General features: G+C 34.0%; 4 protein-coding genes and 1 pseudogene across 10 annotated transcripts; 2 read left to right on the top strand and 3 right to left on the bottom strand.

Annotated features, from left to right (window-relative positions):
* Positions 1 to 1799: 1799 nt before the first annotated feature.
* Positions 1800 to 8479, bottom strand: LOC148206982 (uncharacterized). 3 transcript variants are annotated; one of them, XR_015783851.1, is made up of 7 exons: positions 7978 to 8479; positions 6547 to 6633; positions 5503 to 5694; positions 5305 to 5391; positions 5135 to 5206; positions 2093 to 4098; positions 1800 to 1983 (listed from the first exon to the last, which is right to left on the bottom strand). XR_015783851.1 is itself a non-coding variant. In XM_088105202.1 (6 exons), the coding sequence occupies exons 1-6, from the start codon at positions 8179 to 8181 to the stop codon at positions 2152 to 2154; spliced, it is 2589 nt and encodes an 862-aa protein (XP_087961328.1). In that variant the 5' UTR covers positions 8182 to 8479; the 3' UTR covers positions 1800 to 2151. The 3 variants fall into 3 exon arrangements, 2 of the variants coding, with proteins under 2 accessions (XP_087961328.1, XP_087961329.1); XM_088105202.1 differs by having other exon boundaries at positions 1800 to 4098; XM_088105203.1 differs by having other exon boundaries at positions 1800 to 4098; positions 5503 to 5685.
* Positions 8480 to 16111: 7632 nt separating this feature from the next.
* On the top strand, positions 16112 to 26768 carry LOC124837589 (uncharacterized). Its single transcript, XM_088109301.1, has 7 exons — positions 16112 to 16448; positions 16557 to 16624; positions 16700 to 16761; positions 16869 to 17018; positions 17689 to 17865; positions 24634 to 24846; positions 25251 to 26768. The coding sequence occupies exons 1-7, from the start codon at positions 16249 to 16251 to the stop codon at positions 26766 to 26768; spliced, it is 2388 nt and encodes a 795-aa protein (XP_087965427.1). The 5' UTR covers positions 16112 to 16248.
* A 7557-nt stretch (positions 26769 to 34325) lies between these two features.
* Positions 34326 to 41011, bottom strand: LOC148206981 (uncharacterized). Of its 3 annotated transcripts, XR_015783850.1 has the most exons (7): positions 40516 to 41011; positions 39085 to 39171; positions 38029 to 38220; positions 37831 to 37917; positions 37661 to 37732; positions 34619 to 36624; positions 34326 to 34509 (listed from the first exon to the last, which is right to left on the bottom strand). XR_015783850.1 is itself a non-coding variant. In XM_088105199.1 (6 exons), exons 1-6 carry the CDS (start codon positions 40717 to 40719, stop codon positions 34678 to 34680), a joined length of 2589 nt encoding a protein of 862 aa, XP_087961325.1. In that variant the 5' UTR covers positions 40720 to 41011; the 3' UTR covers positions 34326 to 34677. The 3 variants fall into 3 exon arrangements, 2 of the variants coding, with proteins under 2 accessions (XP_087961325.1, XP_087961326.1); XM_088105199.1 differs by having other exon boundaries at positions 34326 to 36624; XM_088105200.1 differs by having other exon boundaries at positions 34326 to 36624; positions 38029 to 38211.
* A 7714-nt stretch (positions 41012 to 48725) lies between these two features.
* On the top strand, positions 48726 to 64113 carry LOC148206980 (uncharacterized). 3 transcript variants are annotated; one of them, XM_088105198.1, is made up of 10 exons: positions 48726 to 48972; positions 49081 to 49148; positions 49224 to 49285; positions 49393 to 49542; positions 50213 to 50389; positions 57138 to 57350; positions 57755 to 59445; positions 59962 to 60036; positions 60121 to 60190; positions 63209 to 64113. In XM_088105198.1, exons 1-10 carry the CDS (start codon positions 48773 to 48775, stop codon positions 63893 to 63895), a joined length of 3393 nt encoding a protein of 1130 aa, XP_087961324.1. In that variant the 5' UTR covers positions 48726 to 48772; the 3' UTR covers positions 63896 to 64113. The 3 variants fall into 3 exon arrangements, with proteins under 3 accessions (XP_087961324.1, XP_087961323.1, XP_087961322.1); XM_088105197.1 differs by lacking the exons at positions 48726 to 48972; positions 49081 to 49148; positions 49224 to 49285; positions 49393 to 49542; positions 50213 to 50389 and adding an exon at positions 50636 to 51654; XM_088105196.1 differs by lacking the exons at positions 48726 to 48972; positions 49081 to 49148; positions 49224 to 49285; positions 49393 to 49542; positions 50213 to 50389 and adding an exon at positions 55274 to 55403.
* Positions 64114 to 69573: 5460 nt separating this feature from the next.
* On the bottom strand, positions 69574 to 70865 carry LOC148206979 (uncharacterized; annotated as a pseudogene).
* Positions 70866 to 72089: the final 1224 nt, after the last annotated feature.

Below are 72089 nucleotides of genomic sequence, written 5' to 3'. Positions count from 1 at the left end.
ATTTTTAAATAATAAACAACATTTAATTTACAATTTCATATTAAATGAAATTAATTTATCAATAATTAAATTCCAAATTTCTTATTAGAATTATCAATTCTTTAAATATTTGATTACAGTTCTTAAAAGTAACGTAAATTAATTCTGAAGTGAAATTCTAAATAAGATTATTCAATTTTTTATAAAACAAAAAAAAAACACACACAATTAGTGACTTTAAAATTTAAAGCTGAAAGCAAAAACATAAAATGATTAACAAAGGTAAAGAAGATTGAATACTTACACATTAACAAAAGATTACAGATGTAATAGTTGGAAGAAATGCCTCTTTGAAATATAGATAGTTTGGCAATATTTTGTTCTACATACTATATTAATCAAATTCAATGTGCATATAAAATATGTTTATTCATACTCGCTCTTAAAATAAATTAATATGCTATTAACTAAAGTTATAGGTCATTTCCACCCACCGATATGGGTAATAATATACTACTAAATTATTACAGTAACATTTTATTTATTAATACTCAATTATGTATGATGATTAATCATTGTTCATTAATAAAGTCCAAATTCAGTTATTAAGTTCTTGGTCTGAGTTATGGAAAAGTGTTTTCCTTTATGATAACGTAATAATAACCATGCCACCTCAAAAGCAGCACCTTAGCCCCACTCTTATTGCAATTTTCTCGTAATTGACCGATATTCTCGCGCTGTGAGACCATCTCATCCAATAAATACGGACACACCACATTTTTATTTATTTATGGATTAAATATATATTTAATTTTCAAATTTGATATAAAATTAATTTTTTTTAATTTTGGTATATTTTGATATCTAAATTTTTAAAATAAATGAATATAATCTTTTAATTCATTGATGTTAATTTTTTTTACATATTTTAAATTGAGATATATAATAGTAATGTCAAGTGAATTAAAACACAAATTTTAAACTTCATTTAATGTATTAAAAAAATTACACAATTAGATTAAAAAATTATATCTATTTTTTAAGTTTGAGAATTAAATTATTTTGACTATATTAAAATTAAAATTTGTCCCTAAATTTCGATACAAATTATGTCAAACTATTTCAATTTTGTATCCCAATTTTGTATTTATATTTATTTATTTAATTATAAATAACATATAAATAGCAATGCCAGAAACCACGGAAGAGGAGAAGAAAACAACTTTAAAAAATAAAAATAAAAATTATATGGTTATTTCTTATATAACGTGTATGAACTTGTCTCGTTAGTAAGAATCAATAACAATCGATATAAAAGTGTTAATAAAATAATTTGATTGCAAATCCAATCATTTTGTAATCTTTAAAATTTCAATATCAAATTGTAAAAGAAAAAGACTATTAAAAAGCAAATAAATTATACTCATACTTTAACTAAACATAAGGAAAAAATCAATTAGCTCGACATAAGATTAAGAATTTTGCTCAAGGTATATTTTAACACAAACAAATGAATAAAACTACTATAAAAAATAAAATATTAATTTAAAAACATCATTTATCATCTTCATATAAATAATTTAAAAAAATTAATGGGTAGCAAGGGCCACCCAGCATTGCTCATAGATCCCGTCCCTGGTCCTACTAATCCAGTAATAAAAAAAACACATTCTATACAAATAATCGTTACCATGTTAAAATACGAGTAACCTGCCAGTCCATAGCATATATACATTAGCAAAAAGCACAAGACACGATCAAATTCATCTGGATAATACCCGCCGAGTGAATGAGAACGAGAAAGAACGAACTCCATAGGATTGAAAATGGAATTCTGAAATAACTATCAACCTTTCAGTTTTTTCAATATAAGCACAAGGACATGACCTCTATTCTTGAATATAAACCAAATTAGCCTCTAAAAAGTAAAAACACAATCCGAATCTGATCTACACCTCAAATTTCAAAGGTGGGCACCAGCACTAACCAAAACACAGCCACCACCTGTAAGTGAACCCTAAATTTGAGAATTATAAGGAAAATGAATCATAAAAAAATTATTCTCTGAATTGAACTTATATATGTTACAAATGCTATGGAAGGATTAAACTACCTGCTAACTAACGCTGAGACGTTGGCCAGGCACAATGACAAAACCCAAGCATACAACACTCAAGAAGATTTATTCAATGTTATTCCACTAGGAAGGAACCTAATACGGCTACAACGTTTTAATTTGGTCAGAGCTTCCTGTGGCTTACCGAGCAAAAGATCCAAATAAACTGCAGTAAGTGTGGCTTCTGGACTGTTGGGTAATATGGACAATGCCTGTGTGATCAAAATACTTGATTTCTCAAACTCACCCTGCATTGCGGACATTACAGCAAAATTTGCATAAATTGTTGCTCGCGCCTCCTCTGGCTTGAGGAAAACAATACTCTGAGCGCCTTCAAGAGAAGAATTCTTGGCAGCAACGGATCCTACATTCACCTCTTCAAATTCGGCAGTCCTCTCTGGTTGCCATTTCTCACAGTCCTCAAGGCTGAAAGGCAAGTCAACATTGTTTCCCCCAGACAAATAAAATGACAAATGCTCAGCCGCTTCCTTTGGTCTGTTCAGCAAGCAGAGAGCCTCTGCTGCATAAACATGGCCTAGAAAGATGTAAATTCTGGAACATTCTGGAAGTTCTAAGAGAGATCTTGCAACCGATAGTGCCTTCAAAGGATTGTCCAATTCCAGCTCCACATAAGCTAAATTAGCAAGAACAGCTTGTTTAACCAGTTGATTTTCTCTTTTACGGACATTTTCATAATAGGATAAGGAGTTCTGAACAAGTTCCTGACTATTCCCACCCTTTTGTTCCTTAGCGTCCCCGTTTGCATTGACCTGACCTAAACCTACTCCTACTGAAAATGCCTTTGAATCAATGCCATGTAAGTTTTTAAGATTTGAATTCTTTGAAGGTGACACTTCACTTCCATCATTTTCCTCCACGGAAGAGTTAGAGGGCAAACCAGATTTCAAACAATTTGCATTGTTGGAATCCAGCAAGTTTAGAGCATTCAAGAGGCATTGCTGGGCAAGGGACATCGATAACTTCAGTCGCCCATCTTCACTTGGACAAGAATCATCCCCTTCAGATGAGTCCATATGTCCCTTTCCTGGAATCTGATTTTCCACCACAAGTTGCCTCCATTTTCCAATTCCAACAACACACACTCCTACCCCCAACTTATCTGATGGGAACCGACTTGATTTGATGAGGCCCTTTTCTAAAGCCATCAAACAGCATTCTGAGAGTCTGAGCCACAAGAGAGGTTGTTTATAAAAGACCAGACTTGCCTTCTGGAAACATCGAGCAGCAAGTATTGGCTTCCCACAAGCTAAGTACTGCACACCACAATTATAAATTATAAGGAGAGAATTGTCCTGTGAGAAAGTGGGTAGCTTTAAAGATTGATCCTTCCGCAGTGATGAGCAATTGGTTAATGCCTTTGAGAAAAATAAAGATGACGTCTGATATTTCCCAAGCTGATAATAAATGCAACCAAGATTGTTGTTGAAAATGCTTGAAAATGCTGTGTCTGTTCTATTATTTGATGCCATCAATAGCTTTACAGCTTTGCGGTGGTTACCACGGGCATATTCAAGCTGGGATTTCAAAAGAAGAGCCATTGATGAATCTCTTCCACGTGCAATGTTCATGGCCAGCTTGACTTCTCGTTTTGCCAGTTTCAAGTTCCTAGTAAGAAGCAGAAACCTAACCTTGTAAAGTTGCAATTTTAGCTTTAAATCAACAGTAGAAAACCTGTCAACCAAAGCCCTTGAAATGTCATTTGAAGATGGGCCCATTGGCCTTACTAAATTTTGTCCACCCATATCCAAAATCATGGCTTCATAATCAAGTGTATCCTCAGACAAAGCTCTGGATAGATGATTTTCAGATGCATTTGCACTTGACCCTAACTCAGAACTGGATGCATCAGTAGCTGACGCACTAATGGCAACAGGTGCAGACTTGGTAACTAAATTTGCAGCTTGTTGCTGTGCTGTGTTCCCACTGTCACCTTGACTCACACTACTAACACCAAATGCTTTTTCCAGATAAGTCAACACATCCTAAACAAAAGCATATTCCAGCTCAGAGTAGTGAACTTGTACAATTAGAGAAACTAAAAAACTGCTTACGTCAAATCTTTAGGCCGCTTACAAAACAAATCATTCAGGATAAACATATACTACAACTAGCAGGGTAAGAGTTCAATAAATTATGCCAAGAAAGTTTAACATTGTATTTTATAAAAGAAAACCATCACAAGCGAGTAAACTAAATCTTAAATTTTTCAGTTTAACCCAAGTTAAATAGTGATAATGGCGTATGGCTCTCGAATTGAAATTAGATCATCTCAGTTTAGCTCAAAAATAACATGCATAGAAGAAATTGGTATAACATTAACTCAAAAGTTCAATTGATTGAAGACTTGTCAAAGATGACAATAGGATCCGGACAAATGTTACAACCACAACTATTGTAGCCACAATAGTACCCAGAGCTGCAATTGTGGATTCAAGAAATTCCACTACACACTAGCGGCTACACAATAGTGCCACCATAGTGGCTTTCTTACACTGGTTGAGATAGGTAGCAAAATATACCATGAATTCACATTTTCTACATAAGGACCAAATGTCATGTCAGACATGCCTAGAGTGATAGGGATGTTATGTTATGGTTAATTTTGTAATCTGTAAATTAATTTCCTACCTCAGATGACCAAGCGTTAGATATTTAAGCACATATTTATGCATAATAAAGAAAAAGTCGAAATAGCTACAAATAAAGGATTGAGACACAACAGATGGACATATGACCATTGAAAACATTCAGTGGGCATACCCAACACTGACTTGAGAAGAAAGATTTAGTTATCATCAGTGAAACGAGAGGTTCATGGTTGAACTGACCAAGTATAAAATATGTAAAAACACTCACAATATTCAGTTAACAAGTAAACTAGCTGGACTAATATGTAAGTGAAAAAGAATAATACATTCATGCGACATGAATATCATGATAGAGAACAATGCATTAAGCAACAAGACTTGCAATAGTTAAAAAGTAAACCAACTAATCACAGTATCAAATAGAACTTACAGCTGATTTTGATGCATCATGGCAAGCAAGGCTAGCATCAAGCAGCAGAAGACAAATATGAAGAGCCGTTGTCTGCTTTGGAAAAGAAAACACAGTAGAGGAAAAACAAAGCAATCAACATATCAGGGTAAAATTAAAAACAAAATCAAATCAAATCATCTATGACATACCTCATCTATAGGTTCAATATTTTGAAAGAGCGGTTCCAACACAGACAATGTCTTCGCATAGTCATGGAGATGGAACCAAATGATGGCCTAAAGAGATTGAAATAAAAAAATATGTTTAAATAGGTAATTAAAAGCATACATTAAAAGAGACAAAATGAGAAATAAATGAAATTAATATAAGGAGCAAAATGAACATACAATATTTAGCATTGCCACAGAAGAGTCAAATTCATCTGAATACATGGTGCCAGTGCTGTTTGAACCTGAAAACTGATGCGCCGAAGCATTACTTCCTTTGGATCCCAAAACAACTTTATTCCCACCATTGTTAACTGACTCTCCTTGTTCTCCCAAAGCTAGAGCAAGCTCATCATTTTTCCTCTGAATCAACTCCAGCAATAAAAAATAATGAGTACAAAATTACAAATAAATTGAGCTAAGGCTTCAAGCTACAATTAATTGATCCAAAACAAAATAAATCAATTTTGAGAGTAAAAATAAAACCTTCTGTTTCAACGTGATCCCCACCTGACCACTTCACCAGGGGGCAAACCCGAGAGAAATGAGAACTTAAAGCCAACATAAAAGAAATCTGAAGCTTAAACAAGACTTCCTGATTTCTACACTGAACTTCATCTGATAAAGCTATTCAACAAGGAAAACCTATTCAATATCCGAACCCTTTTCACCACTGTTTCCTAACTTGTAATATTATTGTTGAGGTGGTGATATGTATGTCCAGTTTCCTCCTTTAAGAATATCATAAATAAGATACCCAAAAGGAGGAATTTGGGAATTAAACTATCATCAACTATACATACCAGGTTCAACAGGAAGTTAAATCTTGCCTAGATCCTTCTTCCAATGGAGACTTATTTCTTTCAGAAAATCATGAGAAATTATCAGTATCCAATATGGCCTCCACGATCTTAAACACTCATTTCACTGATTCAAGCCAAATGCCAAGACCATTCACTGACCCAGAAATACTTAAACGAGTCAGCATAAAGGCTAGGAAATTAAATATAAAAGAGCCCAAGCTATTTAGACTCAACTTCATTTTAATATTGTTAACTTAATATTGGGATTAGTGTCATGCAATTCCAGTTTTTAAATCCATAAAGGCAAAAAGAAGTGAAAATGGTTTCCTTCAAATATCATCCATGAAAAATAAAAGCTACTGACCATAAAAAATGTCAGTTAGCAGAAATCAAAAACAATGTTGAATTTAAAGTAGAATACCTTGACGCCATTTATTACTTCAAGCAACCTTTTGGGATCTGAACAACCGTCTCGGAAGAATTCCGCAATTGCAATATTATGAAGTACCTGAAATATTAGGATTTAAAACCTTAAACACTAAGATTTAGAAAAACAGATTGCCTTACACAATATCTAAAAAAACAACATAAAGATAACACAGCATTTGGCAGGTTACATTAAGTTGTTAACCGACCAAAGCAAGTCTTCCCTTGCTCATAACACGCCCCAATAGGGTTAGCAGAGAATTTTATTGCTCAACAAACATAATTGCATTCTCAAATGCAATCCACAAAATAACAAATTGAACAGAATTTTGTTATTGTCTGTGTGCATAATATGTAGAGAACACAAAAAACACACTCATCCTCTATGAAACACGCATACAAAATGATGATAAAGTCTCGGTATTTCTTCAATATGCATTGCTTTCGCAGGTATGCTTGCACAAATGGCTCTCAAACTATTTAAATTTATTTATAGCATGGCATATATCATCAATTGTGAGAATACATAAGAAGTGTAAATTCAGGAACAAAACATTTCTAAATCCATCAAAGGAAAACAACAAAGATAAACACGCAATATGTTGTACATGGCATGGACAATGTACACCATTAAGTAAAACGTTACAGCACAAAAAAGGTATTATCCAACAGCTTGCATGAAGTATACAAGTGTAAGCTCGTGAAACAATATGCGTTGACTTAGTGTTGTGTGTACCACCAGTAGCTATCCCGCTAATCACGTCAGCGTTAAGAACCAAAATTACACATCATTCTACTGGTATTTATCCGGCAAATCAGGTTACCATGAAGAAACTAAAACCAAAATTAACAAAGTGACAAACAAATGTTGAACAAAGAAATATTTCCTTATTCAGAAAATGAGCTTAAAACCCCTATCTCCGTTCAAACTTCCCATGTTGGAACCACTACAACAATTTCTTCTACAAGTTTTACAAATTTCTCCAAACGCCCGACACTCTAACTAGATACACATCACACAGCGCAAATGCATTCTAATCAATGTCCACTGCAAGAAGCTCGCAACACAACTTAATCAGCTCATTCATTTTCTAATAGAGGAAATCCAATCAAACCAGGACGCACATTCACATCTACAATCACAGTCGTTACACTGCATCTGCAAGGGCTCACTAGCTACAGTTCCAGCTAGGTACCAAAACTGAAATTCAGCTCATAAAATAAGGAACCGAACAAACAGATCAATCACCTGCCGCATATTAATTAATATAAAGTAAACACTAGCACCAAGCAAAGAAGCAAGAAATTAAAAACACGAAAAAAGAAGCGTCAATCAAGAACTAAGAGCACGAAGCAACAGATAAAGAAATGAAACGATGCCGGTTAGATCAGTATCCAGGAAAAATGGTAAAGAGAATTCAAGCACCTTGGGATCGTCCTGCTTCTTCTGCAGGAGCTGGTTCAAAACCTCGACGCACTCGGCGAACTTGGCAGACTGAAAATGCAACGCGGCATCTTTGGCGAGTGCCACGGCGACGGTGAAAACGCCGTCCTCGGTCTCGGTGCCGGAGGAGGCGTCGCGGTTGGCGGTGGACGACGGGGACGACGACGGTAAATCTCGGGATTCCATGTCGAGATCGAGTAATCGGATTGCAAATCGTTTTGGGAGAGGGTTTTGGGGAAGAGAGAGATGAAAAGCCCTAAAGTTGAGTGAAAAGGTGCGAAGTGAGATGAATCTGAATTACATTCAAAATCAAAGTAAAGAAAGCGCTGTAGTTGACAAATTTGAAGTGAGAAACCCTAGGATTTGCTTGCTTCGATGGTATCTGGTTTTCCTGTGATAGAGAGAGGAAAGAGTGATAGAAGGAAATGAAAACCTATTCGCCGAATCGGGGGAGGTTCAGATAGAAAGAGAGTGGAAGGTTTTTTTAACATTTTTTTTTTTTCAGTGACTCATAAATGGGATAAATTAAAATGAGCACATCATCATATCCGTTTATTTCACTTGTCTTCTTCATCTGACGTCCCAAGGGACTCTTTTACTTCTTTTTCTTTAAACGGATAAAAAGTTTAAAAAAACTCTTATACTTAATATTTTGTATTAATATGGTGTACAATGTCTCACGACTTTGTCTTGAAGAACAGACTACTAAACTCTCACTGCAAATTATTTTCATCAATAATCAAACTCGAAGAAAGTCAAAAAATAGTTATAAAATACTAAATTTACAAATTACCTTGATTAATTACTGTTAAGTTTATTCTATTAATTTGAAAAGTTCATGGCTATCAGCTTAGACATCATATTGTCTTCTTAATTTTCTTTTATAAGTTTTGTACAAGTTAGATACAAAAAATAATTATTTTCCTCAAAACTTCTCGGATAATTTCTCGATTTTTTTTCTTTTTCTACCTCCTCGGTCCAATTTTTTGTTTTACTTTTTCAATCTTCTCAACTTTTTTACACTGTCGATTTTCTTGGTCGAAAAACCAATTAACACTTAACATAATTAAATGAATATTAGACACATAAGTAAAACCTAAATTATAGTTTATTTGTGATTAGATTATCATTAATTCCCTAAAAGATAAAAATTCAATAATAAATATTATAAATAGATAACACCTCCAATAAAAAAGATATTTGTTTTTAATTTTATTTTTTCGAAAAAACTTGATTTTCGTAATATCTTTATAGGTACCTATTATCCAAAATCGACAAAGTTGAAAATTAAAACCAAAATATACAATAATCTATATTATTGATTACGTGATCAACAATAATATCTAAAAATCATAAAATTTAAAAATATTAATTAAAATGTGTTCCATATATTTTAGGTTAAAACACATTTTCATTCATATATTTTCAATTTAATATTCTTTTTGCAGCCATATGAGTTTATCACTTTAAGTTTTGATTGTTTTATTTTGTTTATGTATAGTATTTTTATTAACCCAAAACTATTCAACCGTGTATCCGTTTGTTACTCTGGATTATTATTTTCTTGAAACTTATCCTATAATTTGTCACGTTTCAAGATAAATAGATGGTATAATCAATTTGGTTAAAGAAAAACACTTTAAAAAACAAAGTGAACATTTAAACCCATAGAGAAGAAAGACATCTCATTTTTATTTTAATCCATACTTCAATTATTTTAAATGATAGAACTTAAAAATAGTTATTGTATGTAATACTTTTACATGTAAATATATTTTATTTTTTAGGCATTTTCTTTAATAATTGTAAAACACTTTTAATTCTTTGTATAGTAAATATTTTTCATTGATACTTTTTTATTTCTTTAGCCAGAATTTATGTACTTTTTGTATGTTAATATATATATATATATATATATATATATATATATATATATATATATATATATATATATATGGGTTTTCTAACGCGTGTACGCCTGTTTTTCAGTTGGTACATTTTAGCAATGTGTACCGGGTTTTAGTAGACAAAAATATCCTTATATATCATGGATTCTAAGTTTTAAGGTTAAGGGTATTTTAATAATTTTCATTCTCAAAACTAAAAAAAAAAAAAAGAAATCCCCAAACCCTTACTCACCTCTCTCATTCCTCTCTCAACCCTTTCTCTTTCCTCTTTCTCACTCCAATCTTTTCTCTGCTGTTATCCCTACCGTACCTTCAATTGAAAAAATCAGAAACACTTGATGTTAAACAATCTTACAAAAAAATGATTTTATAATGAGTTTTCATCTTATAATTTTTGTCTTATCTAATTTTATCCAATTTTCACAAGCATAAAGGAATTGGTAATTGACCTGGAAAAAATTCAGAAATACTCGTTGTTTAACAATTTCTTACAAAAATGATTTTATAATGAGTTTTTATTTTATAATTTTTGTCTTATCTAATTTTATCTAATTTTCACAAGCATATCAAAGGAATTGGTAATTGGCCTGGAAAAAAATCAAAAACACTCAGTTGTTAAACAATTTCTTACAAAAAAATGACTTTATAACGAGTTTTCATTTTATAATTTTTCTCGTATATAATTTTATCTAATTTTCACAAGCATAATGACATCAGAAAGAATTGGTAATTGGCCTCGAGGATTTTTTTAGAGATGATGAACCTTTGCCTTGAAGGTGAATATGTCAATGACTCAACTCTTTACAAAGGAAAATTTTTTAAAGAGGTTAGTGAAGATGGTGAAATTGAAGAGATCTTGAATGAACCTTTGCCTTGAAGGTGAATATGTCAATGACTCAACTCTTTACAAAAGAAAATTTTTTAAAGGCATGTGTTTCTGATTTTTTTCAATTGGGGTTACAGTAGGGATGACAGAGAAAAGGTTGGAGTGAGAGAGATGAAAGAGAAAGGATTGAGAGGAATAAGAGAGGTGAGTAAGGGTTTGGGGGTTTCTTTTTTTTTTTTAAGTTTTGAAAATGAAAATTATTAAAATACCCTTAACCTTAAAATTTGAAATTCATAATATATAAGGATATTTTTGTCTACTAAAATCCGGTATACATTGCTAAAATGTACCAACTGAAAAACAGGCGTACGCGCGTTAGCAAACCCCATATATATATATATATATATATATATATATATATAATACATTTTTATAAAATAATAGTTACGCTTCTTTTAATTTTTAAATATATATTCATTTTTCTTATATTTGAAATAAATGACATATATCTTCTTTATTTTTTAATAATGTGATAATATTTTTTTGTTCTATGTAAAAAATAGGAAACTAAAAATTAAATTTTGAAAATATTTAGTTTTTCAAATGTAATGGTATCTAACCAACAAATAAAATAATAACATGTCAACAGTGAGACTACGTTCTAATTTGCAAATAAGTAATTAGCTCTCTTATATGTAGGGATGGCAAAAAATCAATATGCGAGAGATAATTGGTATTCGCGAATATTTACTATCCGCAGGTTACCGACAACAAGTATTTTAATATCCACTTATAAACGAATCAGGTACGAATATTATATTATCTGACATGTCGATACCCATTACTGGAAAAAATAAAAATAATAATTTAATTTATATTTAATTTAATTTAAAATAAAATTAATTTATATTTTATTAGATTAAATTTAATTAAAATTAAATTTTAATTTATATTTTATTTTCTTTATTTTAAAATTATATATTATTTTGTAATTTTAATTCAACTTTATTTTAAAAATGTATAAAATATATTTTTTTAATATTTGCGAGTACCTGCGGATATCCGTGAGTTTTTTTGAAAGGGTATCCGTACGAGTAGTAGGCAGAGTTTTCATTTGCAGGTCCGTATCCGACCCGACTCATTGTCATCCCTACTTGTGTTAGCTTATATTTTATTTATATTTTACTTGTATTAAAGTCATGAATAAGTGTAATAATAAGTTCACAAATTAATATAATATAATATTCTCCGTCAAATTATTTATTTGTGTGTAAAGACTTAGAAAATACTGTTTTATAGGTGGTGGTAATTTAAAATAATAAAACTTGATTATTTAAATATAAATAGGTTCGTTTTAAACAAGTTCCATTGTTTTAAAACACATTATATTTATTAAAAAATATTTTTTTAAAGTTCTTTGATTTCTTTCTAAGGTTCATTTGTCTGAATATCATAGACCGCCTGAGTGATCACAACAGTGAGATCTTCAAGTCTAACCTATTAGTTTATTCAATAGAGTAAGTTGACTTTCTGCTTACTTCTTTTGTCAATTTTTTTTATTTCTTGCATGTTAATCTTCCTTACTTTGTAGGTTAAGTTTGAGTCTTTTATACGAGTCTCTGTTGATTAGTGGTTTCAACAATGTACTCTGATCGTGCTTTTGTGGTTCATATGAGCATATATGACTTATTATGCGTTTAGGGCTTTAGGCTTCCTAGAGTTGTTTGGTCATAAACTTATATTCTCTTTAATTTGTATGAAAAAACATGAAATTGTGTTTGATAAGTAGTGGAATTTATGGTTGGTTGAATATGATATTAATTGAAATGTTTGTTGTGATGTTGCATATTGGCGAGCGCGTAATTGCCTAGTTATGAATATTACAATGTATACTTGTGATTTGATAATGGTGTGAACTTTGAATGTTGTTGTTTTGAAGTTTTATAGGTGCAAATTTGGTGTAAAGTTGAAAGTAGAAAATGGAGAGTGTTTTTGGACTAGCTTTTAGTCCAAATTAAGGTTTTAATATGTGGTTTTTTACATGAGTGACTTTGGAATGATAATGGGTGTTTGACATTTGGTTTAGAGTAATTTAAATATTGTATAAGTCCTTAGATAACCAAAAAGATGATGGTAACTTGAGAAATTGTGAATCGGTAAGACCTATAGGGTAGTTTAGTGGTAAATGGGAGGTTTGATAGGTGAGATTTTGAGGTAAGGGTGAAATGGAGAATATGAAGGTTTAAAGTTGTGTTGGTTGACTATAACAATACTTATAATATTTAGGTTGAGTTATAAACATTGATTAGTTCACTGTAAGGTTTGGAGGTGTGTGTGGATATATAATAGTTAGAACATGTGAGGTATGGGAAGTATAGGTTATGCAAAATTATACAGACTTACTGAGCGAATCTATGCTCGCTGAGTGAGCGACACTGTGGTTTTGCATTTGCATTTGTATGATGTTTTATTATTACATGAATGATTTTTTTGTATATAATATTGGGCATAGGAGACGTCTTTTCAGTTGATCTTGTGAGGATAGAGGTGAAGCAACAACATAATTAGGTTTTTGTTAAACAAATATAAATATTTTCCTTTAAAAATATATAGGTTTTTTTTGTTAGTTATCATCTTTGGAACATTTTATTTAATAGTTTAACACTATTAAGATGAGATGTTACATTGCGTGTTAAAATAATATTTTATTTAAAATATAACTTGATATTTTAAAATATAATTTATAATTGTTTACAATACAATTTTTATTATATTTAAAAAAAACTTATTCTGTATTTAAAAGTTTTAATTGTTAATTTAAATTTAAATTTTAATCAATATAATATTTAAAATTAAGGAAAAAAGTGTTTTTTTTATTAAGATATAAGAATAAAGGTTTTATTCAAAACGTATGAAATGTAATTACCCATAATCTACAAAATAAATTATAATAAATACATATTTTTTAAAGTGAAAGTTAGAAATTTCGAGATAATGACTAGAGTCATTATAATTGTTGTTCCTCCGTGGCCACTCAACATTCAAATAAAAAAAAATACACCTAAAATAGATAAATACATTCATATCAGTAATCACTGGTTTATTAAATTTCAGCACCATACAAACACAATTAAAATTTAACAGTAACAGATAACCAAAAGCATGGATATTCTATTAGTACATTACATAACAAAATACTCATACTAATCTCTTAAGGATTATCTTCCATCCTTCAGTAATCACTAATTTATTAAATTTCAGCACTATGCAAAGACAATTAAAATTTTCTGATACAACCATTTGTGAACATATACATAAAAGTGCTAAATAATTTAAAACTTTCTAAAACACAACTCTTTTAATTTCAAAACTAAAAATTAAATTCAGTTTTTTTATGATAAAATATGCTAACTGGATTTTTTTAGAGAATAATATTTTTTCGATATTGTTAATCTTAAGTTACTTGAATAACAATATTAAGTTTCATTTTCTCAATTAAGGGTTAGTGAATAAGTGTTGTCCATTTTCAAGATTGGAGTTTTTAAGTCTTTTAAGTAATACGAGGTTATTAATTGTATTAAAATTCAAAAAACATTTTTTTATATAATTGGAGTTATTATATTTTATTTCAATTTTTTCTTAGTAGAAATTAGTATTTGTGTTCGTTGCCTCTAATTTGTTGTGATAAATCTTGGTCTTAAGACAAAATGTGTAAGAAAAGTCAAGATGTAAAACTCGTAATTTTCACTAAAAAATAACATTTATTGTTTTCAATCAACTTAAAACTAAAGTTTCAAACATTTTTATTCATTAACATATGTACTCAACCAAAATAAATTACTGAAACATCAAATTTCAACCTGTACCAAGTAAGTAATGAATTTTGTAAGACAAATTGATGATTTTTGTTAGACAAATTCTCAATTTAAAAGACTTTATAATAGGTACAAAGATAAACAAATGGGCATATTTATTTTCTAAATTCTCACAAATGAATAATTTAATTAAGAAAAACTGTATTTTTGTTTTACCTTGATGTTGAAATAGCACGAATTTGTTTGTTTTATTATAAGAAAAACATCTTTTTGTTTATATACGTGGATGATATATTTGTCATTGAAAATAATACCAAAATTTTAGAGTCTTTCATCAAATAAATCAATGTTGTGTTTTCACTTAAGGTTCTTTACACTACTTTTTATGTGTAGAAGTTCAAAGAAACATTATGGTAATTGACAAACAATTTACATGAAATATTATGAGGAAATTTAACATGAAAAATCACCTCACCCAACGTATGTGTGGTAACGGACAAACAATTTACATTTGAAAGAGATAAATTACAAGATCCAACCATGTTTAAACAAGCTATTAGAACACACTAATACTTAACAAACACAAACATTTGACATAAAACTTTCAGTAAAAAGTTTAGTCTAATTCATAAATTTTACTACTATGCATAATTTAGAAGCTATCCAAAGAATATTTAAATATCTTCAAAATACTATTCACTATTATTTACATATTAAACCATTAATTGACCTCAATTTAAGAGGGTTTTAAAATTCGATCACAAGTATGAATAATATAAAATCTACCACTAATTAACATTTTTTTATAAGATGAGCAATCTAACAACCCGTGATACACGATGCAAATTAACCTTACATCTTCACCTTAACCATTTGCTCAAACTAATAAGCGAAAATAGTTAAATTCCACAATTATAGTATAATGTGTATATTTTAACTTTTAGGTTTATGTTTAACCTTGTATCACCCTAATGTGTAATATTTTGTAATCCATGTCCATTACTTTTGTCCTCGCAATGCAATGTCTTTAAATAACGTTACTTGCATAATTTAATATATTCACATATCATATACAAAATATTTTGTGAATAATGTGTTATATACCTTTTAGTTCACCATTCATGTCTGTATTCTTTTGAGAAGTAAAAAAAAACTAAATGACACGTATAAGGAAATCAAAACCCCTATCACAACTAAAGGATTATTGGTCTAGAAAATGATTAAATATCACTAAATTTTAGAGATAAAAAATAATTAATCACTATATTAACTAATTTAAATATTATTTTATAAATTAAAAACTATTGATATAAAATAATTTGTATTATGAATAAAAAATTATAATTAATTTATGAATTATAATTTAAATTGATATTTAAAATAACAATTCATATTAACTATCCCAAAATTCTCAAATTATTTGTACTCATCAATCAATTTTTTTACATTGAGAAATAAAAAATATTAATAAAAGAGGGTCAGTACCTCATTTTTAAAGTACTTATTTTCTTATAAGAGTGGTGTTTATTCTGATAGCATTTTTAATCAATTAAAGAGCACTTTTCCTGTGTGAGGGGTTTACCGCGAAACCGGGTTTTGGCGCGAAGGATTGGTTTCTGGCGTCTCTCTCCGGCGCGCCGACGAGGTAGTGTGAGACTGCGACCGAGTTGTTTCTTCATCATTCAGAAATCTTTGTAAGAAAACGATGTCAGAAGAGATTCAAGAAATCAACACTTTAATTTCTTCAAATGACAAGTTCAACAAATCCTCAGGCTATTCATCCCTCTTGCAATTTCAGCAACATTCTTGCGTCAACGCTTCTTCGCTCCAATTCCTCGCTCACTCCGCCCAATCCATAATCTCCTCCATTGTTTCCGACATCGTCGACGACCACGACGAAGAAATGTGAGCACAAACTTTCACTTTCTCACCATTCAATCGTTTAAACATCTTTCTTTGTTTTCTCTGTAGAATTGGGATTTCCATTAATTAATCTATCTAATTATCTGTCAGTGCCACTCAAGCGTTGAAGTGTTTGGGGTTCATGCTTTATCATCCATCCATTGTTTCCGTCCTTCGAGGTATCTGGTTTAGCAGTTGTTTTTCAACCTATCGATTTGGTTTTGTGCAAAGCTTATTTTTCCTTGCTTTTGCAGTGGATGATGCCAATTTGGTTCTGAGTACATTGCCCAAACTTATTACAACCACAAAATTAAAGGCTCGTATGATGTTCTTTTTAATATTGATTAGTGTTTTCAGTTTTAGTAGAGTTTTTATGTATTATGTTTAGTTGTTTACATTATCTCTCTTGACTGTTCTATACAGTCTGCTTGTAATTTAGGGGTATGGTGCTTGTCTGTCCAACAGTTGGGTGCAACATTTCTTGTTATTCACTTTCACTATTTGTTAGGGGCAATTGTTCATGCCCTAGACAATCCCATGGGTTCTTTGTCCACAACATTTGAAGCTACACAGGTACAGTTCCCTTCTTTATTGTTGGTGCTTTACGAGGTCAAATAATATTTGAAATAACTTATATGTAGTTCCTTAGTTGTTTTTGCTGTTTCCCAATTATCATATTTAAACTTCAATAATTCCACAATAAAAATTGTATTTAAAGTCACCACAGTTACATAATTCACTAAGGTGAAACTTTAATTTGGTTTAAAGAATAGCTTTAAAAGAACCTAAAGAACTGCTTTTAAGTTTTGTCAAATAAAATTAGGAACAAAATAAACGAACTCCAGACTTTTTAGTCATTTTAGAATGTTTATAGATCAACCAATTCCCCTTTGTTGTCTTTTTCAACAATGCTTACCAAGTTGACGAGCATTTTTCCCTTAAAATATATTGCAGAGAGGATAAAAATAATCAGTGTTTTTACTAGCGCTAAATATATATCTTATCAGTATCACATGTTACTATAACCTTGAAAGCAAAACCGTGCCCATGTATTTCAAATCTTTTAATGTTATATTGGCTTCTTGATCATGTTTTTTTTAACACTCACTAATTAAAGATGATGTTCTTTTATGCATGCCTGGTGATTGTAGTGGTCTGGTTCTCGTTGCATACTTATTCTTGAAAGTCATCTTTAGGTTAGCAGTTTTCTAATGATACTGATCTTTTAACCTTTGAATTACAGGCTGTAATGAAGCTATCAGGTCAATTAAGCGAGCAAATGAAAGGCTCATCCCATATATGGGCTCCCCCAATATACAGAAGACTTCTTAGCACAGATAAAAGGGAGAGGGATGCCTCAGAAAGGTGTCTGTTGAAGATCAGATCCACAGTCATTCCTCCTTCTCTGGATCTTTCTAAGGTACCAAAACATTTTTGTGATTTCAATATAAAGTGATGGATCCGTACTCTAGTGGCATGGGCATGATTATATTATAGCTATTTAAGCTGTCAAGATTACACTCCTCATGTCGATATATATATATATATATATATATATATATATATATATATATATATATATATATATATATATATGTTAGGTTCCTAATTCAAGAACCTAAGGTAAACGCACACTAAACACACCAGAAACTTCTGTATAACTCTCGTTGTATTATCTACAAACACGAATACAATGCCTGGATACAGCTAGAGAGCTTAACCTCCCCCCTACAGGAGTCACGCTTCCTGTACAGCTCACAAAAATAACAACCAACCCCCCTCTATTCAATTATTCACCCTTTTATACTACCCATCCCGCCTTTCCTAACTGTTATCGTAGTTAGCCTAACTAACTTCTAATTACTTCTCTTTCTCCTCTCATATACACGTAACTTCCTAACATTACCCACCCCTTCTTCAGCAACCTTGTCCTCAAGGTTGAAATTAAAATCAGGATATTGATCTTGAATAGTCAACACGTCTTCCCACGTAGCCCCTTCGCTGCCACCCTCCTGCCACTGCACCAGGATCTGTTGTATTTTTTCATTCCCTTGCTGTCGTTGCCTCATCCCCAACACTCCCACTGGCCAATATGTAGGCCCCTCTGCTTGTAGCTCAGTTGGTAGGTCCTTCTCAACCTTCTTTGTTCCCACCGCTTTTTTAAGTTGTGACACATGGAAGACTGCATGTATACGTGCCTTTTTTGGCAGCTGTAGTCGGAATGCCACTGGGCCCACCTGCTGTAGCACCTGGAAAGGGCCAAAGTATCGAGCTGCTAGTTTAGGATGTAAACGAACTGGTATAGATGCTTGCTTATGGGGTCTAATTTTAACCCAGTCCCCCACTTTAATGTCCACATCTCTTCTCTTCTTATTCGCTTGGCTCACCATTAAATCCTGAGCACGACTTAGGTGAAATTTCAGTTGCCTCAAAGCCTCGTCCCTTGTCATGAGATCTTGTGCGACTGCCTCTACCATTGACTCCCCCGGTACAAATCTGTTCAAGGACGGAGGAGCTCTTCCATAGATCGTTTCAAACGACGTGCATCTCGCAGCTCCCTGGTAGCTGGTGTTGTACCAGTACTCAACCCACAGTAACACTACATGCTAGGTCTTGGGCTGCTCTGAGCAAAAACATCTGAGATATCCCTCCAAAATCCAATTAATTACCTCTGTCTGTCCATCCGTGGCCGGGTGGTAAGCAGTACTCATATTGAGTTGTGTCCCCTGCATTCTAAAAAGCTCCCTCCAAAACGTACTCAAGAACAAAGGATCTCAATCACTCACAATTGAGACAGGAACCCCATGTAGCCTGACAACCTCTTGGATAAATACCTCCGCCACCGTTTTAGCCGAATAAGGATGTCTAAGTGCCATAAAATGTGCGTATTTGCTCAGCCTATCCACCACAACCAATATAGCATCATAACCTTGTGATTTAGGTAGCTTTACAATAAAATCCATGGTGATCTCCTCCCACACTGCTTGCGGTATCGGTAGAGGTTGCAACAACCCTTGGGGGGAAGCTGCCATATACTTGTGCTGCTGACAAATTACGCATCCTGCCACAAAATTGGTGACATCTTTCTTCATACCCTTCCAATAAAGCGATTGGGCTATCCTCCTATTTGTTCTAAATACCCCAGAATGTCCTCCGGTATTCGTTACGTGAAACTCAGCCAATAATTTGGGAATCCAGGTAGATGTTTCGGATATTATAAGTCTTCCCTTGTAGTGCAGTCGGTCATTTTCTAGAGTATACGCCGCATGGCAGTCGGGATCCCTTTTAATGTCAGCTATTATCTTTTTCAACGTCTCATCTCTTTCCACCTCCTTTAATACCTCCTGAAAATCCTGCCAATAGGACCTGGACATCACCCGTAACTCTGCCTCCTCCATTCCTCCTTCTTCCTTCCTTGATAAAGCATAGCCACCGTATTGGAACTCCCCTTCTTATACATGATTTCAAAATCATAGCCCATCAACTTGGCTATCCAGTTTTGTCGGCTGTATGTAGTAATCCTTTGCTCCAACAGATACTTTAAACTGCGTTGATCAGTATGCACCACAAACTTCCTCTCTAGTAGATAAGGTCTCCAGTGTTGGATGGCCAACACCAACGCCATTAACTCTTTTTCGTATATCGATTTGTTCATGGACGTCTCGGACAGTGCTTTGCTAAAAAACGCAATGGGTCTCTTGCTCTGAGTGAGTACAACTCCTATTCCCCCTCCTGAGGCATCGCATTCAACGTGGAACTCCTGATTAAAATCAGGCAAAGTTAAAACTGGCATTGTAGTGACCGCCTTCTTCAGTTCTGCCATGGCGTGACTGGCTTGCTCTGACCATAAAAATTTGCCTTTCTTCAACAACTCCGTCAAAGGCTTAGCTATTTTTCCATATCCCCTCACAAACCTCCTGTAATACCCCGTTAAACCCAAGAATCCCCTTAATGCTTTCAGAGTCTTCGGTTCTTCCCATTCTACCACGGCCTTAACTTTGTCCCCATCCATTTCAACTCCTGCTTCTGAAATTTGATGCCTCAAGTACGCTATCTTCTTTTTCCCAAACTCACATTTCTTTTTGTTAGCTATCCAGTCACTTCCTTCTAATCCTTCCAACACCAGATTTACATGTCCAAGGTGCTCCTCCCAGCTGGCACTGTAAACTAAAATATCATCGAAGAAGACCAATACAAATTTTCGTAAGTACCTTTGTAACAGTTCATTCATTGCATTCTGGAACGTTGACGGTGCATTCGTGAGACCAAAGGGCATCACGAGGAACTCGTAGTGGCCCTGGTGAGTCCTAAATGCCGTTTTATGTATGTCCTCTTCCCCCATTCTGATCTGGTGATAGCCGCTTTTAAGGTCGATCTTTGAAAAATATGCAGCCCCTCTCAACTCGTCCAGGAGCTCTTCGATGACAGGGATGGGAAATTTGTTCGGAATAGTCGCTCGGTTTAACGCCCGATAGTCCACGCAAAAACGCCAGCTTTTATCTTTCTTCTGTACCAATATCACCGGACTGGAATATGGACTCGAACTGGGCCGTATTATTCCCGCTCGCAGCATGTCAGCCACTTGCCTCTCAATTTCGCCTTTTAACAGATGTGGGTAACGATAGGGGCGAATGTTCACTGGGTTTTCTCCTTCTTTTAATGGTATCCGGTGCACCAAGTCTCGAGTCGGTGGTAACCCCAGCACTTCTTGAAAAACACGGTAGTGCTTCTGCAGAAGCGTCCTCATCTCTGCCCTCTGTGCTTCTGTCAAATCCACCTCTTCTTCCCGGTCCAGCTCATCCTCCACTCGGCCCAACTCCCAAATAATCAGCCATGACTCCGCATCTGTCATTTTCAACAAAGCGTGTGGCTCCACCAGCTGTCGGGTTAGAGCAGGATCTCCTTGTATCACCACCCTTTTATCCCCCGTGCAATACCCCATGGTCATTGCCCTCCAATTTAACACTACTTCACCCAATTTTTCTAACCACTCCACCCGCAATATAGCATCGACTCCGCCTAACTCAAAGAGATGGAACTTCTCTTCAACCTCGGCCTCTCCCAGAACAACGACGACTCTCTCACAGCAACTCCTCGTTACCTTTCTCTGTCCATCCCCTAGACTTACAGTATACGGGGTTGTATCTGTAATGGTTAGTTCCAACTCCTCTGCCAACCTCCGATTAATGAAATTGTGGCTGGTCCCGCTATCAATAAGGACCAACACCTCCCGGTCTCCGATCTTCCCCTTCACCTTCATTGTTCGAGGTTGAGTTAACCCCCCCCGCTGAGCATGCAGATAATTCCATCGGTTTGACTTCTTGATCGGTTTCATCATCGCCGCCGTCCTCCTCATCCTCCGCCAGCAACAAAACTCTCAAGCTCCCTTCGGAACAACGATGGCCCGGCGCAAAAGGACCCCCACATCGGAAACAGTGTCCTTCTTCCCTCCTCTTCAGATATTCGGGGTAAGGTAAGTTGCGCACCGTTCGCGCTCTGTTATCACCACCTTCGAAGGTACTTCCCCTTACATTACCACTTGTCGCCCCCCCTTCTCGCCTGTTCGCGCCACTGATCTCCGTCCCCCCCGACCGATTCACTGATGATCGGTCGGCATCTCCTCGAACGACCGCCGACGAAACCCGCGTACACGTGGTGTTCGGCCTAAAGCCATTCCACACCCCTCCCCGCGCTTTGAACATTGCATCCTCCACGTCCCACGCAATTCTCACCGCCACCATGAATTCTTGGGGGTCTTGGATACGAACCTGTCCCTTAACGTCCTCTCGTAAACCCGCGAGAAAAAACCCCAATACTAACTCTTCCGCCAATCCATGGGTTTGGCCCAGCAAGATTTCGAAATTTCTGACATATTCCTCCACCGTTCCCTCCTGTCGTAGCGTCGCCATCTGTTTGAACACGGTTCCTCTGAAACCTCCTCCAAACCGATTCAACAATGCCAACTTCAAACCAGTCCACGAACGATCGGTTGCTTTATCTTTCCAGACCTTAAACCAATAACTCGCACTACCTTCCATGCTAATGTAGGCAAGTTCCACCTTGTCCTCCTCCGCTACCTTCTGGATGTTGAAGAAACGTTCTGCTCGATTAATCCAACTGTGCGGCTCCATTCCCTCACACGCCGGTAGGTCCACCCGTTTCCGCCAATTCTGTTGGAAGCTACCTTGATCACGTCTCTCTTGATTATCGTTCACTGAATTACTGCTTCCGTCAGACCTTCCATCTTGATTGTTCGCTCCTCCTCCCATGAGCCGCATCATCTGTTGCAAGTCCCGTCGTATCGCAGCGGTTTCCGCCTTAATCCCTTCTACAGTAATTTCAAGGGTCTCCAACCTTCCCTCCGTTTTGCTCTCCATCTCCGTCAACCCCTTTCTCGATCCGGCAGGTCGGACCAAATGTTAGGTTCCTAATTCAAGAACCTAAGGTAAACGCACACTAAACACACCAGAAACTTCTGTATAACTCTCGTTGTTTTATCTACAAACACGAATACAATGCCTGGATACAGCTAGAGAGCTTAACCTCCCCCTACAGGAGTCACGCTTCCTGTACAGCTCACAAAAATAACAACCAACCCCCCTCTATTCAATTATTCACCCTTTTATACTACCCATCCCGCCTTTCCTAACTGTTATCGCAGTTAGACTAACTAACTTCTAATTACTTATCTTTCTCCTCTCATATACACGTAACTTCCTAACAATATATATATATATATATATATATATATATATATATATATATATATATATATATATATATATAAACAATAAATTTCAGTCTTACAAAACCAACTTATAAGATGAATTTTGCCTTTATGTATATATTTTAAATTGGTTTTATTTCTAGTTGATGTTAGACTTCCAACACAAAGAATACCAAACTACAATATTTTATCTTGACAAGTTTGTTTCTTTATGCATACTTGTAATTTCTGCAGCCTAAATTTTAGACATGTACAAAAAATCCAAATATTGAAATCGAATTCATATCATACTGATATAAATCACTTTAAGTCCATTTTAATGGATCCATATCTTTGGATTTTTAGTTCACTCCACTTAACTGGATTGGGATTTAAGAAGAACCAAAATCAACGTTCGTCCTAAGAAATCATTTGGTCAAGATAATTTTTAGCTGCTTTCGCCTGATAATTTTTTACTCTATATGCAAACTTTTTCTTTGGTTTAGAACATAGTTGGAGTGTTGCTGGGTTGACCTTGGATGGGACATCCTTGGCACGGTCTTGACCTGGATATTTATTGATTTATTTTTACCAATTAGAAAACTCTTTCAACGCCTAAGTATGACCTTTTAAAGTTTGTTAACATGACCTGAGTTATAGAAAAACTTACAAACGAGCTAATAAGCTGAATTAGGCCAACCGACTTATAAAGGCCATCGGCTCTTGTTCATCACATAAATAATTTTTTTGTATATTTCAAAGACTGATATTAAAGGAAATAAGAAAATGTATGCAAGGAAAAGTCATTATATTAAAATTAGATGGGCATATAGAGCATATATAAGTGCTCATCATATTGTCACATGATCAAAATATGTGAAAAAAATTATATGAAAAAATAATTAAACAGTGAAAAAAGTAACACACAGGAAAAAGGGAAAAACTTCAATTAGAATCACCAAATACATGTATCTTTTTGTTAAGCCATCGTGCTAATAACACCTGTATATGATCACTGTCTTTCCCAAAATTACCAATTTAATTTTGAAAAATATCAAGATATTTAGTAAAAAGAACTAAATTGATTTAAATAAAACTGAAATTGAATTCATGAACTAAATTTCCAGGTTTTGATGCCACTTCTATTCAAATTAAATGGATATGAATTTAAACTAATTTAAATCCAAATTTAAATTATATTAAATAAATCATAATCAATTTTTTCCAATGAAATAGATTTGGATTTCAATCCAATCAATTTTCTTGGATTTGGATTGGATATAGATTAGTTTTTTTTTTTTCTAAATCCAATGCCCACCCTTACTATATTTTTATATAAATTATTTTTATGGTAGTGCAAAATGGAAATCAAATTTGTATTGTTCGTGACATATCATGCTTGGTCTGTAAGGTTCAAATAGTGATTTGAAGTTTAAACTCGTCTTTGGTGTTATTGTCAACTTACCTGTTTTTGTCCATTAGGTTATTATCAAAGATATGAAGATAAAATTGCTCAGTGGGATGAAGGTTTTGCTAGAAAATGGTATGAAGACGCAAGCTATTTGTGCATGGGGATGGTTTGTCCGAATGCTTGGATCCCATGCTTTAAAGAGTAGGCATCTCGTTAATGATATGCTAAAAATTCCTGAACGTACATTTACAGATCTTGACCCTCAAGTTCAAATTGCTACGCTGGTATTGTATGAGTAACTGGTTTGCTTTTATCTCATCCATGATTCACAAAGATGAAATATTATTTGGGATGTAAACCTGTTCAATATTTAAAGTGACATGATAGAAAGTAGCTTAAAGAATTATGGTTGACGTTCATGCTGTATTTGGTTTTGAGGAAATAAACAGAAGAAATGAAAATAGAGAAGAATTAAGTTGAGAAAAGGGAATAAATAAGAAATAAAATTGAATATTTAGTTTGATAGACTAGAGATGAAATGAGAAACAATATAGTCGGTTCCACAAAATCAGGTCTCTCCCTCTCCATGCTTCCCCCTTCACTTTACCAATGCACAAAACACTTACTAGGTGTTAACATCATTTACTTATTGTTGCTTATGTAACCTTTTCATGTGCCTTATGTGCAGGTTGCTTGGGAAGGTCTTATTGACGCTCTTGTTCATGGTCTAATGTTGGTTTCCACGAAAAACGCATCAGCAGAGGAGAATTCTCTATCAGGAAGGAAAATTTGTGATGATCAAAGAAATGGCTTTTCCAAAAGCATAAAGCTAATAATGACGCCACTGATTGGCATCATGTCCAGTAAATGTGATGTATCAGTTCATTCATCCTGCTTAAACACATGGTGTTATTTGCTACATAAGCTTGATATCTCTGTCAATGAGCCATCAATGATAAAAATAGTTTTAGAGCCTATACTTAAATCAATATTTCAGAATGAACCTGATAGCAAGAACATCTGCTTATGGAGCCTGGGCCTCGATCTGCTCGCTGATAGTATTTCACAGAAGAGTGGGGAGGTCCTCTACCGGTCAACTGGCTGGGTAAGCCACAGAAACTCTGAAAATGGACATTCTCAATCTGGAAAATGCTCTTGGAAGCAACGCCAAATTATATGGATGCCCTGGAATATCAATAACTTGGACTTTTATCTGAGTACGATTCTTCATGTTGTCCATCAAGCATCTCTGCCAACTGTCACTTATGATCATAGAAGTCACGTTTATGATGCTGCTTTGAAGTTATTTATACATACTCTGAAAGGAGTCAAACTGCATGTTGAAAGTACATCTACTAATTATGGAGGTATTATGCAGTGCTTGACCTTATTAATAACATTCATCAAGAAAGTATGTGAAGATTTGTGCTCGGATGTTGGAGAAAATTATGATGTTTACTGTATTTCCGTTCAGTTCATAGATGCTATCACAAAGGAGTTAGGTCCTTCAATCTTGCGATCTCCTCTGTACAAAATTTCTATAGATCTGAAGTACATTGAAGACATGCAATCAGTTGATCATAATAAACATCTAAAATTTCTTAGTGTCAGTTGTGTTTCTCATATGGATAAGGTTTCTCCATTGGTTTATTTGATAGCACTGTACTTCTACATGATGGTTCAGTTAACCATGAAATCCCATCAAACAGATCACGCATCACAAGGGATGTGTGAATATTTTAAATTTATGTTTTCTTCAAATGATCCCCTGGAAGATCTCTTCACCAGCATTAGTTTCTTGTATAGACACGTTCAACCAATTTACTTAAACATATGGGTAGCATTAGCTCAAGGTCTGAACTACTGTGTATCTGATCCAAACTGCAAGTCATTACAGGAAGCCTTGTCTGACAGCACTGTATATTCTTCCATATGCCATCTTTTAATTTACCCCATCCTGGCACTTTCTGGAGTTCCAAGAATGACCGTGACAGCTAGTGGCTCTTTGGACAAATATCCTGTATCACCAGAAAGAAAACCGAGATTTGAACTGGTTATTCAAACATGGAAAGCACTTCATGGATCTCTTTGTAATTTGTTCATTGGATGTTCATCAACCACCAATTTCTCTGGGGACCTGTGCTTGTTGTTAAGCAGCTACCTTGATGAAANTTTCTTACGATCTCTACCTCGGGAAGCTAGTTGAAACACCATGCATGTTATTAAGTCTGTGACCGAGACCATGAAGTTTTTTTTCAAAGCAATGATCATGACTGGATGTCGTTTTCTAAAGTATTATTAGAGGTTGTTGACTGTCTCATAAAAGCAAGAAAAAAGTTTCCGATAACTTCAAATCAACCAAATTAGAAATTGTTAAATTTATCAAAAGATTAATTTCAATGCTTATGATTCCGTTTAAACAATTCAATAATGACATAAACCAGACATTCTTTTCTCCAAATTTTCCAAGCAAAGCAATAGCTTTTTAGAAAAGATATCATTTTTTTTCTGTCTTTTTTTCTTGAAGCTGCTGCTATATATGATTTATGAGCAGACTGAATAGATCACATGGAATTATGGAATGGTGATTTATTTTGTATTTGGTATGAGTAAAGTAAGCATATATGGTCGCATCTTGAACCCGTGAACTTGAAAAGTTTGTCTCATTGTGTATCATGACCTATGTTTTGCAGGTGAAAGGATTGAGGAATATATGGTCAAAATCGACATGAGAGGATGTCGAAGGAACCACTCTATCTCTCATCTCTCCTGATTGGAATTGCTGTTGTTTGTTTTTCCTATTATTTGTAAAACCATTTGTTTTCTTCAATTGAGAGATTGTTTGCATGTATGTTTTAATCCTAGGCAAGTAGTAGTAAACATGCTTTTTTGTGACATTTTCTATTATTAATTTATATCAACTGTCTTTTGTCGAGTATATCAGTTTCGTCTTTCTTTCTATTCTTTCATAGCATTTGCTTCCATCACAATTGAGGCTGTTCAATCTAAACTCTCTCCAAACAAATAATAATAACCATTTACATTTCTTTGTGGACATAGATCATTTTCAGTTTTTTAGAAACTAAAAAACATTTACCCAGTGGTTTTTCATTTTATATTCGCTTTGAAAAATAAACTTTTTACATTTATTTTATTATTATATATATTAAATAATAAAAATAACATTATTATAATAAAATGTATAATTGTACGGGCATATAATTTTCCTATTCATTTTATTATAATATTTTATGCAACGTACAGACTTATAATTCCAAAATGAAGTGTTTGTTTTAATCTCAATAATGTGACACTAAATTTATTACTCTTAATTTATACTTTCTACTTTCCCCTCTGTAAATAAATGGAGAATAGAATGATACATTAAGATTCCACTAACTCAGTCTGATGTGTAATTTGAATTTTTTCTTTTTTATGATTGCTTTGAAGTTAATTTATGCAAGTTTAGGTTTTGAAAATCATATTCTTGTGATGTTTTTAAATTTTATTTTAATCTAGTGTAATATTCATATTTTAATAATTATATTGATATCAAAAGTTTTAATTAATAATAACACAGCATGCTATAATATTTATATTGATATTATTTACTTTAAAATGTAATATTTATTTCAGTATACTATTTAACTATATATATAATATCAATATTGACACATTTTATCAATAAATTCAGTGTATGTAATCTAGTTCTATATATAATATTATATCTTGGGTTGAGTTTAGACGTAAAAGAATATTTATATTTGTGAAGATAAGAATATTTAGAATCAAAAGAAACGAAGGAAATTAAATCTCTTATTTATTTTTCATTTTTTTTAGGTAAAAGAAATGTAAAATATTAAAAAAATGTTCTTTTATTTATTTATTATTTTGTTTAATTAAATTAAATATTTTTAATTGAACCACTATTAAAAGAATTTATTCTATTGATTGTTATTTTTTTTCCTTTAGCTACCGTTTAATTGAACCACTATTAAAAGAATTTATATATATGATTTTTTTTTGTGTTTTTGTTTTCAACTTCGACATCTTCTACTTCCTTGTCTCACCCATCTCTTTTAATTTGTTACCCACCAGTGAGATAAGATTTATGATATAATTCAACTTAATTTAAGTTTTATTGTTTTATTATATTTTAAAAGTTCACTATATTTTGAAGTTTATCATTTTCCCCCGTTACATGTAAGCAAATTGGTAACACCTTTTTGCTTCTTTTTTTTTCGTTACACTTTTTTGGCTATCAAAATAAGGCTAAACTTTCTTTAGATCAAAGAGAAAAATAAAATTATATATATATATATATATATATATATATATATATATATAATATATTATAAAATTACTTTTACGATAAAAATGACATATGATAAAATGTTAAAATATTTAATATTTAAATAGCTATCTTTCCCATCGGATTAAATTGTTTGTCCCAATACTAATAGGTTGTATTTCCTTATATAATAATCGCCAATTATTTTATATTCATCCATGTATGTAATTTTGTGAAATAATTAAATGTAGAAAAATAATTTTTAAAAATATAAATTGAAATTGAAATAAATTTCAAATTTAAATGAAAAAAAACTTAATATTGATAAAGATTAACAAATTAAAGGCAAACTATCATTTATTTAAGTAATTGTAGCTTGAATAAGTTAACAGAATTGCATTATTTTAAAACAATAAACATGCAACTGTAACAGTTAATTGAATAAATGTAATCTCACATCTAAAAAACAATTCATGTAAAAATTACAAATTAACATCTTAAGAGCAAGAATTACAATAATGTAGAAAAAAAAAATACTACATCAGAGACATCCAGAGAAAAACAAAGGAAGAAAGATAACATGTAATCATAAATTAAATTACAAGAATTTAAATTAAAAAAATAAAACAAAAAAAAGTCATAAATATTTAAAGGACTAATTAATTGAAGGTTTATTCAAGCCTATCAATTCTGCTCTTCTGTGAATTCTTTCAAGAGGCTGACGAAAATTTAGATTTAAAAAGTATTAAGTATTAATATTTTAATATCACTTCAAATATTAATTAACTATGTTAACATCGTGGGTCTTCATCATCAAAATATTGATAATGATACTGGTTGATCTTACGTCAAACACTCTTAACATATATTAATGACATTCAATTTTTTTAATAATATTTCATTAAATCAATTTACTATCCAGGGTGTGGTATATATGTGCATCAACAATCAAGTTAAATGATAATATACTCCAAAATGCAAAATACCTATAATAAGAATTTGGACAAGACATTCAATCTTATCTTTTTAGTCACATAATTGTAATTGTAACGTGGAACACTGATTAATTATGATTTATTTGTTTATTTCACATCAAACACAAATATCCCTGAGAAGAGTTTGAGATGAGATTGAATAGAAATATGTTGTTCCTAATTTATTAAATTTCAAGATTATTTACTGTCAAAGATAATCAAATCTATAAATAAATATAAATATATATATTCTCTTGTATTCAAACAATATATTTTTCATATTTATCACTTGAAGTTCTCTTTGTTTCTTTGCTTGATAATTTCCACTATCATATAATCTTCCACACTCTCAAAGTGTAGGAGATTTATTAATATGATAAGTAACATTCTTGAAAAAACTTTAGAAGTAATGTAATCAATAAAAGACAAAATACAAAGGTAGAGCTTGAATCAAAACTAAAACACATAATAGAGTTAGAAACTCTCGAAGTCATGATTAGAACATCTAGCAGAATAATTGTAGTACCATAAAGGTATTCTCCTTCATTACACTACTTGTTGTTGAATATGTTAAGTGAGAGCTAGCAATGAAAGATGAGATAAAGTCCCTTTAAAAGAATGAAACATGGTCTTTAACTAAGCTACTAGAAGGAAAGGCAATAATAGAAGATATAAGACTAAATTCGTAGTGAAAGGGTTCCAACAGAAATATGGTATTAATTTTTCTTTCCTTTTCTCAAGATGACTACCATCAAAGTTATCTTGAATATAGTAGCGGAAGAAAATATTCATCTGGAACAGTTATATGTCAAAATTACATTCCTACCTGGGGATCTTGAGGAGGAAATCTTTATGACACAATCAAAAGGTTTTAAAATAGAAGGCAAGGAGAATCTTATACGCAAGTTTCATAAAAACTTGTATGGATTAAAACAAGTACCAAGACTTAAATAATTATCTTTTATTTACAAAAGTATCATCACATATTTTAAATTTGTTTATTTATGAATAAACTTAAAAGATTGTATTCTATTAGTGTTGACATCGATTTATTAGAACATGTAATCGTTCTACCTTTTTTATGACAAATAAAATGTATTATTATAATAAATTCTCATTATTTTTATTTTCATATTAATGTGAATAACAAAATTAATCTAGTGCAATTAAGAGAGTATAAGACTGATTGATATTGAAGTATTTATTGAGACGTGTAAATATATATAGCATGAAAGTGTGTGTGAATTTCGTGAAGGATAATAATATTTTTAACAACAATTTTTTACAACATTTTAATACTATTTATGTGTCATTATGTGATTAATTCATGTTATATTTATAATTATTATTATTAATTGTGAAGTAATTTTAGATCAATAAAAAAATAATGTGTAAACGATATTAAAATATTGTAAAAAAAATATGTTGATTAGCCTTTGGCGAATGAGTGACTTAGGGACATAGGATGAGGTATGGTTCCATCTGATGGAGATAGAAAGGGAAAAGGGAACCTGCTTTTTCTTTTGAATGGCTGTCAAAGATTATATGCATATTTTACACTTTTCCTACAAAATGCTAATTAAATATTTTAGACACCTCTTTTACTATAAACCTTTTCTTAGTTAAAAGACTGCTGAAAATATATATAAAAAAGTCTTTAAATTTGACACAAAATTCATATTTTCATAATTTTAACTAGTAAAAAAACATCGTGTACTTCTTTGTATGTTTAATATATAGAAAAATAAAGAAAAACAATTAAGGAAAATGGGTAGAACTACAGTGAGTATCAGAATTCATTGTCTCATCACTCATAATAATCACACAACACTTCATGCAAAAGTCTGTGCAACTTTTTTTATGAAGCATTATTAGGGATATTCTTGTCTCAATACAGTTTAAGTATTCACTGTTCAAGTATTTTATTCGATTATAAATATGTAGTAAATTTATTCATTGAAGTATACCATAAATATAAAATGATTGAAAAAATAATCTTAATATGATATTTTTATATCATTTTTAATTTGTTTTATTATAATTTAGTGCATTTATAATTTTATAATTTTATAATTTTATATTTTTATTAATTTTAGTCTTTTGTAATTTGTATTCTTATATCAATTACTTTAATTATATTTTTATTTTCAGTTATTATATTTTTTATTGTATATTCTACTATTCAGCTTAGATTACGTCTTAAATATCTTCAAAACATTTAAAATTAAGTAAAAACATAATTTTTTAAAGTAAATAAATATCGTATTTTTATTATTTCAATTAATTCAATGATTATAAAAACGAATTCAATTTAACAAAAATATTATTGATCGATATCAATACTGTATCTTTAACTACAATATTCAAATAATAAAATAGTTAAAGTAAACAGTACAATATGAAAATATTTTAAAAAATTGTTACTATTTATCATTATCAATATACTATGTATTAAAACTTTATCTTATATAAAATAAATAAATAGACCTGCCTTTTGAGTTGAAGAAGAAAAACAAACATATATAATAGATTTTAACTTATATACGAAAATATTAAATATAAAATTTTATAAATAATATAAGAATAGACATAGCAAATTATGAATAAAAATTAAAATATGGCATTTAAAAAAAACGCTAGTACATTAAAAGAGTTACACAAGTTAGTAAGAAAAAAATATAGAGAAAACATTCAAACAAATTTTTAAATAATAAACAACATTTAATTTACAATTTCATATTAAATGAAATTAATTTATCAATAATTAAATTCCAAATTTCTTATTAGAATTATCAATTCTTTAAATATTTGATTACAGTTCTTAAAAGTAACGTAAATTAATTCTGAAGTGAAATTCTAAATAAGATTATTCAATTTTTTATAAAACAAAAAAAAAACACACACAATTAGTGACTTTAAAATTTAAAGCTGAAAGCAAAAACATAAAATGATTAACAAAGGTAAAGAAGATTGAATACTTACACATTAACAAAAGATTACAGATGTAATAGTTGGAAGAAATGCCTCTTTGAAATATAGATAGTTTGGCAATATTTTGTTCTACATACTATATTAATCAAATTCAATGTGCATATAAAATATGTTTATTCATACTCGCTCTTAAAATAAATTAATATGCTATTAACTAAAGTTATAGGTCATTTCCACCCACCGATATGGGTAATAATATACTACTAAATTATTACAGTAACATTTTATTTATTAATACTCAATTATGTATGATGATTAATCATTGTTCATTAATAAAGTCCAAATTCAGTTATTAAGTTCTTGGTCTGAGTTATGGAAAAGTGTTTTCCTTTATGATAACGTAATAATAACCATGCCACCTCAAAAGCAGCACCTTAGCCCCACTCTTATTGCAATTTTCTCGTAATTGACCGATATTCTCGCGCTGTGAGACCATCTCATCCAATAAATACGGACACACCACATTTTTATTTATTTATGGATTAAATATATATTTAATTTTCAAATTTGATATAAAATTAATTTTTTTTAATTTTGGTATATTTTGATATCTAAATTTTTAAAATAAATGAATATAATCTTTTAATTCATTGATGTTAATTTTTTTTACATATTTTAAATTGAGATATATAATAGTAATGTCAAGTGAATTAAAACACAAATTTTAAACTTCATTTAATGTATTAAAAAAATTACACAATTAGATTAAAAAATTATATCTATTTTTTAAGTTTGAGAATTAAATTATTTTGACTATATTAAAATTAAAATTTGTCCCTAAATTTCGATACAAATTATGTCAAACTATTTCAATTTTGTATCCCAATTTTGTATTTATATTTATTTATTTAATTATAAATAACATATAAATAGCAATGCCAGAAACCACGGAAGAGGAGAAGAAAACAACTTTAAAAAATAAAAATAAAAATTATATGGTTATTTCTTATATAACGTGTATGAACTTGTCTCGTTAGTAAGAATCAATAACAATCGATATAAAAGTGTTAATAAAATAATTTGATTGCAAATCCAATCATTTTGTAATCTTTAAAATTTCAATATCAAATTGTAAAAGAAAAAGACTATTAAAAAGCAAATAAATTATACTCATACTTTAACTAAACATAAGGAAAAAATCAATTAGCTCGACATAAGATTAAGAATTTTGCTCAAGGTATATTTTAACACAAACAAATGAATAAAACTACTATAAAAAATAAAATATTAATTTAAAAACATCATTTATCATCTTCATATAAATAATTTAAAAAAATTAATGGGTAGCAAGGGCCACCCAGCATTGCTCATAGATCCCGTCCCTGGTCCTACTAATCCAGTAATAAAAAAAACACATTCTATACAAATAATCGTTACCATGTTAAAATACGAGTAACCTGCCAGTCCATAACATATATACATTAGCAAAAAGCACAAGACACGATCAAATTCATCTGGATAATACCCGCCGAGTGAATGAGAACGAGAAAGAACGAACTCCATAGGATTGAAAATGGAATTCTGAAATAACTATCAACCTTTCAGTTTTTTCAATATAAGCACAAGGACATGACCTCTATTCTTGAATATAAACCAAATTAGCCTCTAAAAAGTAAAAACACAATCCGAATCTGATCTACACCTCAAATTTCAAAGGTGGGCACCAGCACTAACCAAAACACAGCCACCACCTGTAAGTGAACCCTAAATTTGAGAATTATAAGGAAAATGAATCATAAAAAAATTATTCTCTGAATTGAACTTATATATGTTACAAATGCTATGGAAGGATTAAACTACCTGCTAACTAACGCTGAGACGTTGGCCAGGCACAATGACAAAACCCAAGCATACAACACTCAAGAAGATTTATTCAATGTTATTCCACTAGGAAGGAACCTAATACGGCTACAACGTTTTAATTTGGTCAGAGCTTCCTGTGGCTTACCGAGCAAAAGATCCAAATAAACTGCAGTAAGTGTGGCTTCTGGACTGTTGGGTAATATGGACAATGCCTGTGTGATCAAAATACTTGATTTCTCAAACTCACCCTGCATTGCGGACATTACAGCAAAATTTGCATAAATTGTTGCTCGCGCCTCCTCTGGCTTGAGGAAAACAATACTCTGAGCGCCTTCAAGAGAAGAATTCTTGGCAGCAACGGATCCTACATTCACCTCTTCAAATTCGGCAGTCCTCTCTGGTTGCCATTTCTCACAGTCCTCAAGGCTGAAAGGCAAGTCAACATTGTTTCCCCCAGACAAATAAAATGACAAATGCTCAGCCGCTTCCTTTGGTCTGTTCAGCAAGCAGAGAGCCTCTGCTGCATAAACATGGCCTAGAAAGATGTAAATTCTGGAACATTCTGGAAGTTCTAAGAGAGATCTTGCAACCGATAGTGCCTTCAAAGGATTGTCCAATTCCAGCTCCACATAAGCTAAATTAGCAAGAACAGCTTGTTTAACCAGTTGATTTTCTCTTTTACGGACATTTTCATAATAGGATAAGGAGTTCTGAACAAGTTCCTGACTATTCCCACCCTTTTGTTCCTTAGCGTCCCCGTTTGCATTGACCTGACCTAAACCTACTCCTACTGAAAATGCCTTTGAATCAATGCCATGTAAGTTTTTAAGATTTGAATTCTTTGAAGGTGACACTTCACTTCCATCATTTTCCTCCACGGAAGAGTTAGAGGGCAAACCAGATTTCAAACAATTTGCATTGTTGGAATCCAGCAAGTTTAGAGCATTCAAGAGGCATTGCTGGGCAAGGGACATCGATAACTTCAGTCGCCCATCTTCACTTGGACAAGAATCATCCCCTTCAGATGAGTCCATATGTCCCTTTCCTGGAATCTGATTTTCCACCACAAGTTGCCTCCATTTTCCAATTCCAACAACACACACTCCTACCCCCAACTTATCTGATGGGAACCGACTTGATTTGATGAGGCCCTTTTCTAAAGCCATCAAACAGCATTCTGAGAGTCTGAGCCACAAGAGAGGTTGTTTATAAAAGACCAGACTTGCCTTCTGGAAACATCGAGCAGCAAGTATTGGCTTCCCACAAGCTAAGTACTGCACACCACAATTATAAATTATAAGGAGAGAATTGTCCTGTGAGAAAGTGGGTAGCTTTAAAGATTGATCCTTCCGCAGTGATGAGCAATTGGTTAATGCCTTTGAGAAAAATAAAGATGACGTCTGATATTTCCCAAGCTGATAATAAATGCAACCAAGATTGTTGTTGAAAATGCTTGAAAATGCTGTGTCTGTTCTATTATTTGATGCCATCAATAGCTTTACAGCTTTGCGGTGGTTACCACGGGCATATTCAAGCTGGGATTTCAAAAGAAGAGCCATTGATGAATCTCTTCCACGTGCAATGTTCATGGCCAGCTTGACTTCTCGTTTTGCCAGTTTCAAGTTCCTAGTAAGAAGCAGAAACCTAACCTTGTAAAGTTGCAATTTTAGCTTTAAATCAACAGTAGAAAACCTGTCAACCAAAGCCCTTGAAATGTCATTTGAAGATGGGCCCATTGGCCTTACTAAATTTTGTCCACCCATATCCAAAATCATGGCTTCATAATCAAGTGTATCCTCAGACAAAGCTCTGGATAGATGATTTTCAGATGCATTTGCACTTGACCCTAACTCAGAACTGGATGCATCAGTAGCTGACGCACTAATGGCAACAGGTGCAGACTTGGTAACTAAATTTGCAGCTTGTTGCTGTGCTGTGTTCCCACTGTCACCTTGACTCACACTACTAACACCAAATGCTTTTTCCAGATAAGTCAACACATCCTAAACAAAAGCATATTCCAGCTCAGAGTAGTGAACTTGTACAATTAGAGAAACTAAAAAACTGCTTACGTCAAATCTTTAGGCCGCTTACAAAACAAATCATTCAGGATAAACATATACTACAACTAGCAGGGTAAGAGTTCAATAAATTATGCCAAGAAAGTTTAACATTGTATTTTATAAAAGAAAACCATCACAAGCGAGTAAACTAAATCTTAAATTTTTCAGTTTAACCCAAGTTAAATAGTGATAATGGCGTATGGCTCTCGAATTGAAATTAGATCATCTCAGTTTAGCTCAAAAATAACATGCATAGAAGAAATTGGTATAACATTAACTCAAAAGTTCAATTGATTGAAGACTTGTCAAAGATGACAATAGGATCCGGACAAATGTTACAACCACAACTATTGTAGCCACAATAGTACCCAGAGCTGCAATTGTGGATTCAAGAAATTCCACTACACACTAGCGGCTACACAATAGTGCCACCATAGTGGCTTTCTTACACTGGTTGAGATAGGTAGCAAAATATACCATGAATTCACATTTTCTACATAAGGACCAAATGTCATGTCAGACATGCCTAGAGTGATAGGGATGTTATGTTATGGTTAATTTTGTAATCTGTAAATTAATTTCCTACCTCAGATGACCAAGCGTTAGATATTTAAGCACATATTTATGCATAATAAAGAAAAAGTCGAAATAGCTACAAATAAAGGATTGAGACACAACAGATGGACATATGACCATTGAAAACATTCAGTGGGCATACCCAACACTGACTTGAGAAGAAAGATTTAGTTATCATCAGTGAAACGAGAGGTTCATGGTTGAACTGACCAAGTATAAAATATGTAAAAACACTCACAATATTCAGTTAACAAGTAAACTAGCTGGACTAATATGTAAGTGAAAAAGAATAATACATTCATGCGACATGAATATCATGATAGAGAACAATGCATTAAGCAACAAGACTTGCAATAGTTAAAAAGTAAACCAACTAATCACAGTATCAAATAGAACTTACAGCTGATTTTGATGCATCATGGCAAGCAAGGCTAGCATCAAGCAGCAGAAGACAAATATGAAGAGCCGTTGTCTGCTTTGGAAAAGAAAACACAGTAGAGGAAAAACAAAGCAATCAACATATCAGGGTAAAATTAAAAACAAAATCAAATCAAATCATCTATGACATACCTCATCTATAGGTTCAATATTTTGAAAGAGCGGTTCCAACACAGACAATGTCTTCGCATAGTCATGGAGATGGAACCAAATGATGGCCTAAAGAGATTGAAATAAAAAAATATGTTTAAATAGGTAATTAAAAGCATACATTAAAAGAGACAAAATGAGAAATAAATGAAATTAATATAAGGAGCAAAATGAACATACAATATTTAGCATTGCCACAGAAGAGTCAAATTCATCTGAATACATGGTGCCAGTGCTGTTTGAACCTGAAAACTGATGCGCCGAAGCATTACTTCCTTTGGATCCCAAAACAACTTTATTCCCACCATTGTTAACTGACTCTCCTTGTTCTCCCAAAGCTAGAGCAAGCTCATCATTTTTCCTCTGAATCAACTCCAGCAATAAAAAATAATGAGTACAAAATTACAAATAAATTGAGCTAAGGCTTCAAGCTACAATTAATTGATCCAAAACAAAATAAATCAATTTTGAGAGTAAAAATAAAACCTTCTGTTTCAACGTGATCCCCACCTGACCACTTCACCAGGGGGCAAACCCGAGAGAAATGAGAACTTAAAGCCAACATAAAAGAAATCTGAAGCTTAAACAAGACTTCCTGATTTCTACACTGAACTTCATCTGATAAAGCTATTCAACAAGGAAAACCTATTCAATATCCGAACCCTTTTCACCACTGTTTCCTAACTTGTAATATTATTGTTGAGGTGGTGATATGTATGTCCAGTTTCCTCCTTTAAGAATATCATAAATAAGATACCCAAAAGGAGGAATTTGGGAATTAAACTATCATCAACTATACATACCAGGTTCAACAGGAAGTTAAATCTTGCCTAGATCCTTCTTCCAATGGAGACTTATTTCTTTCAGAAAATCATGAGAAATTATCAGTATCCAATATGGCCTCCACGATCTTAAACACTCATTTCACTGATTCAAGCCAAATGCCAAGACCATTCACTGACCCAGAAATACTTAAACGAGTCAGCATAAAGGCTAGGAAATTAAATATAAAAGAGCCCAAGCTATTTAGACTCAACTTCATTTTAATATTGTTAACTTAATATTGGGATTAGTGTCATGCAATTCCAGTTTTTAAATCCATAAAGGCAAAAAGAAGTGAAAATGGTTTCCTTCAAATATCATCCATGAAAAATAAAAGCTACTGACCATAAAAAAAAAAACAAAAAATGTCAGTTAGCAGAAATCAAAAACAATGTTGAATTTAAAGTAGAATACCTTGACGCCATTTATTACTTCAAGCAACCTTTTGGGATCTGAACAACCGTCTCGGAAGAATTCCGCAATTGCAATATTATGAAGTACCTGAAATATTAGGATTTAAAACCTTAAACACTAAGATTTAGAAAAACAGATTGCCTTACACAATATCTAAAAAAACAACATAAAGATAACACAGCATTTGGCAGGTTACATTAAGTTGTTAACCGACCAAAGCAAGTCTTCCCTTGCTCATAACACGCCCCAATAGGGTTAGCAGAGAATTTTATTGCTCAACAAACATAATTGCATTCTCAAATGCAATCCACAAAATAACAAATTGAACAGAATTTTGTTATTGTCTGTGTGCATAATATGTAGAGAACACAAAAAACACACTCATCCTCTATGAAACACGCATACAAAATGATGATAAAGTCTCGGTATTTCTTCAATATGCATTGCTTTCGCAGGTATGCTTGCACAAATGGCTCTCAAACTATTTAAATTTATTTATAGCATGGCATATATCATCAATTGTGAGAATACATAAGAAGTGTAAATTCAGGAACAAAACATTTCTAAATCCATCAAAGGAAAACAACAAAGATAAACACGCAATATGTTGTACATGGCATGGACAATGTACACCATTAAGTAAAACGTTACAGCACAAAAAAGGTATTATCCAACAGCTTGCATGAAGTATACAAGTGTAAGCTCGTGAAACAATATGCGTTGACTTAGTGTTGTGTGTACCACCAGTAGCTATCCCGCTAATCACGTCAGCGTTAAGAACCAAAATTACACATCATTCTACTGGTATTTATCCGGCAAATCAGGTTACCATGAAGAAACTAAAACCAAAATTAACAAAGTGACAAACAAATGTTGAACAAAGAAATATTTCCTTATTCAGAAAATGAGCTTAAAACCCCTATCTCCGTTCAAACTTCCCATGTTGGAACCACTACAACAATTTCTTCTACAAGTTTTACAAATTTCTCCAAACGCCCGACACTCTAACTAGATACACATCACACAGCGCAAATGCATTCTAATCAATGTCCACTGCAAGAAGCTCGCAACACAACTTAATCAGCTCATTCATTTTCTAATAGAGGAAATCCAATCAAACCAGGACGCACATTCACATCTACAATCACAGTCGTTACACTGCATCTGCAAGGGCTCACTAGCTACAGTTCCAGCTAGGTACCAAAACTGAAATTCAGCTCATAAAATAAGGAACCGAACAAACAGATCAATCACCTGCCGCATATTAATTAATATAAAGTAAACACTAGCACCAAGCAAAGAAGCAAGAAATTAAAAACACGAAAAAAGAAGCGTCAATCAAGAACTAAGAGCACGAAGCAACAGATAAAGAAATGAAACGATGCCGGTTAGATCAGTATCCAGGAAAAATGGTAAAGAGAATTCAAGCACCTTGGGATCGTCCTGCTTCTTCTGCAGGAGCTGGTTCAAAACCTCGACGCACTCGGCGAACTTGGCAGACTGAAAATGCAACGCGGCATCTTTGGCGAGTGCCACGGCGACGGTGAAAACGCCGTCCTCGGTCTCGGTGCCGGAGGAGGCGTCGCGGTTGGCGGTGGACGACGGGGACGACGACGGTAAATCTCGGGATTCCATGTCGAGATCGAGTAATCGGATTGCAAATCGTTTTGGGAGAGGGTTTTGGGGAAGAGAGAGATGAAAAGCCCTAAAGTTGAGTGAAAAGGTGCGAAGTGAGATGAATCTGAATTACATTCAAAATCAAAGTAAAGAAAGCGCTGTAGTTGACAAATTTGAAGTGAGAAACCCTAGGATTTGCTTGCTTCGATGGTATCTGGTTTTCCTGTGATAGAGAGAGGAAAGAGTGATAGAAGGAAATGAAAACCTATTCGCCGAATCGGGGGAGGTTCAGATAGAAAGAGAGTGGAAGGTTTTTTTAACATTTTTTTTTTTCAGTGACTCATAAATGGGATAAATTAAAATGAGCACATCATCATATCCGTTTATTTCACTTGTCTTCTTCATCTGACGTCCCAAGGGACTCTTTTACTTCTTTTTCTTTAAACGGATAAAAAGTTTAAAAAAACTCTTATACTTAATATTTTGTATTAATATGGTGTACAATGTCTCACGACTTTGTCTTGAAGAACAGACTACTAAACTCTCACTGCAAATTATTTTCATCAATAATCAAACTCGAAGAAAGTCAAAAAATAGTTATAAAATACTAAATTTACAAATTACCTTGATTAATTACTGTTAAGTTTATTCTATTAATTTGAAAAGTTCATGGCTATCAGCTTAGACATCATATTGTCTTCTTAATTTTCTTTTATAAGTTTTGTACAAGTTAGATACAAAAAATAATTATTTTCCTCAAAACTTCTCGGATAATTTCTCGATTTTTTTTCTTTTTCTACCTCCTCGGTCCAATTTTTTGTTTTACTTTTTCAATCTTCTCAACTTTTTTACACTGTCGATTTTCTTGGTCGAAAAACCAATTAACACTTAACATAATTAAATGAATATTAGACACATAAGTAAAACCTAAATTATAGTTTATTTGTGATTAGATTATCATTAATTCCCTAAAAGATAAAAATTCAATAATAAATATTATAAATAGATAACACCTCCAATAAAAAAGATATTTGTTTTTAATTTTATTTTTTCGAAAAAACTTGATTTTCGTAATATCTTTATAGGTACCTATTATCCAAAATCGACAAAGTTGAAAATTAAAACCAAAATATACAATAATCTATATTATTGATTACGTGATCAACAATAATATCTAAAAATCATAAAATTTAAAAATATTAATTAAAATGTGTTCCATATATTTTAGGTTAAAACACATTTTCATTCATATATTTTCAATTTAATATTCTTTTTGCAGCCATATGAGTTTATCACTTTAAGTTTTGATTGTTTTATTTTGTTTATGTATAGTATTTTTATTAACCCAAAACTATTCAACCGTGTATCCGTTTGTTACTCTGGATTATTATTTTCTTGAAACTTATCCTATAATTTGTCACGTTTCAAGATAAATAGATGGTATAATCAATTTGGTTAAAGAAAAACACTTTAAAAAACAAAGTGAACATTTAAACCCATAGAGAAGAAAGACATCTCATTTTTATTTTAATCCATACTTCAATTATTTTAAATGATAGAACTTAAAAATAGTTATTGTATGTAATACTTTTACATGTAAATATATTTTATTTTTTAGGCATTTTCTTTAATAATTGTAAAACACTTTTAATTCTTTGTATAGTAAATATTTTTCATTGATACTTTTTTATTTCTTTAGCCAGAATTTATGTACTTTTTGTATGTTAATATATATATATATATATATATATATATATATATATATATATATATATATATATATGGGTTTTCTAACGCGTGTACGCCTGTTTTTCAGTTGGTACATTTTAGCAATGTGTACCGGGTTTTAGTAGACAAAAATATCCTTATATATCATGGATTCTAAGTTTTAAGGTTAAGGGTATTTTAATAATTTTCATTCTCAAAACTAAAAAAAAAAAAAGAAATCCCCAAACCCTTACTCACCTCTCTCATTCCTCTCTCAACCCTTTCTCTTTCCTCTTTCTCACTCCAATCTTTTCTCTGCTGTTATCCCTACCGTACCTTCAATTGAAAAAATCAGAAACACTTGATGTTAAACAATCTTACAAAAAAATGATTTTATAATGAGTTTTCATCTTATAATTTTTGTCTTATCTAATTTTATCCAATTTTCACAAGCATAAAGGAATTGGTAATTGACCTGGAAAAAATTCAGAAATACTCGTTGTTTAACAATTTCTTACAAAAATGATTTTATAATGAGTTTTTATTTTATAATTTTTGTCTTATCTAATTTTATCTAATTTTCACAAGCATATCAAAGGAATTGGTAATTGGCCTGGAAAAAAATCAAAAACACTCAGTTGTTAAACAATTTCTTACAAAAAAATGACTTTATAACGAGTTTTCATTTTATAATTTTTCTCGTATATAATTTTATCTAATTTTCACAAGCATAATGACATCAGAAAGAATTGGTAATTGGCCTCGAGGATTTTTTTAGAGATGATGAACCTTTGCCTTGAAGGTGAATATGTCAATGACTCAACTCTTTACAAAGGAAAATTTTTTAAAGAGGTTAGTGAAGATGGTGAAATTGAAGAGATCTTGAATGAACCTTTGCCTTGAAGGTGAATATGTCAATGACTCAACTCTTTACAAAAGAAAATTTTTTAAAGGCATGTGTTTCTGATTTTTTTCAATTGGGGTTACAGTAGGGATGACAGAGAAAAGGTTGGAGTGAGAGAGATGAAAGAGAAAGGATTGAGAGGAATAAGAGAGGTGAGTAAGGGTTTGGGGGTTTCTTTTTTTTTTTTAAGTTTTGAAAATGAAAATTATTAAAATACCCTTAACCTTAAAATTTGAAATTCATAATATATAAGGATATTTTTGTCTACTAAAATCCGGTATACATTGCTAAAATGTACCAACTGAAAAACAGGCGTACGCGCGTTAGCAAACCCCATATATATATATATATATATATATATAATACATTTTTATAAAATAATAGTTACGCTTCTTTTAATTTTTAAATATATATTCATTTTTCTTATATTTGAAATAAATGACATATATCTTCTTTATTTTTTAATAATGTGATAATATTTTTTTGTTCTATGTAAAAAATAGGAAACTAAAAATTAAATTTTGAAAATATTTAGTTTTTCAAATGTAATGGTATCTAACCAACAAATAAAATAATAACATGTCAACAGTGAGACTACGTTCTAATTTGCAAATAAGTAATTAGCTCTCTTATATGTAGGGATGGCAAAAAATCAATATGCGAGAGATAATTGGTATTCGCGAATATTTACTATCCGCAGGTTACCGACAACAAGTATTTTAATATCCACTTATAAACGAATCAGGTACGAATATTATATTATCTGACATGTCGATACCCATTACTGGAAAAAATAAAAATAATAATTTAATTTATATTTAATTTAATTTAAAATAAAATTAATTTATATTTTATTAGATTAAATTTAATTAAAATTAAATTTTAATTTATATTTTATTTTCTTTATTTTAAAATTATATATTATTTTGTAATTTTAATTCAACTTTATTTTAAAAATGTATAAAATATATTTTTTTAATATTTGCGAGTACCTGCGGATATCCGTGAGTTTTTTTGAAAGGGTATCCGTACGAGTAGTAGGCAGAGTTTTCATTTGCAGGTCCGTATCCGACCCGACTCATTGTCATCCCTACTTGTGTTAGCTTATATTTTATTTATATTTTACTTGTATTAAAGTCATGAATAAGTGTAATAATAAGTTCACAAATTAATATAATATAATATTCTCCGTCAAATTATTTATTTGTGTGTAAAGACTTAGAAAATACTGTTTTATAGGTGGTGGTAATTTAAAATAATAAAACTTGATTATTTAAATATAAATAGGTTCGTTTTAAACAAGTTCCATTGTTTTAAAACACATTATATTTATTAAAAAATATTTTTTTAAAGTTCTTTGATTTCTTTCTAAGGTTCATTTGTCTGAATATCATAGACCGCCTGAGTGATCACAACAGTGAGATCTTCAAGTCTAACCTATTAGTTTATTCAATAGAGTAAGTTGACTTTCTGCTTACTTCTTTTGTCAATTTTTTTTATTTCTTGCATGTTAATCTTCCTTACTTTGTAGGTTAAGTTTGAGTCTTTTATACGAGTCTCTGTTGATTAGTGGTTTCAACAATGTACTCTGATCGTGCTTTTGTGGTTCATATGAGCATATATGACTTATTATGCGTTTAGGGCTTTAGGCTTCCTAGAGTTGTTTGGTCATAAACTTATATTCTCTTTAATTTGTATGAAAAAACATGAAATTGTGTTTGATAAGTAGTGGAATTTATGGTTGGTTGAATATGATATTAATTGAAATGTTTGTTGTGATGTTGCATATTGGCGAGCGCGTAATTGCCTAGTTATGAATATTACAATGTATACTTGTGATTTGATAATGGTGTGAACTTTGAATGTTGTTGTTTTGAAGTTTTATAGGTGCAAATTTGGTGTAAAGTTGAAAGTAGAAAATGGAGAGTGTTTTTGGACTAGCTTTTAGTCCAAATTAAGGTTTTAATATGTGGTTTTTTACATGAGTGACTTTGGAATGATAATGGGTGTTTGACATTTGGTTTAGAGTAATTTAAATATTGTATAAGTCCTTAGATAACCAAAAAGATGATGGTAACTTGAGAAATTGTGAATCGGTAAGACCTATAGGGTAGTTTAGTGGTAAATGGGAGGTTTGATAGGTGAGATTTTGAGGTAAGGGTGAAATGGAGAATATGAAGGTTTAAAGTTGTGTTGGTTGACTATAACAATACTTATAATATTTAGGTTGAGTTATAAACATTGATTAGTTCACTGTAAGGTTTGGAGGTGTGTGTGGATATATAATAGTTAGAACATGTGAGGTATGGGAAGTATAGGTTATGCAAAATTATACAGACTTACTGAGCGAATCTATGCTCGCTGAGTGAGCGACACTGTGGTTTTGCATTTGCATTTGTATGATGTTTTATTATTACATGAATGATTTTTTTGTATATAATATTGGGCATAGGAGACGTCTTTTCAGTTGATCTTGTGAGGATAGAGGTGAAGCAACAACATAATTAGGTTTTTGTTAAACAAATATAAATATTTTCCTTTAAAAATATATAGGTTTTTTTTGTTAGTTATCATCTTTGGAACATTTTATTTAATAGTTTAACACTATTAAGATGAGATGTTACATTGCGTGTTAAAATAATATTTTATTTAAAATATAACTTGATATTTTAAAATATAATTTATAATTGTTTACAATACAATTTTTATTATATTTAAAAAAAACTTATTCTGTATTTAAAAGTTTTAATTGTTAATTTAAATTTAAATTTTAATCAATATAATATTTAAAATTAAGGAAAAAAGTGTTTTTTTTATTAAGATATAAGAATAAAGGTTTTATTCAAAACGTATGAAATGTAATTACCCATAATCTACAAAATAAATTATAATAAATACATATTTTTTAAAGTGAAAGTTAGAAATTTCGAGATAATGACTAGAGTCATTATAATTGTTGTTCCTCCGTGGCCACTCAACATTCAAATAAAAAAAAATACACCTAAAATAGATAAATACATTCATATCAGTAATCACTGGTTTATTAAATTTCAGCACCATACAAACACAATTAAAATTTAACAGTAACAGATAACCAAAAGCATGGATATTCTATTAGTACATTACATAACAAAATACTCATACTAATCTCTTAAGGATTATCTTCCATCCTTCAGTAATCACTAATTTATTAAATTTCAGCACTATGCAAAGACAATTAAAATTTTCTGATACAACCATTTGTGAACATATACATAAAAGTGCTAAATAATTTAAAACTTTCTAAAACACAACTCTTTTAATTTCAAAACTAAAAATTAAATTCAGTTTTTTTATGATAAAATATGCTAACTGGATTTTTTTAGAGAATAATATTTTTTCGATATTGTTAATCTTAAGTTACTTGAATAACAATATTAAGTTTCATTTTCTCAATTAAGGGTTAGTGAATAAGTGTTGTCCATTTTCAAGATTGGAGTTTTTAAGTCTTTTAAGTAATACGAGGTTATTAATTGTATTAAAATTCAAAAAACATTTTTTTATATAATTGGAGTTATTATATTTTATTTCAATTTTTTCTTAGTAGAAATTAGTATTTGTGTTCGTTGCCTCTAATTTGTTGTGATAAATCTTGGTCTTAAGACAAAATGTGTAAGAAAAGTCAAGATGTAAAACTCGTAATTTTCACTAAAAAATAACATTTATTGTTTTCAATCAACTTAAAACTAAAGTTTCAAACATTTTTATTCATTAACATATGTACTCAACCAAAATAAATTACTGAAACATCAAATTTCAACCTGTACCAAGTAAGTAATGAATTTTGTAAGACAAATTGATGATTTTTGTTAGACAAATTCTCAATTTAAAAGACTTTATAATAGGTACAAAGATAAACAAATGGGCATATTTATTTTCTAAATTCTCACAAATGAATAATTTAATTAAGAAAAACTGTATTTTTGTTTTACCTTGATGTTGAAATAGCACGAATTTGTTTGTTTTATTATAAGAAAAACATCTTTTTGTTTATATACGTGGATGATATATTTGTCATTGAAAATAATACCAAAATTTTAGAGTCTTTCATCAAATAAATCAATGTTGTGTTTTCACTTAAGGTTCTTTACACTACTTTTTATGTGTAGAAGTTCAAAGAAACATTATGGTAATTGACAAACAATTTACATGAAATATTATGAGGAAATTTAACATGAAAAATCACCTCACCCAACGTATGTGTGGTAACGGACAAACAATTTACATTTGAAAGAGATAAATTACAAGATCCAACCATGTTTAAACAAGCTATTAGAACACACTAATACTTAACAAACACAAACATTTGACATAAAACTTTCAGTAAAAAGTTTAGTCTAATTCATAAATTTTACTACTATGCATAATTTAGAAGCTATCCAAAGAATATTTAAATATCTTCAAAATACTATTCACTATTATTTACATATTAAACCATTAATTGACCTCAATTTAAGAGGGTTTTAAAATTCGATCACAAGTATGAATAATATAAAATCTACCACTAATTAACATTTTTTTATAAGATGAGCAATCTAACAACCCGTGATACACGATGCAAATTAACCTTACATCTTCACCTTAACCATTTGCTCAAACTAATAAGCGAAAATAGTTAAATTCCACAATTATAGTATAATGTGTATATTTTAACTTTTAGGTTTATGTTTAACCTTGTATCACCCTAATGTGTAATATTTTGTAATCCATGTCCATTACTTTTGTCCTCGCAATGCAATGTCTTTAAATAACGTTACTTGCATAATTTAATATATTCACATATCATATACAAAATATTTTGTGAATAATGTGTTATATACCTTTTAGTTCACCATTCATGTCTGTATTCTTTTGAGAAGTAAAAAAAAACTAAATGACACGTATAAGGAAATCAAAACCCCTATCACAACTAAAGGATTATTGGTCTAGAAAATGATTAAATATCACTAAATTTTAGAGATAAAAAATAATTAATCACTATATTAACTAATTTAAATATTATTTTATAAATTAAAAACTATTGATATAAAATAATTTGTATTATGAATAAAAAATTATAATTAATTTATGAATTATAATTTAAATTGATATTTAAAATAACAATTCATATTAACTATCCCAAAATTCTCAAATTATTTGTACTCATCAATCAATTTTTTTACATTGAGAAATAAAAAATATTAATAAAAGAGGGTCAGTACCTCATTTTTAAAGTACTTATTTTCTTATAAGAGTGGTGTTTATTCTGATAGCATTTTTAATCAATTAAAGAGCACTTTTCCTGTGTGAGGGGTTTACCGCGAAACCGGGTTTTGGCGCGAAGGATTGGTTTCTGGCGTCTCTCTCCGGCGCGCCGACGAGGTAGTGTGAGACTGCGACCGAGTTGTTTCTTCATCATTCAGAAATCTTTGTAAGAAAACGATGTCAGAAGAGATTCAAGAAATCAACACTTTAATTTCTTCAAATGACAAGTTCAACAAATCCTCAGGCTATTCATCCCTCTTGCAATTTCAGCAACATTCTTGCGTCAACGCTTCTTCGCTCCAATTCCTCGCTCACTCCGCCCAATCCATAATCTCCTCCATTGTTTCCGACATCGTCGACGACCACGACGAAGAAATGTGAGCACAAACTTTCACTTTCTCACCATTCAATCGTTTAAACATCTTTCTTTGTTTTCTCTGTAGAATTGGGATTTCCATTAATTAATCTATCTAATTATCTGTCAGTGCCACTCAAGCGTTGAAGTGTTTGGGGTTCATGCTTTATCATCCATCCATTGTTTCCGTCCTTCGAGGTATCTGGTTTAGCAGTTGTTTTTCAACCTATCGATTTGGTTTTGTGCAAAGCTTATTTTTCCTTGCTTTTGCAGTGGATGATGCCAATTTGGTTCTGAGTACATTGCCCAAACTTATTACAACCACAAAATTAAAGGCTCGTATGATGTTCTTTTTAATATTGATTAGTGTTTTCAGTTTTAGTAGAGTTTTTATGTATTATGTTTAGTTGTTTACATTATCTCTCTTGACTGTTCTATACAGTCTGCTTGTAATTTAGGGGTATGGTGCTTGTCTGTCCAACAGTTGGGTGCAACATTTCTTGTTATTCACTTTCACTATTTGTTAGGGGCAATTGTTCATGCCCTAGACAATCCCATGGGTTCTTTGTCCACAACATTTGAAGCTACACAGGTACAGTTCCCTTCTTTATTGTTGGTGCTTTACGAGGTCAAATAATATTTGAAATAACTTATATGTAGTTCCTTAGTTGTTTTTGCTGTTTCCCAATTATCATATTTAAACTTCAATAATTCCACAATAAAAATTGTATTTAAAGTCACCACAGTTACATAATTCACTAAGGTGAAACTTTAATTTGGTTTAAAGAATAGCTTTAAAAGAACCTAAAGAACTGCTTTTAAGTTTTGTCAAATAAAATTAGGAACAAAATAAACGAACTCCAGACTTTTTAGTCATTTTAGAATGTTTATAGATCAACCAATTCCCCTTTGTTGTCTTTTTCAACAATGCTTACCAAGTTGACGAGCATTTTTCCCTTAAAATATATTGCAGAGAGGATAAAAATAATCAGTGTTTTTACTAGCGCTAAATATATATCTTATCAGTATCACATGTTACTATAACCTTGAAAGCAAAACCGTGCCCATGTATTTCAAATCTTTTAATGTTATATTGGCTTCTTGATCATGTTTTTTTTAACACTCACTAATTAAAGATGATGTTCTTTTATGCATGCCTGGTGATTGTAGTGGTCTGGTTCTCGTTGCATACTTATTCTTGAAAGTCATCTTTAGGTTAGCAGTTTTCTAATGATACTGATCTTTTAACCTTTGAATTACAGGCTGTAATGAAGCTATCAGGTCAATTAAGCGAGCAAATGAAAGGCTCATCCCATATATGGGCTCCCCCAATATACAGAAGACTTCTTAGCACAGATAAAAGGGAGAGGGATGCCTCAGAAAGGTGTCTGTTGAAGATCAGATCCACAGTCATTCCTCCTTCTCTGGATCTTTCTAAGGTACCAAAACATTTTTGTGATTTCAATATAAAGTGATGGATCCGTACTCTAGTGGCATGGGCATGATTATATTATAGCTATTTAAGCTGTCAAGATTACACTCCTCATGTCGATATATATATATATATATATATATATATATATATATATATATATATATATATAGTTAGGTTCCTAATTCAAGAACCTAAGGTAAACGCACACTAAACACACCAGAAACTTCTGTATAACTCTCGTTGTATTATCTACAAACACGAATACAATGCCTGGATACAGCTAGAGAGCTTAACCTCCCCCCTACAGGAGTCACGCTTCCTGTACAGCTCACAAAAATAACAACCAACCCCCCTCTATTCAATTATTCACCCTTTTATACTACCCATCCCGCCTTTCCTAACTGTTATCGTAGTTAGCCTAACTAACTTCTAATTACTTCTCTTTCTCCTCTCATATACACGTAACTTCCTAACATTACCCACCCCTTCTTCAGCAACCTTGTCCTCAAGGTTGAAATTAAAATCAGGATATTGATCTTGAATAGTCAACACGTCTTCCCACGTAGCCCCTTCGCTGCCACCCTCCTGCCACTGCACCAGGATCTGTTGTATTTTTTCATTCCCTTGCTGTCGTTGCCTCATCCCCAACACTCCCACTGGCCAATATGTAGGCCCCTCTGCTTGTAGCTCAGTTGGTAGGTCCTTCTCAACCTTCTTTGTTCCCACCGCTTTTTTAAGTTGTGACACATGGAAGACTGCATGTATACGTGCCTTTTTTGGCAGCTGTAGTCGGAATGCCACTGGGCCCACCTGCTGTAGCACCTGGAAAGGGCCAAAGTATCGAGCTGCTAGTTTAGGATGTAAACGAACTGGTATAGATGCTTGCTTATGGGGTCTAATTTTAACCCAGTCCCCCACTTTAATGTCCACATCTCTTCTCTTCTTATTCGCTTGGCTCACCATTAAATCCTGAGCACGACTTAGGTGAAATTTCAGTTGCCTCAAAGCCTCGTCCCTTGTCATGAGATCTTGTGCGACTGCCTCTACCATTGACTCCCCCGGTACAAATCTGTTCAAGGACGGAGGAGCTCTTCCATAGATCGTTTCAAACGACGTGCATCTCGCAGCTCCCTGGTAGCTGGTGTTGTACCAGTACTCAACCCACAGTAACACTACATGCTAGGTCTTGGGCTGCTCTGAGCAAAAACATCTGAGATATCCCTCCAAAATCCAATTAATTACCTCTGTCTGTCCATCCGTGGCCGGGTGGTAAGCAGTACTCATATTGAGTTGTGTCCCCTGCATTCTAAAAAGCTCCCTCCAAAACGTACTCAAGAACAAAGGATCTCAATCACTCACAATTGAGACAGGAACCCCATGTAGCCTGACAACCTCTTGGATAAATACCTCCGCCACCGTTTTAGCCGAATAAGGATGTCTAAGTGCCATAAAATGTGCGTATTTGCTCAGCCTATCCACCACAACCAATATAGCATCATAACCTTGTGATTTAGGTAGCTTTACAATAAAATCCATGGTGATCTCCTCCCACACTGCTTGCGGTATCGGTAGAGGTTGCAACAACCCTTGGGGGGAAGCTGCCATATACTTGTGCTGCTGACAAATTACGCATCCTGCCACAAAATTGGTGACATCTTTCTTCATACCCTTCCAATAAAGCGATTGGGCTATCCTCCTATTTGTTCTAAATACCCCAGAATGTCCTCCGGTATTCGTTACGTGAAACTCAGCCAATAATTTGGGAATCCAGGTAGATGTTTCGGATATTATAAGTCTTCCCTTGTAGTGCAGTCGGTCATTTTCTAGAGTATACGCCGCATGGCAGTCGGGATCCCTTTTAATGTCAGCTATTATCTTTTTCAACGTCTCATCTCTTTCCACCTCCTTTAATACCTCCTGAAAATCCTGCCAATAGGACCTGGACATCACCCGTAACTCTGCCTCCTCCATTCCTCCTTCTTCCTTCCTTGATAAAGCATAGCCACCGTATTGGAACTCCCCTTCTTATACATGATTTCAAAATCATAGCCCATCAACTTGGCTATCCAGTTTTGTCGGCTGTATGTAGTAATCCTTTGCTCCAACAGATACTTTAAACTGCGTTGATCAGTATGCACCACAAACTTCCTCTCTAGTAGATAAGGTCTCCAGTGTTGGATGGCCAACACCAACGCCATTAACTCTTTTTCGTATATCGATTTGTTCATGGACGTCTCGGACAGTGCTTTGCTAAAAAACGCAATGGGTCTCTTGCTCTGAGTGAGTACAACTCCTATTCCCCCTCCTGAGGCATCGCATTCAACGTGGAACTCCTGATTAAAATCAGGCAAAGTTAAAACTGGCATTGTAGTGACCGCCTTCTTCAGTTCTGCCATGGCGTGACTGGCTTGCTCTGACCATAAAAATTTGCCTTTCTTCAACAACTCCGTCAAAGGCTTAGCTATTTTTCCATATCCCCTCACAAACCTCCTGTAATACCCCGTTAAACCCAAGAATCCCCTTAATGCTTTCAGAGTCTTCGGTTCTTCCCATTCTACCACGGCCTTAACTTTGTCCCCATCCATTTCAACTCCTGCTTCTGAAATTTGATGCCTCAAGTACGCTATCTTCTTTTTCCCAAACTCACATTTCTTTTTGTTAGCTATCCAGTCACTTCCTTCTAATCCTTCCAACACCAGATTTACATGTCCAAGGTGCTCCTCCCAGCTGGCACTGTAAACTAAAATATCATCGAAGAAGACCAATACAAATTTTCGTAAGTACCTTTGTAACAGTTCATTCATTGCATTCTGGAACGTTGACGGTGCATTCGTGAGACCAAAGGGCATCACGAGGAACTCGTAGTGGCCCTGGTGAGTCCTAAATGCCGTTTTATGTATGTCCTCTTCCCCCATTCTGATCTGGTGATAGCCGCTTTTAAGGTCGATCTTTGAAAAATATGCAGCCCCTCTCAACTCGTCCAGGAGCTCTTCGATGACAGGGATGGGAAATTTGTTCGGAATAGTCGCTCGGTTTAACGCCCGATAGTCCACGCAAAAACGCCAGCTTTTATCTTTCTTCTGTACCAATATCACCGGACTGGAATATGGACTCGAACTGGGCCGTATTATTCCCGCTCGCAGCATGTCAGCCACTTGCCTCTCAATTTCGCCTTTTAACAGATGTGGGTAACGATAGGGGCGAATGTTCACTGGGTTTTCTCCTTCTTTTAATGGTATCCGGTGCACCAAGTCTCGAGTCGGTGGTAACCCCAGCACTTCTTGAAAAACACGGTAGTGCTTCTGCAGAAGCGTCCTCATCTCTGCCCTCTGTGCTTCTGTCAAATCCACCTCTTCTTCCCGGTCCAGCTCATCCTCCACTCGGCCCAACTCCCAAATAATCAGCCATGACTCCGCATCTGTCATTTTCAACAAAGCGTGTGGCTCCACCAGCTGTCGGGTTAGAGCAGGATCTCCTTGTATCACCACCCTTTTATCCCCCGTGCAATACCCCATGGTCATTGCCCTCCAATTTAACACTACTTCACCCAATTTTTCTAACCACTCCACCCGCAATATAGCATCGACTCCGCCTAACTCAAAGAGATGGAACTTCTCTTCAACCTCGGCCTCTCCCAGAACAACGACGACTCTCTCACAGCAACTCCTCGTTACCTTTCTCTGTCCATCCCCTAGACTTACAGTATACGGGGTTGTATCTGTAATGGTTAGTTCCAACTCCTCTGCCAACCTCCGATTAATGAAATTGTGGCTGGTCCCGCTATCAATAAGGACCAACACCTCCCGGTCTCCGATCTTCCCCTTCACCTTCATTGTTCGAGGTTGAGTTAACCCCCCCCGCTGAGCATGCAGATAATTCCATCGGTTTGACTTCTTGATCGGTTTCATCATCGCCGCCGTCCTCCTCATCCTCCGCCAGCAACAAAACTCTCAAGCTCCCTTCGGAACAACGATGGCCCGGCGCAAAAGGACCCCCACATCGGAAACAGTGTCCTTCTTCCCTCCTCTTCAGATATTCGGGGTAAGGTAAGTTGCGCACCGTTCGCGCTCTGTTATCACCACCTTCGAAGGTACTTCCCCTTACATTACCACTTGTCGCCCCCCCTTCTCGCCTGTTCGCGCCACTGATCTCCGTCCCCCCCGACCGATTCACTGATGATCGGTCGGCATCTCCTCGAACGACCGCCGACGAAACCCGCGTACACGTGGTGTTCGGCCTAAAGCCATTCCACACCCCTCCCCGCGCTTTGAACATTGCATCCTCCACGTCCCACGCAATTCTCACCGCCACCATGAATTCTTGGGGGTCTTGGATACGAACCTGTCCCTTAACGTCCTCTCGTAAACCCGCGAGAAAAAACCCCAATACTAACTCTTCCGCCAATCCATGGGTTTGGCCCAGCAAGATTTCGAAATTTCTGACATATTCCTCCACCGTTCCCTCCTGTCGTAGCGTCGCCATCTGTTTGAACACGGTTCCTCTGAAACCTCCTCCAAACCGATTCAACAATGCCAACTTCAAACCAGTCCACGAACGATCGGTTGCTTTATCTTTCCAGACCTTAAACCAATAACTCGCACTACCTTCCATGCTAATGTAGGCAAGTTCCACCTTGTCCTCCTCCGCTACCTTCTGGATGTTGAAGAAACGTTCTGCTCGATTAATCCAACTGTGCGGCTCCATTCCCTCACACGCCGGTAGGTCCACCCGTTTCCGCCAATTCTGTTGGAAGCTACCTTGATCACGTCTCTCTTGATTATCGTTCACTGAATTACTGCTTCCGTCAGACCTTCCATCTTGATTGTTCGCTCCTCCTCCCATGAGCCGCATCATCTGTTGCAAGTCCCGTCGTATCGCAGCGGTTTCCGCCTTAATCCCTTCTACAGTAATTTCAAGGGTCTCCAACCTTCCCTCCGTTTTGCTCTCCATCTCCGTCAACCCCTTTCTCGATCCGGCAGGTCGGACCAAATGTTAGGTTCCTAATTCAAGAACCTAAGGTAAACGCACACTAAACACACCAGAAACTTCTGTATAACTCTCGTTGTTTTATCTACAAACACGAATACAATGCCTGGATACAGCTAGAGAGCTTAACCTCCCCCTACAGGAGTCACGCTTCCTGTACAGCTCACAAAAATAACAACCAACCCCCCTCTATTCAATTATTCACCCTTTTATACTACCCATCCCGCCTTTCCTAACTGTTATCGCAGTTAGACTAACTAACTTCTAATTACTTATCTTTCTCCTCTCATATACACGTAACTTCCTAACAATATATATATATATATATATATATATATATATATATATATATATTATATATATATAAACAATAAATTTCAGTCTTACAAAACCAACTTATAAGATGAATTTTGCCTTTATGTATATATTTTAAATTGGTTTTATTTCTAGTTGATGTTAGACTTCCAACACAAAGAATACCAAACTACAATATTTTATCTTGACAAGTTTGTTTCTTTATGCATACTTGTAATTTCTGCAGCCTAAATTTTAGACATGTACAAAAAATCCAAATATTGAAATCGAATTCATATCATACTGATATAAATCACTTTAAGTCCATTTTAATGGATCCATATCTTTGGATTTTTAGTTCACTCCACTTAACTGGATTGGGATTTAAGAAGAACCAAAATCAACGTTCGTCCTAAGAAATCATTTGGTCAAGATAATTTTTAGCTGCTTTCGCCTGATAATTTTTTACTCTATATGCAAACTTTTTCTTTGGTTTAGAACATAGTTGGAGTGTTGCTGGGTTGACCTTGGATGGGACATCCTTGGCACGGTCTTGACCTGGATATTTATTGATTTATTTTTACCAATTAGAAAACTCTTTCAACGCCTAAGTATGACCTTTTAAAGTTTGTTAACATGACCTGAGTTATAGAAAAACTTACAAACGAGCTAATAAGCTGAATTAGGCCAACCGACTTATAAAGGCCATCGGCTCTTGTTCATCACATAAATAATTTTTTGTATATTTCAAAGACTGATATTAAAGGAAATAAGAAAATGTATGCAAGGAAAAGTCATTATATTAAAATTAGATGGGCATATAGAGCATATATAAGTGCTCATCATATTGTCACATGATCAAAATATGTGAAAAAAATTATATGAAAAAATAATTAAACAGTGAAAAAAGTAACACACAGGAAAAAGGGAAAAACTTCAATTAGAATCACCAAATACATGTATCTTTTTGTTAAGCCATCGTGCTAATAACACCTGTATATGATCACTGTCTTTCCCAAAATTACCAATTTAATTTTGAAAAATATCAAGATATTTAGTAAAAAGAACTAAATTGATTTAAATAAAACTGAAATTGAATTCATGAACTAAATTTCCAGGTTTTGATGCCACTTCTATTCAAATTAAATGGATATGAATTTAAACTAATTTAAATCCAAATTTAAATTATATTAAATAAATCATAATCAATTTTTTCCAATGAAATAGATTTGGATTTCAATCCAATCAATTTTCTTGGATTTGGATTGGATATAGATTAGTTTTTTTTTTTCTAAATCCAATGCCCACCCTTACTATATTTTTATATAAATTATTTTTATGGTAGTGCAAAATGGAAATCAAATTTGTATTGTTCGTGACATATCATGCTTGGTCTGTAAGGTTCAAATAGTGATTTGAAGTTTAAACTCGTCTTTGGTGTTATTGTCAACTTACCTGTTTTTGTCCATTAGGTTATTATCAAAGATATGAAGATAAAATTGCTCAGTGGGATGAAGGTTTTGCTAGAAAATGGTATGAAGACGCAAGCTATTTGTGCATGGGGATGGTTTGTCCGAATGCTTGGATCCCATGCTTTAAAGAGTAGGCATCTCGTTAATGATATGCTAAAAATTCCTGAACGTACATTTACAGATCTTGACCCTCAAGTTCAAATTGCTACGCTGGTATTGTATGAGTAACTGGTTTGCTTTTATCTCATCCATGATTCACAAAGATGAAATATTATTTGGGATGTAAACCTGTTCAATATTTAAAGTGACATGATAGAAAGTAGCTTAAAGAATTATGGTTGACGTTCATGCTGTATTTGGTTTTGAGGAAATAAACAGAAGAAATGAAAATAGAGAAGAATTAAGTTGAGAAAAGGGAATAAATAAGAAATAAAATTGAATATTTAGTTTGATAGACTAGAGATGAAATGAGAAACAATATAGTCGGTTCCACAAAATCAGGTCTCTCCCTCTCCATGCTTCCCCCTTCACTTTACCAATGCACAAAACACTTACTAGGTGTTAACATCATTTACTTATTGTTGCTTATGTAACCTTTTCATGTGCCTTATGTGCAGGTTGCTTGGGAAGGTCTTATTGACGCTCTTGTTCATGGTCTAATGTTGGTTTCCACGAAAAACGCATCAGCAGAGGAGAATTCTCTATCAGGAAGGAAAATTTGTGATGATCAAAGAAATGGCTTTTCCAAAAGCATAAAGCTAATAATGACGCCACTGATTGGCATCATGTCCAGTAAATGTGATGTATCAGTTCATTCATCCTGCTTAAACACATGGTGTTATTTGCTACATAAGCTTGATATCTCTGTCAATGAGCCATCAATGATAAAAATAGTTTTAGAGCCTATACTTAAATCAATATTTCAGAATGAACCTGATAGCAAGAACATCTGCTTATGGAGCCTGGGCCTCGATCTGCTCGCTGATAGTATTTCACAGAAGAGTGGGGAGGTCCTCTACCGGTCAACTGGCTGGGTAAGCCACAGAAACTCTGAAAATGGACATTCTCAATCTGGAAAATGCTCTTGGAAGCAACGCCAAATTATATGGATGCCCTGGAATATCAATAACTTGGACTTTTATCTGAGTACGATTCTTCATGTTGTCCATCAAGCATCTCTGCCAACTGTCACTTATGATCATAGAAGTCACGTTTATGATGCTGCTTTGAAGTTATTTATACATACTCTGAAAGGAGTCAAACTGCATGTTGAAAGTACATCTACTAATTATGGAGGTATTATGCAGTGCTTGACCTTATTAATAACATTCATCAAGAAAGTATGTGAAGATTTGTGCTCGGATGTTGGAGAAAATTATGATGTTTACTGTATTTCCGTTCAGTTCATAGATGCTATCACAAAGGAGTTAGGTCCTTCAATCTTGCGATCTCCTCTGTACAAAATTTCTATAGATCTGAAGTACATTGAAGACATGCAATCAGTTGATCATAATAAACATCTAAAATTTCTTAGTGTCAGTTGTGTTTCTCATATGGATAAGGTTTCTCCATTGGTTTATTTGATAGCACTGTACTTCTACATGATGGTTCAGTTAACCATGAAATCCCATCAAACAGATCACGCATCACAAGGGATGTGTGAATATTTTAAATTTATGTTTTCTTCAAATGATCCCCTGGAAGATCTCTTCACCAGCATTAGTTTCTTGTATAGACACGTTCAACCAATTTACTTAAACATATGGGTAGCATTAGCTCAAGGTCTGAACTACTGTGTATCTGATCCAAACTGCAAGTCATTACAGGAAGCCTTGTCTGACAGCACTGTATATTCTTCCATATGCCATCTTTTAATTTACCCCATCCTGGCACTTTCTGGAGTTCCAAGAATGACCGTGACAGCTAGTGGCTCTTTGGACAAATATCCTGTATCACCAGAAAGAAAACCGAGATTTGAACTGGTTATTCAAACATGGAAAGCACTTCATGGATCTCTTTGTAATTTGTTCATTGGATGTTCATCAACCACCAATTTCTCTGGGGACCTGTGCTTGTTGTTAAGCAGCTACCTTGATGAAAATAGTGACATGGTTGAGAGCGGTGCTGATTTTGACTTAACACGCAATGATGTGGATTTTGGTTTCCTTCATTTATCTGGCAATTTCTTGATTTGCATTCTAGAAAAGATTCAGACTTTGGAATTAGTTTCTGAATTGGACAAAAGTAAATTTGACCGTGATAGGAAAATATTGTTCTGTATAACGAACTGCTTAAAATTTGTTACCAAGTAAGTTTCAATATGCTTTGTAAGGATCTGATGAGCCTTTCTAGTTGTTTAATACGTGATTGCCATGTCTATTTTTTATTGTGTGGGGTATCTGTTTCATATCTTTGGATGATAAAAGTTGAATGGTAGAAACAGTGCATCTTCAAAATGGATGTACTTTTTATTAGCCTGATATTTCTATCGTCCTGTGTTGAGTTGGGGATGTAAAAGCAATGTCACTGGCGTTTTGACATATACTAGTCTTTTTGTTTTAATTTTATATGTAGGCGTCTATTCTATTTCTTGTGTGAAGTTATTAGCATTTTGAGATTATGATCACAACTTATTCAAGTAATTGACTTGCTTATTTGTATTTTGCTGCTTTGCTTAGCATGTATAAGTATTATTTTGATTGTAACACGACCTTTGGGTATTACCTAACCTACTCTAATTGCTGTCAATGGATGTGTCAAGCAAGTGCAAAATGAAGATTCTTATATATAAGTTTCTACTGATAATTTTTATGTCACATTTCAGGTATATGAATTTATTGAGAATAAAAATGGTGCGAGACCCAGTGCCTGAACAGCCTGGATTTGTTGGCACCTCAAGGTAAGTAATATAAGCTGTCTCCTCTAATGCATTCGTGGTTGTTTAATTAGTAACTCTACTTGACTGTCGCTTCATTAATACCAGGCTATATTCTGCGTTGGCATGCTTTATTAGTTGCCTTCACTGGAAGCAAGATATTCTTCAATTTCTAAAGGTTTGTTCCTTCTATTCATACTTAGTTAGTTGAAGTAGCTTTTATGAAACATGTGTATTTATTTATATGCTGCAACTTGGAGGGTGAGGGTTTACTTCACTACTACTACTAATTAGTCCATGATAGAAGGCTCAACTCAGTTATGATACCGGCTAAAGAATAAAGAGTCTTATCACATTCTGTTTGTCTTTTCATCCAAGAACTGCACAAAGGTTGATAAGACCTTTAAGGTGTATGTTAGGAAGAAGGTTCAAAATCAGAAGTTTCATGACAGTTACGGTGGTTGGGCAGTTTAGGGGTCGTTAGAGGTAGTTATTAAATTTAGTAAGGGTTATCTTTTAAGGAGGAAATGGTTCCTCCTGGTGGGTGTGTTGTATTTTCTTAAGTTTGGACAGGGTTTATCCTATATGAAGGGATTTATTTCCCTTAAATGCTGTTGAATGTTCCCCTAATTACGTTTTCCATTAATGTTAATGTGAACATACGTTGAATTGTCAGTTTTGTGTGATTAATGTTAGTATATGATCTATAGATTGGTTTCTTACTCTTAAGAAATCTAACAAATTGGTCTGACCTACCGGATAAAAAAACACTAAGAGATTCATGGAGAGTAGAGTGAGCACATTAGAGAGGGCAATTGAGGAAATGAGGGAAGAATCTAGAGCCAACTTTCAAAGGCTCAGTGATATGTTGGAGGATGTTATGGCAGACTTAAGAATATTGAAAAGGGTTATGAAGGAAGTAAAGATTCTGCAAATGGTGATAGAGTAGGAAGAAGAGAAGAGGTGCATGAAGAATGGGAGGAAGAAAAAAGAGAAAACCAGCAGGGTGGATGAAAAAAGTAGAATTGCCTTCATTTGAAGAAGGGGATCCTTCTTTAACCAAGAGAGTGGTGACTCCAACAATTTTATTAAAAGAAAAGAAGATTGAAGTGGTGACATTAGTTGGAAGATGGGTAATGCCGAATTGGAGAAGGGCTGTGAGGAACAAAACCATTTAACAACCAAGCAAAACACAGAGTTGCAGGAAATTCTAAGTACTTTTGAAGGCATATTCAGTACACCACAGGAGTTACCTTGCAAATGGCATTTGAACCATCAAATTCCTATTAAAGCCGGAATAGATCCAATCAATGTGAGACCTTATAGGTACCCACAGCTATTAAAGGCATAAATTGAGAAACAAGTGGCTGAGATGCTCCAGACAGGTATTATTAGACCAAGTAAAAGTCCTTATTCCACTCCAGTGATTTTGGTTAAGAAGAAAGATGGAAATTGACTTTTTTGCATTGATTATCGGGCTTTAAATAAGGCTATAAGTTTAGATAAATTTCCTATCCCAGTGATAGAAGAGTTGTTAGATGAATTGTGTGGTGTTAGTTACTTCTCCAAAATTGATTTAAGAGGAGGGTATCATCAAATAAGGATGAAGGATGAAGGAGAATGATATCCTTAAAATGGTGTTCAGGACACATCAAGGGCACTATGAGATTTTGGTGATGCCATTTGGGCTGTCAAATGCCCCTGCCACATTCCAAAGCATCATGAATACCGTTCTGAAGGAGTTTTTAAGGAAGAATGTGTTTGTTTTCTTTGATGATATATTGGTTTATAGCAAGACTTGGGAGGAGCACAAAGAACATCTCCACCAAGTTCATAGTACTTTAGGACAACAACAGTTGTTTGCTAATTGGAAAAAATGTGAATTTGGGAAGAAGCAGATAAGGTATTTGGGTCATGTTATCTCAAGTTAGGGGGTACAGATGGACGTAGAGAAGGTGTTGGTTGGTCAAGATTGGCCTGTTCCACGGTCTATTAAGGCTCTAAGAAGTTTCTTAGGCCTTACGAGGTATTATAGACGTTTCATTAAAGATTATGGGAAGAATGCAAGGCCTTTGACAGATTTATTAAATAAAGGACAGTTTGTATGGTCCGCTCAATGCACCGAAGCTATGAACATCTTGAAGACAACATTAACAACAACACCAGTACTTGCTTTACCAGATTTCTCTCACATATTTTATGTTGAATGTGAAGCTGCAGGTAGGGGTATTGGGGCTTTTTTGTCTCAAAATCCTCGGCTTATTGCTTATTTTAGCAAGGCTTTAAGTGATTCTTCTTTCTCCAAGTTTATTTATGAGAAGGAACTAATGGCCTTGGTGCTAGCAATTCAACATTGGACACCTTCTTTACTTGGGCAGCGATTTGTGGTTCCCGTGGCTTTTCGCTTCCAGCTGCCAATGTCGGCCTGAATTCATCTTGTCTTCCATGTCTCTCACCTTAAACATGCCATAGGTACCCATTAAGTTGAACAGGACCTTCCAGCAAAACTCTTTTCAAAGTCTTGGATTCTAGGGTGCAGCAACTCCATGGGATATCAGTCCCTCAACTTCTTATTCAATGGAATTCGGGAGGACCCGAAGGTGCTACATGGGAAGATGAAGGGACCATTCGTGATCAATTCTTAGACTTTAACCACCTTGAGGACAAGGTTGTTCGGGAATCCGAGGAGTATTGATAAGACATTTAAGGTGTATGTTAGGAAGAAGGTTCAAAATCAGAAGTTTCATGACACTTAACGGTGGTTGGGCAGTTTAGGGGTCGGTAGAAGTAGTTATTAAGTTTAGTAAGGGTTATCTTTTAAGGAGGAAATGGTTCCTCCTAGTGGGTGTGTTGTATTTTCTTGAGTTTGGACAAGGTTTATCCTGTATGAAGGGATTTATTTTTTTTGGACACTGTATGAAGGGATTTATTTTTTTTGGACACTGTTGAATGTTCCCTTAATTACGTTTTCCATTAATGTTAATGTGAACTTACGTTGAATTGTCAGTTTTGAGTGTTTAATCCTAATATATGATCTATAGATTGGTTTCATACTCTTAAGAAACCTAACAAAGGTGAATGCCTTAAAAACAATTAGTTGTTGCATATGACTTTCATTATGCTTACCAAATTGACAATTACATGATAATTTTCGTTTCATCAAACTAGCCTTAATATTCCTTATACTTTTCTGCAGATTGTTTCCTTCCCACTGCTTGAATGGCTAGCAAATATGGGAACGCAGGATGATAAAGCAAACAACCAACTCCAACTTCTATGGACCGAAATTCTAAGCTGCTTAAGAAGAAGTCAACCTCCTATAAACTTTGGTTCCGCTTTGCTCAAACTTCATGAACCTCTATTTGAGAAAACTCTCAATCACCCATATCCCTCTATTTCAGAACCAACCATCAACTTTTGGAATTCTACATTTGGTCAGCAAATTATTTTGGATTTCCCCTCGAGTCTTCTTTGTGTCTTGGACAGGCTATCCAGAAATGGAAGATTAAAGCTCCAGAAGAGGAGCCTACCATGTCTTCAGAAATGTCAATCTCCTGAGGAAGCCAATGATGCTCCACAGGGATATAGGGTCTCTGCCAAACATAACAGCACTTCTAAGAGGGTGGAACTAGTGTTGGATAAACTACAAGAGACACCTCCTTTAAGTCGTAAAAAGAGAAGGCTAGAACTGACTGAGCATCAAAGGGAAGTTAGGCGAGCACAGCAAGGAAGGGAGAGGGATACTGGAGGACATGGCCCAGGAATTAGAACTTACACTAGCGCTGACTTTACACAAGGTAACGATGATGATTCGCAAGAAAGCATTGAGGAGATAATAAGAGATCCTGAAGCTATATTGCAGATGCTGATAAAAACTATCTGACTTACTTTGAATGCTGCTTATAGATTGTATTATATTTATGGGAGCCTGAATTATTATCAGCTGAAATCTATTTTAACCTGTCTTATTAGAAAATTTTAAATCGCAAAAAAATAAGGAATGTCAGAATTAATAACTTATAGTAAGTAATAAGTAACCAATTACATGTGTGGGGGTTAGGCTATTCACCACACTGAAGGACCAGCTTTCTTAATTTTACATATCTATATTGAGCAGTTGGCTTTTAAGATTGAAGAAAGAAAAGTTATTAAATCAACTAAAATTAATTTAACAAAATGTTTTTATTAATCGTAAATCACATCAAGTACCAGAAAAAAAATGCATGAAATTGATTTAATTATTGTCATATCAACTAAGAATATTTTCATTCTAAGAATTATAATTTTAAAACTTAAGTGTTATAAAAAAAATTGTATTAGAACATCTTATAAAGAAAAATGATTGATCATAAGAATAAAATAACATTATTATATTAAATATTTCTATCAAAATAGGTTCAATATGCAAATATCTAATAACATGATCCATATATGATATTTTGATTATCTATTAATATACTTTTGAGATATATGATACTATTCATGTGATTTCCATTCATAATTTGACAATAACTATTATATCTATTATTATATTTTGTATATCAACATGTCTATAAAACCTAGAAATACATATTATTATTATAACCAATATAACATCTAATAATTACTCTTATTCATAAATACTCACCTATGTTTTATGTTTTCTTATTAATTTGAGTGTGGAAATTTTTGTATGTAAACCTTTTCTTTTTATGGTGATTTGGAGTTATCACACATCAACTACCTTATATATTGTTTGGCCAAATTTGGTAAGAAAAGATATTATTATATTAAATCTTTCTATCAATTATCGAATAATTTTCTTTTAAAATAATATAACATTAGAATTCATAAAAAAATAAATTAAAATTCAATAAAATAACTCTAAAATGGAGATGTCATTTTATGATTATTCAATGTCCCTTGGCATGTCTTTTGGCTATGGCCAGCTCTAAGTTACCATTATCTCTCTCACGACTCTTAGGCTCATCCACAATTCCACAACCATCATTTTCAGAGGTAATCAATCCATGAGGTCTTAAGTGAAAGTTTTGGAGCACAACAAGAATAATTCATTTTCCGTTCAAGAAAGTGTAACATCCCAAAATTATACAGTCATCAACTATATACTTAGAATAATTACACATATCAATAACCCAAAACAGTCTTAAAACACAGGGATCGACAATAACGAAAGAGGATGAACGACCGTAAATGAAGAATAATTTAACGAGCGTTTACAAAAGATAAGGACGAACGGTTTACAAAACAATTACCGAACGTCCAACTATAAAACCAACCATAAAAGAGCGCTCGCTCACAGCCGCTCGCTACTCTAACTACACTAACTAGAACCGAACGCTCACTGTTCGGCCTTCACTTCAACTTCTACCAGATTTTCTTCAGCAAGCAACCCTTCTTCAAGCCTTTGTTCAAGGGATGCACCACCATCTGCTCACACCCACAACGGATGATCATTGCATTTTGACAAGACGGAAAAATACATGGACAGTAGACAACACAATGGAAAATGCAAGGGTAAGCTTATAATATTTAATTTATACAATCAACACATACATTTACATTTCAATTCGTACAAACAACATGTGACTTATCCAATAACAAACATAAAAATACATATATATAAGACAGACCGTCCGGACTGTATGAACCGTGTAGCTACAGGCGTCCTTGCACCCGAGTGGTGTGGTAACTGGGAAACTCTCAACAGCTGCCACTCGAGGTAAATCCTTCGCCCCTGCTAAGTGAGGGATACGAAAGACCTCCTGCCATTCCCACACATGACTACCCCCTTCTACGTGAAGATGAGTATCACGGAATATCAGGATGGACCAAGCCAGCATTAGCATGCCCACAGTCATACTTTACAAAACTTCAATAATCAATCATATCTGAGACGTTCCTCCTTGGAACGCTCGTTAAAATCCATTTCCAATAATTCGTTCAAAATATCATTCGTCCATATTAAACATTTCTCATATTCACATTTTCATTCTATGTTCCACTTTCTTAAATTCACGAACGTTCATCACTCAATCAATAGGGACTAACATGTTACAGTACTCCTACATCCTCGTTTCTGAACAAAAGAAACGAACCATTTATCCACTCAATACGTTTCAACACTTAAAAATTTGAAGGTACTGATCTTAGAAGATATGGATGATACTTAGAAAAATTTTAAGTATAAAGACTCCAGGTAGAATCCAAAGGATACAGTCAGTAAGAAAATATTTAGATACACAACCAAATATGATTTGATTTCAGAAAACAACACTGCCAGTCAACGAACGAACGTTAATTAACAATTTGGACGAACGCCAGTTACGTTCGCTCAGAATTCAATGATAAGGACGAGCGTTCAGTTATAAAACCGAACCCTCCTTGGACGAACGCTGGGTCAATGACCGAGCACAAATCAGAACGAACGCTCGTGATAAACCGAGCGCTATCTAGGACGAACGCTTCGGTATAAGACCGAGCGCCAATTGGTACGATCGTTCAATATAATGACGAACGCTCTGTAAAACGAACGTTCGACATAAGGTCGAACGACATTAAGGACGAACGCTCGACTTAAGGCCGAACGTCACGTATTTATAAAGTTTCAATTATTTATCTATACTGAGCTGAACCAAACGCTCATTCACAAAAATGGGGACGCTCGTTCTCGAGCAGAATTCTTTCCAAATGAAAGAATTCCAATCTAAGTTATTTTAATGAAAACCGAACGGTCTAATACCGTACAGTGACGAGCGTCATTTAGCAAAGGGAATGATCTAAATTTTCAGATTTTCACAAGCTTAACAGAATTTTCCAGATTTCCAATTTATAAACTTTGTACTTTCATTTCCAGATTTAATTCACCTCAAACATTCTCATCATACAGATTTCGACATTTTAATCATTCAAACCACACAATAACCATACTCCATTCATACATAATCAAATCAACATGCATTTAAATCAAATTCAACATCAAATATAATCCATACAAGCAGTGTTCGTTCATGACAGATCCATCCAAACCAGAATTCATATCAGATATCAGTAACCATTCATAACAGCTCAACTTCATATTTTTCACACATGCAAATCCAGATTTCACAACAAACGAGTACAAATTAAACATATAAGCTTCCCTTACCCGGATTGCAGTGAACTTTTAACAGTATAACTTGCTTCTGTCCAACTAGGGCTTTCTACCCGCTACGCTTTTCCTTACGCTCCTCAACTAGGTTTAACCAAAGAGAACTCAGAAACTCAGATTTTATTCTTTGCATGCAACTGAAACAGTGTTCCTAGAAATTCTAGATCTAGGTTATGGTTTGGAACTTACCAGTTACAGGATCAAAAGAGGTTCGGATCAAAACGAAACTTACTGGCCCGTGAACGTTTCTATGGTTTCAGAAAACTGATTGAAGTTGAAAGAAGTGAGAAATGGTAGAGAGAAGATGAGAGTTCTTAGTGAGAAGTTGGAGAAGATGGAAGGTTCCTAGAGAGAAGGTGGGGAAGTCGTAGAGAGAAGGAGGAGAGAAAGAATTTTCCAGAATCAAGAAAGGAGTGTGCGTGTAGAGCGAGGGATGAGTTTTTCTGAGAATGCATGCCTTGTTTCCAGTGCCGAACGAACGTCCGCTCCTCGTCAGCCACGTGCATTCCACTAACGTTTTCCAGATTCCTCTCGCAGTGACACCTGGCGTTCTCTAGTGAACTGTCGTGCTCTCCGAGTGACGCGCAAACTGCACTGCGTTTTCCCCACTCCAAACTCCATGCAGCGTGACACCTGGCGTCCGCTGTTGGAATGCTCCTCCCTGCTGCCGCCACGTACGCTGTTGAGGTGTCTAGTTCTCCAGTTGCCACGTGTACTCCAATGTACGTTATTTTCCAGGGTCTTACATTCCCTCCAACTACAAAAATTTTCGTCCTCGAAAATCTAGGTATATTAAAGTGTAGACGGAGTACTTTGTCCATGCTAGCAAACCTTCAACTTATCTTGTAATGTCGTCATTCTTCTCGTTCCAGACCACTTTCACCCATCTGATGGATTTTCACTTGAACACTAGATGGGGTATCTCCAATACCTACTGGTTGGATTTATACAATCGTTATCCTTAAATACGAACGTGTTCTAGTCCTTCTAGTCCTAGCACATCAGACGAGTCTCCAATATATATATCCAGAGTGACGATGCGTGAAAACTAAATGAGGATTAGCCAATTGAGAAGATAATGATATCTTCATACGCTACCGTCCCAAAGCGTCTACAATCCAAGAACATTCGGCAGCAGCTTCCTAGGACAAGTGACTTCGTCCCACACACATGTCTTTAGCAATTCTTCAATGTTGACTGGTTCCAACTATAACGAACGGTTATGTTTGGGTAAGGACCAAAGATTTATGGGAAGATGATAAATTACAAGGGAACCGTGAAATAAGGAACCAGTAGATGATTTTGAAATAAAGAGACATTGGATTTGAAAGGTTAATGGATTGGTAACATCATACCGAACGAGAGAAATTATCATTAGGAAGAGTCACAAGTTTTCCAAGAGGAAAAGAATTAATATTGAAGTATTTTACTATTGGATTAGAATGTGGAAAGGATAAACAGAAGCAACAGATGAGAGAGAACATAAAAGATTAATCTGAATATTCCGGAATAAATTGATTATTGAAAACTAAGACAAGTAGATATATATATATATATATATATATAGCAAATTCAAGTAAAGGGTATAAATGACGAACGTTAAAGGACGAACGAATCCGAACAGTCAAAGAACCCGACCCTTAACAACCTAGTATAACGGATTCAGAATAAACTTGGATATAAAGATCGTAGGCCAACTTCAAAAGGACCAGGATATAATCAAACGAATATTTAGTGCCCTGAGAAAGAGTGTTAAATAAGACCAAGAGTGAACATTTATTTACTGGTAATTTGGGACGAACGCTATTTACGTACGTTCTGAAATTCAAAGTATGGACGAGCGACCGGTATAAGACCGTACACTTCTTAGAACGAACGCTCATTTCGAAACCGAGCGCTTGTTAAGAACGAACGTTCAGTGTCGAACCAAACGATATTTAGGGCGAACCCTAGGTAGTTGACCGAGCACAAAAATAGAACGGACGCGCTTTTAGAACGGACGTTCGGTATTAGACCGATCGCTAACTTAGGACGAATGCTCATTCTAAGATCGAGGGTTCACTTGGACGAACGCTCAGTATAATACTAAGCGCTACTTATGACGAACGCTGGTGAACAAAACCGAGCGGTCTAAATACACTTCAGTTTATTTTCAATCGTTGGACACGCTAGGCTGAGCCGAACGCTCAAACCTAACCCTTCACACAAAGGACGCTCGTCTCAATCAGAATCCTTTCCAAATAAAAGAATTCTTATTCTAAGTCATTTTCATTGGATACCGAACGCCAACATCCCATTCACATTAAATCTCTCCTAAGTTAGTCAATTCTAGAAAATAACACTCTCACTAATCATAGTAATAAACATCTATCTCACTGGTCGGATATCTAAACTAACCCAATTGTTGGTGTTTACACTATCAGACCGAACAGCTTCCTTATCACAGTAATTAAAACAGTGTACAGCAAGGCAGTTCATACCACAAGAAAGTGCGGTGGATGAATATACCTGAGCTAGCCGCCTCCGCTTCAGTTATCGCATATACACGCCCAACAGCTTGGGCTCGTCCACCTCTCCCTTGCTGATTCCTTCCAGCGTTCGGTGGTCTCATCACCGCTCGACCACTCATGTTGCACTCGTTCTCCAAATGTCCATTTCGTCCACACCGGTTACAGTATTTTCCTCCCACCAACTGAGGACATGACGAACGGTAGTGTGGTCCTCCACACTGGAAACAAGTAACGTTCCTGTACTGTCCGGCTTGTCCAGCAGGAACTAAAGCTTGAGAACTGCTCGTGCTAGATGGCCGACTAGGACGAGGGTAAGGTGTCCTTCTCGGAACGGTACCTCCCCGGGATACTATAGGTCCCCTACTAACTTGTTGTTGCTTCTTGTGTTGTTCAGCTTCTGCCATATTTTTCTCCAAAACTTTGGCCCTCTCAACCATGGCAGGAAACGTTCTTATGCACAAACTTGAAATCATAACCTTCAAATCACTTCTTAGACCGTTCTCAAACTTCCGACACTGCCACTCCTCACTGGTTGCCATAGTATTGAACCGCACAAGATGCTTGAATTTATTGGTGTATTCTGAAACTGACATACCCCCTTGAACCAGCTGTAAGAACTCAACTTCCTTTGCAAAACGAACGCTGTCAGGGAAGTATTCTTCATAAAATTTATTCCTGAAAACTTCCCACGTGACTGGTTGCTGAGCGTCCGTTAAGATGGCTCTAGCGCTCGCCCACCAGTGGCTTGCTTCTCCCGTCAACAAGTACTCAGTGTACGCTAAACGGTTCTCATCCGGACACCTCTTAGCATTGAAGATCCTCTCCATATCCCTTAGCCACTGGTCTGCCTCATCAGGAAGACCCTTTCCATTGAACTTCGCCGGATGATGTTGGAGAAAACTCTCCAAGCTCCATTCTGTAGCAGGCTGGGCAGCGTTAGAAGAGGACGCTCCTGGCGTGCCTCTGGTAGCAGCAAGAATATCCATCAGCTGCCTCTGAGTTGATTCTGAATTCACCCGCGAGGCCTCCAAACTTTGCATTGCATCCTGATTCTGCCTCATCAAAACAGCGTTTTGCTCGATCAAGGTCGTGTTCTGTTGTTGAAGTCTATCAATCACAGTTTCCAACATCCTAGTGTTGTTGGACGTGTCAGGTTCACTTGGTTGGGGTGGAGGAGGTAGCCTAGGTGCCATTTGTTCTCTGAACACAGAGAAAAACGAACGTTAATTATGTTCCAGAGTTAAAATAATAATAACTCATTAAACATACAGTGAGCACACAGCAAAAACGCAGTGCACTCATAACCCTACAGCGTCCTTTAAGAGAACAAAACTGCTCTGATACCAATAATGTAACATCCCAAAATTATACAGTCATCAACTATATACTTAGAATAATTACACATATCAATAACCCAAAACAGTCTTAAAACACAGGGATCGACAATAACGAAAGAGGATGAACGACCGTAAATGAAGAATAATTTAACGAGCGTTTACAAAAGATAAGGACGAACGGTTTACAAAACAATTACCGAACGTCCAACTATAAAACCAACCATAAAAGAGCGCTCGCTCACAGCCGCTCGCTACTCTAACTACACTAACTAGAACCGAACGCTCACTGTTCGGCCTTCACTTCAACTTCTACCAGATTTTCTTCAGCAAGCAACCCTTCTTCAAGCCTTTGTTCAAGGGATGCACCACCATCTGCTCACACCCACAACGGATGATCATTGCATTTTGACAAGACGGAAAAATACATGGACAGTAGACAACACAATGGAAAATGCAAGGGTAAGCTTATAATATTTAATTTATACAATCAACACATACATTTACATTTCAATTCGTACAAACAACATGTGACTTATCCAATAACAAACATAAAAATACATATATATAAGACAGACCGTCCGGACTGTATGAACCGTGTAGCTACAGGCGTCCTTGCACCCGAGTGGTGTGGTAACTGGGAAACTCTCAACAGCTGCCACTCGAGGTAAATCCTTCGCCCCTGCTAAGTGAGGGATACGAAAGACCTCCTGCCATTCCCACACATGACTACCCCCTTCTACGTGAAGATGAGTATCACGGAATATCAGGATGGACCAAGCCAGCATTAGCATGCCCACAGTCATACTTTACAAAACTTCAATAATCAATCATATCTGAGACGTTCCTCCTTGGAACGCTCGTTAAAATCCATTTCCAATAATTCGTTCAAAATATCATTCGTCCATATTAAACATTTCTCATATTCACATTTTCATTCTATGTTCCACTTTCTTAAATTCACGAACGTTCATCACTCAATCAATAGGGACTAACATGTTACAGTACTCCTACATCCTCGTTTCTGAACAAAAGAAACGAACCATTTATCCACTCAATACGTTTCAACACTTAAAAATTTGA

Source organism: Vigna umbellata, chromosome 1, assembly GCF_029865625.1.
Source record: "Vigna umbellata cultivar VRB3 chromosome 1, Vumbellata_1.0, whole genome shotgun sequence".
Taxonomy (NCBI): Eukaryota; Viridiplantae; Streptophyta; class Magnoliopsida; order Fabales; family Fabaceae; genus Vigna; species Vigna umbellata.
Note: the sequence above shows the minus strand (reverse complement) of the source record. Positions and strands in the feature narration are given on the sequence as shown.

Bases quoted from the DNA above. Each gene is read 5' to 3' on its own strand.
- LOC148206982 (XM_088105202.1), bottom strand. From the start codon at position 8,181: ATGGAATCCCGAGATTTACCGTCGTCGTCCCCGTCGTCCACCGCCAAC. The intron at 5,695-6,546 runs GTATTCTACTTT...TTATTGCTGGAG, and splicing joins AAGTAATAAATGGCGTCAAG to TTGATTCAGAGGAAAAATGA. The intron at 5,392-5,502 runs GTATGTTCATTT...CAATCTCTTTAG, and splicing joins CTGTGGCAATGCTAAATATT to GCCATCATTTGGTTCCATCT.
- LOC148206981 (XM_088105199.1), bottom strand. From the start codon at position 40,719: ATGGAATCCCGAGATTTACCGTCGTCGTCCCCGTCGTCCACCGCCAAC. The intron at 37,918-38,028 runs GTATGTTCATTT...CAATCTCTTTAG, and splicing joins CTGTGGCAATGCTAAATATT to GCCATCATTTGGTTCCATCT. The intron at 37,733-37,830 runs GTATGTCATAGA...TTTCCAAAGCAG, and splicing joins ATATTGAACCTATAGATGAG to ACAACGGCTCTTCATATTTG.
- LOC148206980 (XM_088105198.1), top strand. From the start codon at position 48,773: ATGTCAGAAGAGATTCAAGAAATCAACACTTTAATTTCTTCAAATGAC. The intron at 48,973-49,080 runs GTGAGCACAAAC...ATTATCTGTCAG, and splicing joins GACGACCACGACGAAGAAAT to TGCCACTCAAGCGTTGAAGT. The intron at 57,351-57,754 runs GTATTGTATGAG...CCTTATGTGCAG, and splicing joins AAGTTCAAATTGCTACGCTG to GTTGCTTGGGAAGGTCTTAT.